At 47.9% G+C, this 72,089-nt stretch overlaps 1 protein-coding gene across 1 annotated transcript; it reads left to right on the top strand.

Moving 5' to 3' along the window:
- Positions 1-24,152: 24,152 nt before the first annotated feature.
- sad (Cytochrome P450 family protein sad) lies at positions 24,153-51,356 on the top strand. The gene is made up of 8 exons (XM_050169662.3): positions 24,153-27,454; positions 40,835-41,025; positions 41,499-41,705; positions 42,293-42,456; positions 43,117-43,283; positions 43,970-44,048; positions 45,378-45,584; positions 47,122-51,356. Exons 1-8 carry the CDS (start codon positions 26,961-26,963, stop codon positions 47,230-47,232), a joined length of 1,620 nt encoding a protein of 539 aa, XP_050025619.2. The 5' UTR covers positions 24,153-26,960; the 3' UTR covers positions 47,233-51,356.
- Positions 51,357-72,089: the final 20,733 nt, after the last annotated feature.

Below are 72,089 nucleotides of genomic sequence, written 5' to 3'. Positions count from 1 at the left end.
ATCCCACTGTGACGGATAATTTTTTAAGCGCCTTTAAACTTTTTATCTTGATGGATATTAATTTTTTTTGCCTTTGGTCAAGCTTATGTCCTTACATTACACGCAACCGGCCCAATTTTCTGTCTCCGCCTGGTGTGCTGTTGTCACAGCACATTGACACGGTGATTGCCATGGACATGATGACATAGGTCGCAATGGAATCTCACTTTCTGCTCACTTAACAAGCTGAGTAGTTTAACGGACTTCCAAACAGCATACCCAACATAAGAGTACCCATGGATACCCTTTTAAACCTCTCGCTGGTAACGTTCTTTTTCTCTCTTTAATGCAAAAAAAGAAACAAAATAATTTGGCATTCGATTTACTGTTCCAAGCACATACTTTGACATTAATCGAGTATCTTGCCGCGCGCTCCTGAAGCTACTCCTTTTCCTCATGAAGATTGTTCTTAAGCCTCGCAGAGATACGGAGCGACAATTGAAAAATTTTGCACAGCGGCCCATTCTTGCTCATCGCGGACTGCGCAGCCACTTCTAAATACGAGGTACATTCTTAAGAGCACAGAAGCAGCCATTCGATTTCTCTCGTGTTCTCTCTCTGCCTTTCCTATATACTACGGCGGGCCTTCCAAAAGGCATGCACGTGTCGACATTTTAGTCATCTTTTTTTTTTTTTTCGTTCTGTGTTCCCTTGCCGCTTTCACGCGCATCCCACGTGCCATATCTCATCTCCCCGGCCTGCCAGTCCAAGCAAGTGTTGCAACTGCGACGCGTGTGCGTTGCCGAGAATGTTGTCGCCGCTACTCGCCGCCGCCTACTGTGCCGTGGAACGGCAAATGTGGCGAAATTGCAGGCGATGAAAAGGAAAAAAAAAAAAAAAACCCGGAGTAGCAGAAGTCCCGCAGGCACATTCTTTGTTAACGGAACCTAGAACTTTTCATTTCCTTTTAGGAACGAAAAGTCATTGTCATTGCTACCGTGATCCCAATCTGCTATAACGCGAATGTTGCTCAGTCCCCTGCGCGAACCTGGAGTTAATTTCCAATGGAGGTGATCTTGAAACCAGTGTGGAAACTTGGGCGAGTTGCTGAGCCATATTGTAGGGGACAGAGAGAGAGCAAGGTGAGGAGAGGCAGGGAGGTCAACCAGAGGCGCGTTCGGTTTGCTAGCCTACAATGGGGCTAAAGGAGAGGAGGAATAGAAAGAGGAAAAGAGGAAGAGAGTGAACAATGTCTTTGCAGCCAAGCGCCGTGCCACCAAAGTCTCATAGCTGGTGATGTGCATTGAATACATCTGGAATTACCTAAAGGCCAATGGTCTTTGCGCAAATAAGAGGCTGCGAGCGAGCCGTGGGGCATTTTGAAAAGGGACAGTGCAAATACCACGAGACACAAATGAACGAGGGTGGAACACGGGCATGAAGCGCCTATTCCGTTCTTTTTCTCTGTGCTACTTGTGTGCGTGTGCCTGTTTCTGTGTGTGTCGGGATTCTTGCGCTGTTTTTGTCAAGTCCATGGTACTTTTTACACAGATATGCGAAGGCTTAGACTGCAGCTGTGTAGGACGCACTTCCGTCGCGTTTTTGACATGGTGTCATCGCGTTTATTTCAAAATGCATTGTGCGAATGCTTCTATTTGACTTAAACTTGAGAGATGGAACTATACGTATTTGCGCTGTTTACATTGTGGCTTCGCCTAGGGTGTCGGGTCATATCACGCTGCACTACGCCGGCATCGTATTCCTTAACGCTCCAAAGCGATGTTTGCGTCGACAAGTACTGGTTCTTGGTGGATCGTGTGCTTCCCGTGGTAACACAGAGACACTTGACAAATTAATCTTCGACTGCTCCTTGCTTCATACGCAGGTGGCAACACTTTAAGAACTCCTGCTTTTTTAGGCTTACAAGTGGTGCAGTGGAGCTCATTCTTCTCCCCACTGGCCTTTCGTCTCGACGTTATCAATCTTACAGTCATTCTATCGATTTTGATGGGGACACGTTCGGTCATAATTTTTTTTTTTCACAGTTAACGTATGTCTAGATGTTATCAATTTCAGAGTAATTTTTCTCGTTTTGGAATGGGCATGTTCGTTTATCATTTGAACGGGACTTCAGTCAACACTACTGCTGACCGAACTCTAAACACTCAATACCACAGATGTGGTGAAACTTTGTGTGTATTAGTGGACAACCTGCGGGACACTGAGTGATGCACTGAACGACCATGTCAGTCGTTCTATTCTTTTTCGTCATTGTGCGCACACCACATCTATATTTCTTTGTTATATTCTTTTTTTCTTTATTCTCTCTCCTCTTATTCTATCACCATCTATTTTTTTCTATGTACCTTTCTTCTCTTTAATTAAGCATTTCTTGTGCCCTTACTAGCGGCGGTATTGCATTTTTGACCACCAAAGAGGAGCGCCCTCCTTGGCACCAGAAAATATTTACAAACGTCCACCCTAACAAATCAAGATTTTCGGATTGTAGTCTCTACCAACATCAGTGCGAGCAGCTTTCACGGATTATGTAACAGACTGTACCTCGTTTAGCACTCTGCACTGTATGACGCTGTATGTACCTGCACGTGGCTTTTAATCGATACGTCATCAACCATGGCTAAACAAGAGAAGATTAATTTCTTGAACTAACCTTTCGAAAAGAGGGCTCGTCTTCGTTAGGACAACTACTTTGGCTTCAGGCTAAGGTTTCCTTTGTTGACCCGCTGTCGAGCGCTTTTTATCCATCTCCCTGTGATCGTCTATTTTGTTTGGACGCTTTGTCAGAGCATCACAATGCCGCAAGCGAGAAAAAAGGGCGATGACGATCAATGATGGAGAGCACACAGGATGATGAAAAGCAACCACCGTCAGAGCAACTTGCCCCGTAGAACTAGTCCCCGTGTAGAAACATTGGCTCCAGCCTAAGACGTCACTTGTTCGACTGTTGTTTGACAGGCTCCTTATACAGCGCTCACAAATATAGTCTTAATAGCTTCTGCTTTCTTCCTCCCTTTATTTCTTTCCTCTTGTCTATATTATAGCTCTTCCTTTTCTCCAATAAAATGCAGCCAACGGGAAATGACTGTCGATTAACCTCCCTATATTTCATTTTCTCCTATTCTTCTTTAAGTGGTGAAGGTTGCCAGCCCCCGCTTTCCCTTCATCCTTACGTGCTCATCTTAAGAGCCATGCGTCTTGCGTCTACAAATGGCTCTACCACCCCATTGATGTTTCTGCAACAGCGGCAGTCGGGATTCCTACAAGTGGTATAAGCCGAAGCTTCAACGTTGCTCACAAGAGATCTTCAACATCAGAGGAATCAACAGCTATCCATGGGGCATTACGACTCATCTATTTGTAGTGACATGCCACCGGCGGTGGATAATATTTTCAAATTCTAAGTCAGCTCTACAAGGATCCGGATATTGATTGAAGAGAGGAAGGCATGATCAACTCATCACAGACGTAGCTCTGCTACATGAGAAGGGCCAGGTCATAGTACTCCAGTGCATACCCAGTCACTGCGGAATCTTGGGCAATGAGTCAGCAGATACAGAAGCAAAGCTTGCGCATACCAACGCCAACTCAGTAACCACTACCTTCTCCGGACACGACATTACGGCACTGCTCTCTTCTGCGTTGCAGAGAGCCTACAGTTCGCACTGGGATAATGCCAACTCTAAGATCACCTTTTTGCACCAGACCCAGGCTTAACACTCATAATTCCACCCAAAGCAAAGCAAAGCCATGAGACTCTACTGGGGCTCGTAGTGCCGCTCATGCGACGTTATCTTCATATGATAGGCCGCGAAAATGACTGTCAGGAATAGGAAACTTACGAGACGACCTCACAAATCCTCTGCGACTGCCCTGCTTACCGCTTAACTCCACATTGTCTTGTTTGGACGATAGACCCCTTTCAGGACAGCAGGAACAGCAGTAAAAATGCACTGCGAGCAACAAGAGCGCTCTTGGCATTTTTACTTGAGCGGCCTCACTTCCAGGCTCTAGAGCTGCATGAGAGACGCCTGCAAAATGTGACGTCGGTGAGCGGCGTGAACATAGTTCATATCGTATGCGCACCTAGTTCCCTGTAAACTATCATCGTCATCTGCACTCCATCTCCCTCCTTTCTTTTTACCCGTCACAATTTCCCCTGCGAAGAGTAGTAGGCCAGAGACAAAACTCCTCTGGTCGACATCTCTGCTTTTCTCACATTAAAATGTCCTTTCTCTCAGCGTCTACAAACCAAATTTAATATCACGTAAAGAAGACACCCGATGACGCCAATTGAGACCTTATGATAACAGCGGGCTTACCAAACCCCTTCACCCGCCGTGGTGGCGTAGTGACATTGACGTCACTACCTTTGAGTCGTCGCCTTTGAGCGACCTTTTCAAAGTCATTGCTGGAAAATCATGGGGACCGTCGGTGTGCTCTATGTTTCAACTGTACAAAGCGCTCTTCATAGGTTTCCTGCGTTACAGCGCTCCGGCGCTATCAACCACCTGGAGGGCAAATCTCAATATGCTTGAGAGCGTGCAAGCTCAAGCGCTTAGAACGTGTATTGGTTTACCGCGATGCTCTTTAACAACCGCAACAATTGCCATCGCCAGTGAACATCCCACCAGTACGTATATCGCCACAGACACCCTTAGAAATCATCTTCGTCACTTTTCCCGACTCCGGTCTCAACCGCTTGCTTCTCTCTCTGAAAATAGACCAGAGACAACTTTTTCGGGCGTTGTAGCCTCATACCGATCCTCTCTTCCATTCGATCTCACGCCTGCGGCAGGATCACCTTGTCCTTTGTGGCGTCTCCGGCACCCACAAGTGTGACCTTCCATTCCAGGAGTTGGAAAGAAGTCCGACTTGTCAACTTGTGCTTTGAATCAAGCCACTCTACATCTACGGCATGATTCATACTCCAACCGAGTTCACATTTATACAGATGGCTCTTCGACTCCAACTAGCTCTACTGGTGCGCTAGTCATTCCGTCGATGTCAATCTGCAATAAGTTCAAGATCAGACACGCCACAACACCGACAGGCTCCGAACTTTCTGCCCTCCTTCGTGCAGTACTATATGTGCAGCAAAAGCCACCAAATCACTGGGCTATATTCTGTGGCCCAAAGGCAGCCCTGCAATAACTCTTATCAGCTCTGCGCCGTAGCCCACATGAACAATTGGTAGCAGAGGTACGATTACGCTACCATCAAGCCGTGGACAAAAGCCAGGACATTTTACTTCAGTCACTACCTGGGCACTGCAACATTACTGGCAATCAAATTGCCGCCAAAGCTGCCTGTAGAACACGTAGAATGCGCCCGTAGAATGTGAAAGCCCCTCAATACCATTGGCGACAACGGATGCAGCACGGCACCTGAACGCTCTTGCCCATAATATTACTCTAAGGAAATGGAACACATCGGAGTTATCCAACCGGCACCTATGTGCCATAAACTCGCATATAAAATTACAACTTTACCTGGTTGTAAGCGACGGGAATTAACGTTACTGGGCCGCCTGCGAGTAGGAGTTTCTTTGGAATAGCGGAATTGGAATGGCGGGCAGTACCAATTTCAGCCCGTGTGGTGTCGAAGAAACGACCAAACACCTCCTGTGTGAGTGCCCCACATACGAAGATGAGTGCCCTTCAGACATCCTTGGGGCACGTAGACAACCGGCTCTTCACAGAGGAGAAGGTATCGGGCCCGTAGCCTCGTGCGTCTGCTATGTGCAAGGCCACAAAGGCGCTGGTGCGTTTCTTGAAATACGCCAGCCTGTACGAGCACCTGGGACTGACTCAAGCGATAAACGCTTGTGTGAATAACAGTGCAAACTGTGAACTTCTTTCTACCTTCTCCTATTTCAATCCCCTTTCCCCTCCCCCATTGCAAGGTAGCCTACCGGGCTCAGCCTCGTTAACCTCCCTGCCTTTCCCTTATGACCACTCTCTCTCTCTCTCTTGACGCTGAGCTGCTAAACACGAGGGAGGCGGGATGAAATCTCGGCCGCGGGCGGCCGCTTTTCGATGGGCGTGAAATGCAAGGGGAACGAGGGAAGCAGAGACAGACAGAAAGACAGGGGAAGACAGTTCTCAGACCGGCTGGCTATCCTGTGCAGGGGAAAGGGGGTGAGGGGAATAAAAGATAATAAAGAAGAGATGTTACAAAGAAGGAAAGCAGGCCAAACAAAGAGGAAAAAAAGAAAGGAGAATACGGCACTGTTCAAAGTCTATTTCTAAGCAAGGTTTGACTACGGGCTAGTAGTCAAACGTCGTCCTTGTCTACGTCGTCCTTTTTGTCCTCCGTCTATGTTTGCGCTGTAAGTGACGATTTATACTATTTCTAAGACCAGTTATCTGCAAGAAGCCCAACGACGCTTTCAAAGCCTTCTGTGCTGAGGACGGTCCCTGCCAGCGTCCCAGGACCATTTCCTTCGACAAAGGGTGTTCGTCAAGACCCTCTAACTCTCTTGTAAGTTCTTTCTTGGGCGTACTGAAAGGGGGACACTCACAGAGAAGGTGGGCGATTGTTTCCTCGCAGCTACAGTTATCTCATGTAGGGCTGTTGGCCATACCGACCCGAAGTGAGTACGCATTCTTGAAGGCAGCGCCAAGCCACAAGCGGCACAGAAGCGTCTCCTCAGTTCTATATAGTCCTGGCGGAAGACGTAGCCGGAGATTAGGATCCAAGTTGTGGTGGCGAGAGTTGGCAAATTCCGTCTAGTTCCACTGTGCAAGTGTAAGTTCACGTGCGAGCGAACGAAGCCCTGTGGCTACGTTTGTTCTGGATAACGGTATAGCTACACAGTGGGGACCATCATGAGCAGGTCGGGCGGCCTCATCTGCACGGTCGTTTCCGTAGAAACCGAAATGGTCCGATATCCACTGATAAACAATGTTGTGTTTTTTCTCTAGTGCGTGGTGGTGAAGAAGTCTTATGTCAGCGACTAATTATTCATTCGGTCCATGACGAAATGGCGGCATAATGCAATGGAGAGCGCTCTTGGAGTCGGAGATGACGGTTCCTCAAATACAAATTTTAGAGCAGCACGGAGGGCGGCGAGTTCTATAGCCGTCGATGATGTAAAATGCGATGTCTTGTATTTTATGGTGATGGACTTAGCGGGAATAACCACTGCTCCTGCTGAACTTGCAGAAGAAGCTGAACCATCCGTGTAAATTTGAACACGTCCACTGTGTTTCTCATGCAGGAGCAATGGTGTGGCTCTTTTTAGGGTAAAAATGACGATTGCGTTTTCTTTTGAATTCCAGGAATGGTCAGGAGAGCTTCGACGGAATGTAGGCACCACAACGGTAATGGCGGTCTTGCTGCAGGCGTGAAGTTCGAGGGAAGCACTGAACACACCCGGGCGTACTGTGCGTTGGGTGCATGATAAAGAAGCTGAGGTGATCAGAATTAAACCGGAGTCCCCCACCCATAATCATGTCTTCGTTTTGGCATGTGAAACTACAGAATATATATAAATCACTTAATAGGGACACGCCGAAGCCGTTTGGCGCGATATACGAAAAATGCTTTCCATGGTTCATTCTTGGAGCGGCACGTGATGACAGGGCGTAAAGGCATAAAAGACAAGACACACGTGTTTATTCCATATTTCGCGCTGTTCCAAGAATGAAGCAACACCAGCTAGCCCAGCTTTCAAAGCTGACGCAGTTCCACGAGGCATTGCTTAATACAGCGACGACATCGGATACATTTTAGCCGTGATCAAAACCTCAGCATATCGCTCGGCTTCGAAGCGATGCCCTGGCGACTTGCCAGAAACACGTCAGAAGTTCGTTCCACCTGTTGCTTTACTCAGTAGTGTACATACTGCAGCTTTGTGTGGCTGCGAACATTTACTAGAACTCTGACGCTCCGTGGAGCGGTGCTACCTGTTCGTGACAGTTGAAATGACGTCATTGTAATAAAATATCCACTGGCACCTCGGAGGCACATGCAGCGTCGTAGTTGTCATTATTGTATCGCAACACAATAATAACAATGTACAATAGTGCCGATGAGTCAGGCGTATGGGTCTTGTCCATGCCAGTATAGCTACTCACTGCAGATTTCTGCTTCTGCAATTGTGATGTTGCAACCAGAACCATACACACACTTCAATAGGACTTCCGCAGTGATTTGAACTTGTCCACAATAGCGTCTAGGCAATGCGGTAGTAGTCTATGTAATACGTGTACTTCCGTGCGTTTATGTAGCCTTTAAGCATTTTTCTATTTTGAACAGATGCCGTTCTTTTCACATGTCTCCCCGTTGACCTTCTGCCAAATTATTAGGGTAATATATGTCCCTGAGGGTGCAAGTTTGGTAAGAGGTTCTCGTCTAACCTAGCGCATGGCTTCACGTCGATGCATATTGAAGGCTACCATCATCGATCGTAAACGACAACAAGATCAGCGTCATCAGCCCATTTTTATGTCCATTGCAGGAAGAAGGCTTCTCCCATCGACCTCTAGTTTCCCCTGTCTTGCCCTAGCTGTTTCCAACTTTCGCATGCAAATTTCCCAGTTTCATCACTCCACCTAATTTTCTGTCGTCCTCGACTGCGCTTCCCTTTCCTTGTCACCCATTTTGTGTCTCCAATAGTCCACCGGTTATCTCCTCTACGCACAACATGGCCTACGCAGCTCAATTTCTTTCTCTTAATGTCAACAAGAGCCTATGCAGGGGTACATTTATCTAGGTCAAATACTCACAGAGAACCCCGACCATGAGAATAAAATTTACAGAAGAATAAAAATGAGTTTCAGTGCATACTGCAGGCATTACCAAATCCTAAATGAGAGCTTACCGCTGTTGAAAAGAAAAGTGTACAATCACAGCATTCTACCCGTGTTAACATATAGGGCATAAATTTAGAGGTTGACAAATGAGCTCGAGAAAAAGCTCACGACCGCGAAAAGAATGATGGAACGAGAAATGTTAGGTGTAATGTTAAGAGACAGGAGCAGAGCGCGGTGGACCAGAGAGCAAATGGGGATAGCCGATATTCTTGTTAACATTAAAGACAATAATATCTGCAATGAAATTTCACTTTGGGTAAATTGGCTGTAACTGAGTATTATACACTGTTGAAGAAGATGTGGCAAAACTGCACTGCTAGTAATCGTCTCATTTTCTGATTGGTAGCTTTTCAATAGCACCTCAGCACACGATGCGGGCACCTGATGGTTAGCGGATGTGATGCTAATTCCTGCACTTCACCTCGAAGATCTCCAGCTATCGGTGACGCATCCACTCCTACTTCAGACCTAAAATTTTGCGCTGGGGCTGCTACATCTATCCGAAATAAGGCTTCTTACGCAGTACGAAATTTCGCTGCAGCTGGTGAATACCGTTGGCGCCGTGCCCTCGCTGCTCGCCATCGCCGTCGTCACAGTCGCAGACCCTCTGTCGTCGTCGTTCTGTTATCGTCATCATGGTCATCCTCGTCGCCATCAAGGCCGGCTCAACTATCACTGTTTCGGGCAGCACCTCAAATGGATGCAAAATCACCTTTTGGTAAAGCAATGAACGGGGCTAGACGGCGGTCGTTCATGATTGCATTTGCGCATACATTACACTGAAGGACGGCTATACAAGGAACATAAAGAAAGCCGCAGTTTCGCCCGCAAGGCTAGCCATCATTTGCAATAGCAAATTGGTAGACAGCTATACAAACTAAGGGTAGTAGCTATATCGGCTTTATAAACTTGTAAATATTCTCTTACTAACTAAATTAACGAGCACGATGTCACGCACGCAAAGGTAAACATGAACACCTCTGACTCGATGACCGCGGAAACTCGCTGTCAAAACGCTGGAGTGAAGAAGCATGGTAGCAGCAGCGAGCGAATTGACCTTCGTGCTGCGTCTCGCTTCAACGCGAACTAAGCGTTGAAAGCACAGCGCATACGACGCTGCCAGCACTCGACGCACTTTGTACACATCGCAGCTCGCGTTGAAGATGAGGCCCGCGCGACCACGCACTTTGTCCACATCGCAGATTGCTTTGATGGGCGCTAGCACACCACGAAGTACGCAGCAGCAGCTAGAGTAGAATGCCCCGCACCCCGTCTCTGCCCCTTCCCTGTGGTTCGCGCGCGACGGAAGACAGCGCGCTTCCTCCCCGCTTTCCTCTCTTGCGCGCGCGAGACTGAGCCACGATCGTCGGCTGACCCTCGCAAGCTTGCACTCCCACATACAGCATACGTCGCGCGGCGACTGTGTTATTGTCCTTGGGCTTTATACGGAACATCATGGCGAAAGCGACGCCGACGGCAGAAATGCGCTTGGTGTGTCCATATCATTGCTATCCCAATAAAAGAACCGAAGATTGACGTACGTGGCGCAGCGTACGTCCACCTTTTCGACAGGACGTACACCCACACAACATAAAAGGTGGACGTACTTGCGCCATGTGCGTCCACCTTTTCTTCTTTTACCTTCGTTCAATAGTCCTTCCGTCACTAAGGTCAATACAATCATGAAGTAAATCACCTTATATTGGTATACCACATACCGCATTCCATCATAAGGTCTATTCTCATTTATTTGCAGGAAAATTTTATTTATTAAAAAAATGAAAGCCAAGTCTCCATTTAATAATGTATATATTGAAAGAACAGCGCTTGCACGAGCGTAGACATTATTTTCCAATCAATAAGATAGCAAAAGGAAAAAAGAAGCCAACACATCCCACGCCCTGTGGGAATCGATGTTATGCGAAGCAGTGTGCAGGGAGCCTACCAAGTTAACGAAACGACCATGCGAGCACCAAGACGTAGGCGCCTGTTTCATGGCCTACATGACACACTTGTCATGATATCCATGTCATGACCTATCATTTATGTTCGTCATACACTCTTGTCATACTATGTCAATTTTGGTATTTACCAAGTTAACGAAACGACCATGAGAGCACTAAGTCGCAGACGGCTTTTTCATGACCTACATGACACGCATGTCATGATATCCATGTCATGACCTATCATTTATGTTCGTCATACACTCTTGTCATACTATGCCAATTTTAGTATTTACCAAGTTAATAAAACGACCATGAAAGTACGAAGATGTAGGCGGCTGTTTTATGACCTACGCGACACAAATGTCATGATATTCATGTCAAGATTAATAACTCATTTCTTCATACACTCTTATCTTACTATGCCAATTTTGGTACATACCAAATTAACGGAACGACCATGAGTGCACTAAGACGTACGCGGCAAGATAGATACTGTCAAAGTGGCAAATGTTCGCCAAGAAATGCTTCGCATTTAAAAGCATGTCCTTCTTTTCCTTTTGCTTCGTCAAAGCACTGGTCCTACACAATCTGAACTGTGATACACCAACCGAAGCTTACACCTTATTGAAGTCACTTTAGTGAGCTTCGCGCAGAAACTTCTGCTTCAATATATCAGTGCGATGCAAATAATATGCAAGTATGTTCACGCACTTGGGCAGTCTTGAAGCATGTCGTTTCAGTCCTATTCCTCTGCAATCGCGGCTAGACAAAGAAATACGAAAATTAAAGAAGAATAAAAGGAGGCGAAGCATATGTCTAACAGCTTGGAAAGGAATTTCCAGCAACGCGCCGCTGTTTTGCTGTGCGCTCACTCCAGCTTTCGACACCTATAATGTGCACCGCGTGACCGTTTAAAAAATTAGCTATTCAATGTCACATACCGAGGGATGATGGATTGGCGAGGCTCCTGCGTCAGTACAGCATACTTTAGAAGAAAGCACGAACTCGGCGCCCATTTCTTTTGTTCGCTTTAGCCAATGTTTAAAGATATTGTGGAGTGCTATAAAAGAATACGAATAAAATCATGCTCTTGGCCACTCTGTAGAATAAACCAAGGAATTTTCGCATTGTATTCAGTCGCATAATTAGTCAGGATTAATTGGTCATCTTCGCAGGAACTAAATTCAAGATAACTAAATTATATCTTGGAGCTTCACGTGCCGAAACTACGATCTCATTATGAGACGCGCCGTAATGGTTGACTACGAATTAATTTTGTCCAGCTGCGGTTCTTTAACGTGCGCCATTTTGCCTCCGTCAAAATGTGGCCGCCGTTGTGAGCGTCGAACACGCGACATCGAGCTCAGCAGCGCCAGGCCATAGCAACAGGGCTACCGCAGCGGGTCACCTATGGTTGTTATATTTTTGAGGCACAATTGCGTCACAATTGAAAGAAAAATACCGAAGAGACGGAAGGTCAAGCACTATATTTGCGAGTGCAACTTAGCAGCTATACCGTGACGGGTCTTAAATTTAGAGCAAGGCTTCCAATGCGGAATTGTAGAGCGTTCCAAGAAACCTCCGATTCAGCAGTATTTAACTTCTTGCTGACGGCGTAATTTTCCGCGTCGTAAAAAAAGCTCGTGAAGTATGCGAGAGAAAAAAAAAAAAAAACGCCATAAGGCGCTCGCAGTGCTCTCAAAGGTGCTACATGTGAACGTGTTGACCTTTTAACGTAGCGAGCTGCCGTCCTGCCGTTGTGGAAATGGCGGGGCAGTGACGCAGGCGCTGACTTCGACATCCACGCTAGGGTTGCGCCTCCGAAGGCAACAGGTGCGGCCGCTCAATGACGAAGCTGCAATAGTCGCCGCCCCGTCACTTCTCGCGGGCAGCGTACAAGCTTGCAAGTGCCGCTCGTTTCTGCGAGCGGTACTTTACTGTATTGAGAGCCCTGCAATCGCGGCGCTCGAATGTGCAGACACTGTTTTAATGCGTAAGCATTCTAGGGCTCCTTCCCTCGGAAATTTGTCCGTCTGTAGCGTGTGACACGATGCGCTCTATAGGTATGTTCGCGGTCCAATGGGGGTATATATAGGCCAGTGCCTTATGACTGCGTATGACTACGGAGATTTATGAGTATGGCTATGTGTAGCGAGTACTGAGGAGGTGGTGAGATAAATTAAGGTTAATAAAGGACGGATAATGTCAATTACGATGAAATTAAATAAGCCTACATAAGACTACCTAAAACGTAAGGGTAAACGAAGGGTAAGGTAGCCCAACGGAGCCTAATCGAACGCGATTAGGTTTAAATTAACTAAGCCCAATTTCGATTGATTAAAATTAAGTTACTTAACTCTAATGGGAATAATTAAGGGAAATTAAGATACCAAGTTTAATGAATTATAATTAAGATTAGTACAATTAAACCAGATCAATGCTAATAAGTGCAATGAAAATGAATTCACATTACACTACCTAACTCTAATTTAAATTAATTACAACTACAATAATTTCGCCCTATAACAGAATTGCGACTAATTAGGTTCGCAAATTAGGTAAATGCAACAGGTCATTGCATTACTTGAAGAAGATTGCGTTATACTTTACACAGTCTGGTGCGCGTAACTCGGCCACTCACTGAGTCATTCGTTGCTTGAATGCAAGATGAGCAACTGGATAATGCTGACGCATATTATCTAACAAGTCTCACTAGGGAGTTTCTGCAGTAATCCTTCTTTTTCATATTTAGCTAGTTTTCTTGATGACATGGAAAAAATAAATGTGCGGTCCGTTCAGGAATTTAAGCACTGCTGAATCAACTGTTTCCGAGGACGCTCTACAGCTTCTTCACTGGAAGTTCTTTCTAAATCAAAAGCCTCAAGTGGCTCGTTGGAATGGCTCATACCTAAAATACGAGGCGTAGTGGTACAGAAATATCACCATCAGCAATGCTCATACGCCCGTAAGCAATGGCTCATACCCCCGTAAGCAAGTAATAAATTCAATGGTTCATACCCCCATAAGGTAGAGGCTACAAGCGCTCAGCAAAGTGAAGCGAACATTGCGTACCATTCATTGAAATCCCCCTTGCAACACACAGAACCGCATGCTTTTCTATAAAGAACAAGCTCAAAACGAGCATTCGAAACATCAATGAAGCATTGCATACCCCCTAGTAAGTACGCTACGGCCGAGGATGCTGGCCAAGCGAGAAACTAGAAGCTTGGCGGCTTCCCTGCGTGCGCCGCCTCCGAGGTATCGCATGTAGACACCGCGGGGAAAGGGGGATGCGTCACCGTCGCAAGCGACCAAGAGCAACAGTTGCGAGACTTCGAGGCGCGCGCGCCAGCTGTGCGCCTGGCTTCCAAGGCGGGAATCGCCGGCTCATTAAACAAAGCAAAATGGACCGGCACGCGGTATTTTAGCAGTGCCGCGCTCAGTAAAACGCCGCTCTCGGTGGATATCTCCGATCAGGCGCGTAGGTCGAAAGCGGTGCCCGTGAGCCCCCCACTCTGAATTTTTTGCGACATTGCTACCAAGTTGCCGAAGAGGAGACGGGAAGAAAAGTCTACAAAGGTACATTTCTGCCTTTCTTTTTTTCTGTCGTCATTGATGTCGTTTCATATATACAACGAGGTTAAAGAGGAAACGACAGTTCAGTGCTCACCTGTTCCATGTCGTCAGTTTATAAGGCGTTATATATATATATATATATATATATATATATATATATATATATATATATATATATATATATATATATATATATATATATATATATATATATATATATATGTTAGTATGCAGAGCTTTTAAAAACAGTCTATTTCAGATGGTACAATTGGTGTTTGAGCTGGATTATTATAAAAGGCGGACAATACTTGCCCGAGGAACGGAAACGCATAATCAAATAATCACCAATATTTCACTAAATAATTTTGAACTATATAATTCACCGCATGCGACTCAGTTTATGAATTGTCGCCTGTGAGTTCGCAAGGCTTATCCACTTGGAACGATTTCTGAGGATGACATCAGTTTTGAGATATTTCTTCCCACAGTGTGCGACGCAATATATTTAAGGTCCTTCGTTTTCGGGGCTTTATATTTTTTGAAATTAAAGGGGTAATTTTTTTTTTTTTTTGTCTGGCAGCAAAGTTCGAGATGTTTCTGATAACTTTTACAAACAATGAACACAAGCAATGGCCTCCTTTTCCACACAAACGTTCCATTTAAACAACCGAGCTCAATCACAGGAACACGTAATGGCAAAAACATCTTCTCGCAACTCGACTCCACAAATCCTCGTTGTCAGACGCTATTGGTACATTTAAGAGAAACCTCATTGACAAAAAAAACAAATAGAGACGGCTATTCTGATCCCATCATTACTTTTCTTTCATTGTAGTTTCTTAACTATATAAGGAAAAAGTACAAAACGCTGCGCATACGGGCATGCTTGGGCACCTTACAAGCACTTGTTAAAATACATTATTATATGGTTTCGGAGCACTTCTGTGCTCATACCATGAGGGAGGAAGGGGTGGGCTATGACATGTCGCGCCTTTCGTACCTGTCTGTTGTCGCCCGGTTTTACCGGTCCCCAAAATGCGCTCTTGCAACAGAATTAATGAGCCACCCTTGTTTCAACGTATCGTAGTTGCGTAAACTTCCCCTCAACGTCACAGCTATCGTTCACAATGCATAGCAACGCCAGCGCTGTTTTAATTCGCTTGCTAGTGCATTACCGATGCTCACAGGCATACAACGTGCGGCGGATGCGATGCAATGTGCCGTTTTCGTATTCTTTTTTATTATTATTGTTGCCATATAAGGAGATGTTGACGCACAATGCAAGGCACCGAACGCTCTTTAGCTCTTGAATGTGTCTAGCCTACAACACATGCAGGGTTCAAGATTACATATCAAACAACCTTCTCGTACAAGCACCAGAACTTGCCAAGTAACGTTTTCATGGTAACGCTATGACGTAAAGACACATGGTACATACAATCTACAAGTTAAATAACTTCACAGCGCTGTAGAAGAAAGTCTCAAAAATACAGATGATACTGTCTCCTGATAATACAGTCTCTAGTCAGTGGGTGGGGCATACATCGTGTAGATGCATTGCCACATTGTCATATTCATATAAACCCTGCTACTACACAAAGAAGTGTAGTAATGCACAAAAAGAAGGTAATTTGCGCGGGCTGGCTAAAAGTTCTTCACCACGACGTCGTCTAGTAAGAAAAACAACGACAACCCGAGCCTAAATACCCTCGGGACAAAGTCGGCCTTGCCTTGCAAGCACTCAGCAAGGCTTCTGAGCTCCGGATCGGCTCGCTGCTGCTCGGCAAAGTCGTCTGCACTTAGCGTACCTAAACCGGCGTCCTCGGCTTCGTCATCTTGAGGCGGCGGGTCCACGGGAGCGCGAGACAGGCAGTCGGCATCAGAGCGTTTTTGTCCGGACTTGCAGATTACAGTGATGTCATATTCTCGCATTTTGAGACTCCACCGCGCAAGGCGTTCTGAAGGGTCCGTTGAATTCGCTAGCCAATACAACGCGTGATGGTCGCTGACGACTTTGAACGGCCTGTCATACAGGTAAGGGCGGAATTTCGCTGTAGGCCAAATGGTGGCTAGGCATGCCTTTTCGGCCGTAGAATAATTAACTTCCTCGTTTGACAGCGACCGGCTAGCGTAAGCCGTAACCCGTTCAAGTCCGTCTTTCCTCTAGATAAGGACGGCACCGAGGCATAGGCTACTGGTGTCAGTGTGGGTTTCTGTATCGGCGTCCTCGTCGAAGTGTGCAAGTACCGGTGTCGACTGCATGCGTCGTTTGAGTTCTTGAAATGCGCCAGCCCGCGGTGTTTCCCACTTTAACCCGACATCACATTTAGTTAGCTGTGTCAGTGGCTCAGCGATGAGTAAAAAGTCGTTGACAAAGCGCCTGTGGCAGCCACAAATGCCAAGGAATCAACGCACTGCCTTCTCGATGGGCTGCTGGAACGTTGCGATGGCAGCTGCCTTCTGCGGGTCAGGGCAGACTCCAGACTTGCTGATGACGGGGCCCAGGAACAGAAGCTCGTCGTAGGCGAAGTGGCACTTTTCCGGCTTCAGAGTGAGCCCTGATGACTTGATGGCCTCTAGTACTGTCGCAAGCCGCCTGAGGTGATCGTCGAAATTTCCGGCGAAGACGACGACGTCATCCAAGTAAAAAACAAGACAGGTCTGCCACTTCGATACTGCTAATACCATGTCTATCACTCGCTGGAACATTTCAGGCGCCAAGCATAGGCCGAGTGGTATGACCTTGAGCTCATAGAGGCCTTCTGGCGTGATGAAGGCTGCCTTTTCGCAATCCCTCTCGTCGACTCCTATTTGCTTGTAGCCAGCATTGAAATCCACCGACGTGAACTATTTAGCGTTGCAGGGACGATCCAATGCGTCGTCTATCCGTGGGAGGGGGTATGCGTCCTTCTTCGTGACCTTGTTCAGTCGACGATAATCGACGCAGAAACACAGGGTTCCGTCCTTTTTCTTCACCAAGACTACAGGAGACGCCCACGGGCTTTTCAGCGGCTGGATGATGTCGTCGCGCAGCATTTCGTCGACTTGTTGCCTTTTAGCTTCACGTTCTCGGGTCGAAACTCGGTAAGGGCTCTGGCGGAGTGGTCGAGCGCACTCTTGTGTTATGAGATGCTTTGCAACTGGTGTTAGCCGAATCCTTGATGACGTCGAAAAGCAGTCTTTGTATCGTTGGAGAAGACGTCTGAGCTGTTGCTGCTTACTCATTAGAAGACTTGAATTTATGTCAAAGTCTAATTCGGGAAATATTGTCGTCGGGGTACATGCGGCAGAGTTCGAAAGGACAAACGCATTGCTGGCTTTCACAATTTTCTCGATGTATGTGATCGTCGTGCCCTTGTTGATGTGCTTGAACTCCTGGCTGAGGTTCGTGAACATCACTTTCGCATTCCCTCCGTGCAGTCGAGTGATCTCTCTTGCGATGCAAATTTCACGGTCGAGCAGTGTAGTTTGGTCGCCCTCGATGACACCTTCTACGCCTGCAGGTGTTTCGCGGCCGACAGAAATCGCGATGCTCGAGCGAGGCGGGATGCTGACTTGGTCCTTAAGTACGCCTCCACCAGATGTCACGTGGTAGTGACGGTCAAGGACACAGTAACGAAACTGTGAATGGCGAAACCAACTTTACTGGGCGAACCTGTGCCCAGAAAAACAGGGTACACTCAAAGCTCAGCGAAAGCGGCGATCACAGTCGGCGATCGTCGAAAATCAGAATTATGTGCGGCAAGCGCATGGCCTTTCATGCATGAGTCAGCGAAGGTTCCAGAATAATCACTGGTGCCCGTGTGTCTTCCAGAAAGTTCTACACAATTCCCGTCGAGCATACAAGCAATCATATTATACAAGGTTCAGTGGCAGCAGACAGCGGATAGAACGTTCGATAACATTCGAGAAACTTTCGATACATGCAGGCGCGTCCTAGCCTGAGCGATAACATCTTTTAGATGGTGAAACGCGGTCACCCGATAAATATAAACAAGTACACGTGTCAAGTACAGGCTCAGGTCTCGTTAATGCATATGATTGCAACTTGAGACCGTGTCTGGGACACTATATAGTGCCACGAGCTACTTGAATGTAGCACGCCTGACATCTAATCTTTCTGGACACAACAAAACTTTAAATTCTCAGCGGCAGTAGTAATCTGCAACAGTTATCTGATGTCTATAACTTCTATCATCAGTAACAAAGGGATTAAGCTTTGTCGTGGCAATATAAGCGCGCTTCTATAGGGTTGAAAAAGCCGGAATAACGCTACTAAAGTATTTTGTCTTAACCACCATCTCTTGCTGGTTTCAATAAAGTTTATTCAGTCAGTCAGTAATACAGCTCCATTGTCGTTATTACACGACCATCTGAGCGCTCTGACAATGCTCTCAAAGGAAGATTCGAATGTGCCTTTAATGTTTGAAGCAATCGTTTGCAAACGCACCCAGCTGATCCCCAGTTCAAACTATTACACTGTTCCGAGGCTGAAGTCGAGGGTTCGACGGAAGTCTGTCTGATCGGGATGAAACATGAAGCAATAAAACGACAGACACCGACCAAAGGAAGTGCTAAACATGAATAAACCCCTAAGACGTTTCGACTTCGCTATGGAAGCCTTGTTCACAATGGGTTGAAGGAAAGTTCATGGTCGCTTATGTATTCTTCAGCGCGTGACGTAGGCAGCGCGTGTACGACGGAGAGAGGGTCCCCTCACTTCGATTGAGCGTGTGACATGTTTTCATGTTTTCTGTATCTCCAGCGATTCCAGATACAGCCGCGATTTCAGGTTTCTTTCTTCATCACGTGACGTCCTTCGACCCATTCTGAACAAGGCTTCCGTAGCGAAGCCGAAATGTCTTAAAGATTTATTCATTTTTAGCACTTCTTTTGGTCGGTGTCTGTCGTTTTACTGCTTCATCTTCTGAGGCTTCTTGACGTGGAGACGCTCGTCCGTGGCGACATCCGTTCACAGGCTGCTTCAAGCGAGTGTTTGTACTGTTTGAGAGTATCTCGAGTGCGCTATAAGATTTTATGCTTGTCATGTACTACCGACATTGTGTGCGAACTTTTTTTTATTTCTTTTTCTCTCGTTCGCTCATCTTTCAACTTAATTTCTTCCGACCCCTCTGTGCACGGAAACGAATATAGTAACCTGATCTGGTCGTGATCGCTGCCCTCGCCTCACTTTATTCTTAAATGTACATGTTAACATTCTAAATGCCCAAAGCAAATTCAATTTGTGACAGTGATGATTCGCCACCAGGAAGTGGTTGAAAATATTGAACACGGCATAGTATTCAAGAAAATGCCCAACAATAGCTCTGAACGACATAAAAGCACAATCGTTACAGCCTCCAGATAAAAATACAAACGCAAAGGCTGGGCGATAACGTTAGCAAAAGTAATGCACAGACTCGGCAATTTTACACACAATAAGTATATAGGGCGCTCCCGCAGACTGTAATATTTAAATTAAATTATGGGGTTTTACGTGCCAAAACCTATTCTGATTATGGGGCACGCCGTAGTGGAGGACACCGGAAATTTCGACCACACCTGGGGTTCTTTAACATGCACCTAAATCTAAGTACACGGGTGTTTTCGCATTTCACTCCCATCGACATGCGGCCGACGTGGCCGGGATTCGATCCCGCGACCTCGTGCGCAACAGCCCAACACCATAGCCATTGAGCAACCACGGTGGGCCTTGGACTATAATATTAGGGCATGCACAAGTCGTGAGCATATATAAGAAAAGATAAAAATCATTTTTCGTATAAAAAAACAGCAACGAAAATAAATTATCACAGCTTAATAATGTCCACAGGATATTTACAAGAACTGCTCCTGTATCTTTGAATCCCGCCCGGACTTCGATGCCTGCAGGCGGCTGATTTGGAGATGCAATACGTGTAGCGCAGGCTGAAAACATCACTGTTTCTGATAACGTCTGTGCAGAAAACTGACGTTTCCGCTTTTAACTACTACTGGCCTCGCGAAATAAGGGCGCGGAGGAACTCTCTCAACGGAAAAGCCACATGTGCAGTCACCAAACGCATATGATGCATGGATATCGCATACATCTTTGACACAGGACAAAGTGCACGAAAAGACGTATTGCCGTTGTGCCGGTCACAAATGGGTTATATCGAACGGCAAGGCGCCACAAGCACAGACAGTCAGCATATTAGAATTTATGCTTGGAAAGGATGGCGCTGTACACTGGGGCTGCAGTGTGTGGCGCGCGATGCTTTCCTCACGATGTGTTCTCAAGCGCGACAAGTGACCCTAATAAATTCAAAATAATGCCGCGGTGTAGCTCCAGCTACGCGAATCGGATGCACAGTCACGAGGACTTTCTTTCGCAACTGCCCGAATGCTAGATGTCATTTGACGAATGCCTGAAACGTTTCGTTCCAGTTTCTAAGCACTCATTTTAGTGTCTCAGAAGCTGCATTGTCCTGCAGCGGAGATTTTAGAGCGCTGTTCTTAGGCACCCGTTCCTGTGGCGAGCGTCGGCGTCGTCCCTCGGCGTCCTCGTAGCCGAGCAAACGAGCACAGGGAAGGATGAAAGAGCGAACGCGGAGGAAAAACGGAAATAGCGAAGAGAGCACGAGGAGGAAAGCGGATGAGAAGGGTGCAGCTGAACCATGAGGCGGAAAGCGGAGGAAGAAGGTATGGTGAAAGGGTGAGGGAAGCATAGTGCAGCATCAAGACGGGCTTCGCGGCGACGATGGCTACGAGATGGCGCCAGAGTATTGCGCGTCGTTTGTTCTCCGATGACGCCACCGATGCCATATATGGAAACAAGGCCCTGCATGAGCGGAGGTCTGTCTGTGGCGGCTGCTGTGAATCGCGTCCACGCGCTGCCTCTCGCGATCTTGCGATTAGCGAAGCAGTGGCGCCACACTTTGCTCCGTTTGCAACGTGCTGCGTGAGATAGATTGTTCACGCCAGCCAATATATCGTGAAATCAAAACACGCATATAGCACGTTTCGCATTAGGGAGTATCGTAATTGTCGGTGAACTTTCTTCCTATTGCGGCATTTAGAACTATAAAATAAGGTTGATTTTAGCTCAAGGGGGACGAAGGCGAAGTGTCTGCGAGCCAGGACGCTATTTCTCTAGCTCAGTTGTTTTCTCCTAATTTCTGCGTCCATCTTTGGAGAGCCGCCATGGTTCGTGGCGCGGATGCAAGCTGACGTCCCCGCGCCTCTGCCGGGGATGGCGGCTTCAGCAGCGGCTGCGTCTAGGAAGCGGACCGGCCTCCAGAGCGACCCCGACGGCAATGACACCAGTGTCTACTCGCTCAGAAGCGAGGTCTTCTCCGATGACGCCTTCGAGCTTGTGCGGAGCCGCAAGACGAGACGAAGACACACCACCAGTGCATCCATGTCCTCGAGCACGCCAACGGCAGGACCAACTCTGAGTACCGCAGTCAGTACTATTCTATTTGTACCAGAACTCGCTACCGACAACCTGAGGCGACTCAACGGACAGTCTGTCTCTGTGCAACTTGAAGTGGTGGCGCCAGATCAAATCACAGACGTTAGAGTTAACCCATGAAAAAATGTGTTTGCTATTGATGTCACACATGAGACTGCGCTGAGAAATTTGAGTAAAGTTACATAACTTGGTGGCACAAAGCTCCGCTCGTACATCCCCCTGGGCAGTGGTTCCACTACTGTTGTCATCTACGACGTGGACGTCCCCATCTCCAGCGCTGACTTGCGGATTCTAATGAACCCTGCCGTTGATGGCGTCGCGATATCCCATGTGTATCGCCTCGGCACATCCCGCTGTGTGAAAATAATTTTCAAGGGCGTGACTCTCCCTTTACACGTCAAGGTAAGCCACTTTAGGCACACTGTGCGACCGTTTATCCCTAGGCCACTCCAATGTCCCAATTGTATGAGGCTGGGACACGTGAGCGCCGTGGGCGAGAACAGGAGAGTTTTGTCACGCTGCAGCGAGCCCCACTCTGCAGACTCTTATGTAGCCACGGTTCTCAAATTATGTAAAATGGTCCCATGATGCTTCCTCAAAGGACTGCCCCAAAATGAAGAAGGAAAAGGCGGTCTTGAAGCAGATGGCGACAGACCGTTCATCTCGTCGGCACGCGGTTGCGGCCAGTGGCGTAGCAATAGGAGGGGCTGGGGGGCCGTGGGCCCCGGGTGCACCGGGCCTGTGGAGTGGGGGGGGGGGGGGGGGTGGTGTCATATACGTCTGAAGACACCCCTCTTTCCGCCGGCTACACCCGGGGTGGGGGGGGGGGGGGTGACAGAAGACCTATGGGCCCCGGGTGCCAGACGACCTAGCTACGCCACTGGTTGCGGCCGTTAGAAAGCGACGCTCCCGGCGCCGTCGAACTCCAAAGAACGCTGATGCCTCTGTGAAGAGTGCGCCCAATCCGACAACACCTTCTCCTTTGCCCACTAGGCCTGGTGGAATCGAATCTAAATCTGAGAACAATACGGCGGAGAACAACATGGCAGAGAACAATACAAATTGTTTCGCGCTGCTAAAGCCACAGTGGAAACCCCAACCGTAGCCACAGCCGATGCTACAGCCAGAGCCACGTCAAGTGATACAGCTGCGCAATACTGTAGAGCGCACAGCGCGGGTTCTTGACAAGTTTCCCGAAGACCGGCAAGTGGTTATGATGTTCCGGCCTCTGATGAATACTTTTCGAATGCGCTTGAATAACCTGCACACTCTGTCAGCACGAAGCGCAATGCAAGTGCTGGATGCTCTCAATTCAGTACTTGCAAGTCTTGAATAAGCGTCATGGCTCGCCCGCAACATTCTATTTGCACTGAAGTAAAAAAAAAAAAGTTGGGTTTTACTTCAACGATATATTGCCACGTACTGCAACGTGCTGCTGACGACCAGTGGCTCCTTGGTCTTCATAGGTGACTTCAACGAGCATCACCAGCTATTGGGAAGCACCAAGATTAGCTTCAAACAGCAGAATGACAGCAGCCTAATGTATCGGCGGGGTACATGCTTGGACTTGACTGATTTCAAGGTGCTTTGTTGCATGCACATGCAGTGTTCCCTCTACCCCGATTTTTTCTTTCTGTTCCCCCTATTCCTTCCCCCAGTGCAGGGTAGCAAACCGGACGCTCGTCTGGTCGACCTCCCTGCCTTTCCTCTCTTTATTATCTCTCTCTTTAGCTCAAGGTTAATTAAATGCACTGAATGACGTAGGAGTGACATATTTAGGCATGTACGGTAATGTATACGGCGAGCTCTCCAGTTCTCAAACTCGAGAGAAGCATATGCACGTTGAAGATCTTAACGATCATATATCGTTTAATCCTTTTGCTCAGTGCCTAATATTGACTGCAGACTGCGCTTGACCGGGTCCTCTAAATCACTTTTTGCGCCTTGTTTCGAAACAGGGAGCGTGCGCATAAAGAAAGGCTTTTGTTTCGCAGTGAACCTAAATCGGTTGGTGGTGTTACTGGTTATAGCCGTTAAGCTTTGTAGCAAGTATTCTATCAATCAATAGATCGCGAGATGTCTGCAGGAATCGCTGATACAAGCAGCGCAGCTGTTTCAATGTCAGTGTTGGAAATCAGTAGTGACGCGAGCACTCGATTACGCTCTCTGGTAATGTGAAAACTTTGTGCAGGTTTAACGCCCTGAGAACTGCAGGGGTTCCCGTCAGCACAGCCTACCGGCCCACCGTAAAAGACTTCTGACCGACAAAATAAAGCCATGCTAAAGTCAGCCGGAGGGTTCATGCGACGGTCACAATCCCTAAGACGGCTGGCTGCCAAATATCTGAGTGTATAGTTCTTTTTACATATTCTTTAAAAATTAAGTGGGAGCTTAGATAACGCAACCAGGAAGCTTTCCGCCTGCATGTGTCGGCGTGTTTGAGAGCGTGGCATAAAGCTTGTCGACAGACAGCGGTGGACTCTTGTCATTCGCACTTTTATTCGAAGCGGCGGCCATTATCCTACTTTGTGTGAGGTCATCAGCGTTCGCATAACCTTTGTCATAAGGGTTGTTCCTACTCCCTTCCTACTTCGCTATCATTGGTCATATGTACACTCGGTCACAAAAGTTTACGGACCATGGCATCTCATAAAACGTTTAATTTCCGAGCAGCCTGTAGCAGTAGTAAATAAAACCGAACATCACAATGTAATTCCCATATACTGGTAGAGGCTGTAAATGCGAATACAAGGCTGCGTTGTGAGGCTTTCGATAGCTTAGATCTCTGCAAGAGCGGCAATGTGCGGGTAGATTATCGAACGAGGCCGCAACGACTCCCAGTTAACTTTCGTGCTCCCTGGTGCGTTCGTTGGCACAGCGTCCAATTAGGCCAACATAAACTTTGCCACAAGAATGGGGGATCTCGTAGACCACGCCCGTAAGGCTACGTGCCGTACGTAAGGCTTTGCGTGCTTCATTCCACAGCCGGAAGTCGCAGGGTCGCCACTGCTGACTGTGAGCCACGACTTCAGGGAATAAAATAGAAGTAAGGACAGATCAGCTCGCGAACTATCAGAAGCCCCCTTTTTTTTTATCATGCAAAGAGGCGACACGTGCGTCGACACCGAATCAGTCTCGCTGCGAGCCAGTGAATTCAGATTACTAAACAAAGGGAGATAATGTGCAGTCTGTTCACCTTAATCTAACGTTTTTGAGTGTGTGCATAGCTGTTTTTCTTGCAGTCATGAATGCGCATATGTTCAGCGCCTTCATTATTCATAAATGTAACGTGTGTCTCTTTCATTAAACATAGAGTCAGCGCCCGTCCTGTCAGGTCTTTCTTTGTCCTCGTCTTAGAAAAGTAGTGCTGGAATACTTTCGTAAAAAAGAAAAAAAGTCGCGTGAAACACCCTGTATAGCAGCCGGTGCAGCCAAATGTACATTCGCTTTTGTTACTGCTCGAAAGAGGAGCCTGCAGGCCTGTGAGAAAAAAAAAAGAAAGGAAGATTGCAATAGAGTGGGAAAGCGGTTGTATATCTGCAGTCCGGGGGCTCCGACTATTAAAGTGTGCGTCTCTATAAGTGGAAGTCTTGGTCTTGTTTGGTCTAGAGCGACTGCTCACGTGAGCGTAGCCTCAGTAACTATATTGTAGGCTTATAGCGTTGATAAAAAAAAGTCAAGAAAATGGTATAAAAGTAGATTTAGAGGTAGATATGAGCAGTATGGATTGTCTGCATTGCCCCGCAGTGCTCATAGCGTATTTACCGCAATGATTTGAGCACAAGCCAGGTTCAGGTATTAACGCTGCATGGTGAAAGTTGGAGGGACTTTTGTTACTGTTTAAACGGAAGGCCTTTCGTCGTTCATACGTGTTTAGTGGTTCCTTAGCATAACAATCCTAATTTCTCGATATTGTGTTGGGTTCGCACTTAATATGTGGTCAATTACGCATGATGCAAGGGCCATCACAAGGCCAGACTGATATGTCGAGCGGAAAGAATGGTGAATAATACACGATCACCGAGTTTCCCGAATTCTTCTTTTTCTAAGTAATATATGTTATTTTGATGGCCACTTGTGGGGCACAGCCTTTTTTTTTTTTTTTCTTGTGTGAGACAAATGGACAGCTTCGCTTTTTCGAAATCAATTAAAAGCGCCAGTTCGGCGAGCTCGTACTTGAACGAACCTCGCAGAGGTACAGTAATATGGCCGGGTCTATTGAGAGCCAACACTCTAGTTCTGTCGCCCTCGCCACGCAATGCTGTTAGCGAACCGAGTTGCGGAATTTTTTTTTCTTAATACCTCTATCGCGTCGACAGTTCGGATACTCGTTGAATTGAACATGCATCGAACTGTACGAACGCTATCAGAACAAGAAGCATGTGCGAGCGATAAGAGAATCAAACTCAAGCGTGCTTGAAACCGATTTCTAGATACGCTCCATCTCAACACGGACTTCGCTGTGCACCCAAATGAGCCCGTTCGAGAGCCCGCGAGTGAAAATTGCACGGACATTTCCGAATTTCGCTGAAGTCGATCTGTGCTTAACATTCCGAGAGCGATCGGACCAAGAAGAATGCGTAACTAAGAAGGATCGAAGTTACAACGTTCTTGAAAGTTACCCAGGCACGGTCGAGAGTACCAGTGTTACAGGAGTTGTAAATTACAGACACACACGCATGCCCGCTCACAAGGAAACGCACGTACACGCACACATGTCACAAAAGCGCGCACGCACATACACATCTGGGATTTCTCTCTTTCTGCAGACGGTAGGCCTCGTCGCACACTCCCAAGACTCGCAGCTGGTGCCGACGACGAACAGGCGCGCGAGGAACGCGCGGCGCTACAGCACGTCCGTCCGCGGCCTCTGTGCAGGCCGTTGTGGCGGCAGTGGCGGCCGCGAACAGAAGCTGCTGCGCGATCTGCGCGAGGAGGGGAACAGCCGTCGTCGGCGCTCACCGCGAAAGAGGAGGAGGAGGCGAAGAAGAAGCCCGCCCCGAGAGACGCGCTCGCTCCTCGCCTTTTCTCGCCCTCTCCGCGCATAAAAGCTGCCGGCTTCGACTTGCCGGGCTGTATTCGGAGCGGGACCCGCGTGTGTCGTGAAAACGCGCACCGCACGCGCAAAAAACAAAAAACAAAAAGAGCGCCGCGGCGTGCCGCACACCGATGTCGTCCGCTGCACTAGCCCGTCGCCTCGCGCGTCAAACCGCGGCCGGACTGGGCCGGCGCGCGCGCTCCAGTGACACCGCCGGCTGCCCATTCCATCGCGGCGGCGCGGCGCTGGAACCGGCGACGAACCGCTCCGCGGGAGCGGAGCAGGCGTCGTGGAGCGGAGCGGAACCGTACGTGTCGAAGGGGTCGGCGCGGAGGCCCTTCACGTCGCTGCCCAGTCCCAAGGGGCTGCCCGTGCTGGGCACAGCGATCGACGTGCTGCGGGCCGGGGGCGCGCCCAAGATCCACGAGTACTGTGACCGGCGGCACCGCGAGCTGGGACCCATCTACCGCGAGACGTTAGGCAGCGTGGACGCCGTCTTCGTGGCCGACAGTGCGCTCATTCAGAAGGTGTACACCAACGAAGGCAAGTTCCCCATGCACATGGTGCCCGAGGCCTGGCTCATCTACAACGAAGTCAAAGGAATTCAGCGCGGACTCTTCTTCATGTGAGTAGACCCTTTCGCGGTTCGGGCCGTCGATGGACTGTGAACGCCTCTCGTGCGTGCGCTTGCTTAACGCGTCTCGCGGCTAACAAGTGTCCCTCGGGTCGTTCGTAGTGCGGCAACTATTTTCTTGCTTTTAATCGTCGACGTTTACAGTGGCTTCGATGAAACTGTAACTCGCGCTAGCTTGCCTGGCAACAGCCTGCTGTAGAGACGAAACTTAAGCGATGCACGTATTTTCCCGAACGTCATTCCTGTGTGAAACCGTCTGATATATACGATAACTTATGTAGCTTCCACCAATGTCGTTGCGAGTTTATACGACGATTTCTTTTGTTTCTCCGCTACGGCTGCAATACGTATTTTTCCGATGTTTGTACTTTCCTACGTAATACGCCGTGCCGAGGTGCCAGCATGCTTCCAAGTGTTATGCATGGAGATAGACGTTCGAGAAGTCTGACGCGTGAGGCTCTTGGGATTCACCTCTGCGACGTTTCAAATGTTCGATCACCCACTTTATTTTTTAATACGTTCCTAAATACGGTACCAGTGTGATCAGCGGTTTCTCCCTCGGTAAGATTTGCGTTAGCTCTGACAGTCACATCGCCGCAACTTAAGTGCTTTTGCGGAGGCGAGTGGCTGTTGACTTTATCCATTCGTCCGCACCCTATCTCTAACACCGCTTGACATGAGCACGCCGGTGAGCGTTCCTTGCAAGCTTCCTACCAGTGCGATTGTGTAATTACTCGAGTCATATCGTCTGTAACCACAGAGAACAATGGGAATGCGCTCCAAACTTCAGCGCGCAGGTAATCGATTGCGGCGCTTGACACTATTCGCTGATATCAGCAGTGAAGGACAAGTGTACGTGACAGATCCATTCAGGCAGGCGCCACTGCAACTCGATCAGCTCATGCATCGCTGCAGTACCTCTATTCTACGCGCAGCACTTGAACTTAGCACGCGCGCTGCCTTAAATGCTTCGGAATGTACGGCATGCCTTTCACATCGTGTGCAGCCCGCTGAATGAAAAATTAGGAAAGTAGTAGTCATTTCAAGCCGCTCTATATCAGAGCGCTGATAACGCTTGGCCGGCAGTGAAAAGCAAATGACATTTAATCCGCTGTTACATTAAACGAATAGTCCACGCTAATGTTTTCCGTGCGCGCATCGCAAAAAGAAAAGATTACATAATTCTACAGAAAAGCTGCTGTCACGATCGGTATGGTTAAAATTCATATGCACATTAAAGCTCTAACTGCATGTTAGGCTTTGCTCGACTAGAAATAATAAACGGTGGCAGTCGTTCGCGCGAGCTGTATCGCTGATTCCTTTCTTGGAAAGTCGTCGCTGGATAACTTGTCGTCTTCGTGCCAAAGCAATGTCCTCACTTGGCCGTCCAGTTTTGAGTTCATGTTATTCCAGCACGTGATCCTCGTGCGTGTGCATGCGTATCCGTCAACCGAGGAGCGTGGCGAAGTCCAGACGTTCAGAGAATCGCTTAGCATGTTTACCGTATTTCGTGAATCGGTTATTATTGGCTTCACGGCATAACTTGCGGGCATGTCGGGCGGCACCCCTTGTCAAGTAACCGCACGAAGTGCTTGGCGGGTGAGGCGAACTTCTACAGTCGTGGACAGCTTCGAACAAAGAAAACACCGACGCAAATTCCGATATTGTTTGACTATCGACTGTTTTGTGAGACGTAGATGCTGCTTTTAACACCTGCTACAGCGGTGCCATTCGCTGCTTCCTCCGCAATGTTTTTCTCTGCTTTTACTGAAATTACCTACTCGTAAATTTCACTTCTAGAGAATTCTTTGAGATTCATCTCCGTTTTACAAGCCTCTGGGGTTTACAGAACCTAGAGCAGCTCGGCCGCTAACTTGAAAACTTTTCTTTTGCTTTTTTAAGGCGATAGCGTTACGGGTCCCGTGTCGCCGAAAATGCGGCGTCGGCAGAGTTGTCCATGAGCGAAAATTTCCGTATATCTTTAGGTACACGTATATGCAACGCCTTGCTATATGACATCCGGGTTATATTGCCACACCATTGTATCACTAAAGTCTCTCATATCTTATCTTAACTTCTTGAGAAAGTTATTCCTCAGAATTTTGAGGGTGACAACCCACAAACAAATGTCATGACACAAACACCTGGTGTTCTATTTCATAGTTAAAGGACTTGTCTTCACGATTTGTGTTTATAATGTGCATTTTGCACGCTGCTAAAAAATATGGCGATTTTTAATGGTTGTCCGCAGTAAAACGCGCTAAACTGAACTTGTTCTGTCGTCGGCGTTTTCTATTAAACGAACGAAATTTGCGAATTACAATAGCACGCACCTCGCTGCACATCTTGATGAAGGACATTTGCATTTCGTACGAGTTAATAATTCACATGTCTTGCAGGGGAAGACAAATCGCTAGCTCAGAGCCTACTCAACTTATCTCGTCCAGACGGGGACTTTCATCTCAGATCGGTACTTGAAAATGCGAGTAAATCGCATCACAATAACACGAATAATTCCGAAGACGACCACCATGAAAGCGGATGTGTGACCGACTCGGGACAGTGATTTGGAAGAACAGCTCAGAACACACATGCGTTGACACAACAGTAAGAAAGACGCTTGACGCGCTGCCGCATTGTGGTAGGTGCCTTTCTAGAACTGGTACAGCGCAACATACGAAGGGAGAAACAAACCGAGCCGGCCAGATAAAGGAACAGCGGTTTTTAGAATGCAATACCAGCTCGCCCAATCCTCAACCCTGGTAGGTACCTTTCTTTCTGATGCCACCTTCCACTTATCTGTGGAATCCTCACAACTTAACGAACCAATTACCCCTGAGGCGAGTCACGATAACAAATGGGATTTGGACGTTACAAATACACACCAACAGGCAGGTGACTGGCTCACTGACAAGCCAATATCGTAGCGGCAAGTTAGGAAGGCAAGCCTGTAGCTGTAAACACGGTGTTTTGATCGTAAAGGCTGCGGCATATCGGGTAAAGGGCAGACGCTCTCGAGACGAACTGCTATAATTACGAAACACTGCGCTGGTGCCAGGCATGCTTCTTCACGCGATTGTCGTGGTGCTGTCATCGAGTCTGGTAATCACGCAGATATCATGGACAAGAGCCGGCGTTGAGTTACAGCCCAGAGTTGAGGAGATAAAGGCTGGACAAGTCGGTATAGTTGCAAACAGGGGGACCGGAGAGACAGCGCAGTTCTGTAGCCGAGCACCCGTCCACGCTTTTTTTTTTTTCTGTTTCGCTTATCTCCCACACGGCATTCTTCTAGTCAGTTTTGCAATACCACCGCGAAGCATTGTCGACGGCCTCGACGCCAAAAGAATGCGGAGCGCCGGTTCCGTTACAAAAAGAAAAAAAAAGAGGAACCAAAAAAGTAACACAATTTGATAGCGGTTCGCGCTTGCAGGCTCGAAAGCATTACAGTGATACATTGGTCGCTTATACCAACGCATGCTGCAAATATGAACACGAAAGAAAGGCGAGATATGATTCATATTTTTCAACAGCTGCGAAACAAAATACTTGCGGCGGTACATGTATTTGGGCAGTTTACCCGCGGACAGTTTTGTGACTTTTAATGGACAGTAGAAAGGTATTAAGGAACTGCGCTTACTGTTGTTTCCCATGAACTCGCACCAATCCCGCAGAAGGAAACGCGCGGCGTATTTAACGTGGAAAATGTGCAGGGAGCGAAAAACGCGCACTTCCCAGAGATCAATTTGCCTCGCGAAGTGCCTATGTCGCTTAGCGGTGGCACTTATCGCCGGAATGTTTTAGCAGTGTGTTCATTAAATGTGTCGTATCGGCTAAGCATAAGCGACGGCTCAAATTGTATGGCGTCGTGTTAATCCTACATGCTCCATATGTTCGCGTGGTAGCCAACCATTGGTGGCGTTTACGGATACGGAGCTCTTAATGGTTTTAGGCGATATATATATATATATATATGCGCGTTCGTTGTTTGACTACATCCTTGTCTTTTTCCGGAACTCAGCGTCAGCGCAGAAATGTCACGTATATTGTGTTCGGCTTTTGTAGTTGCATGCTTTTGCATTGAAGTATTAAGCACTTGAAAGTGAGCACTCATCCTACCGCTTACTAGCCGATCTAGTCCTGTCGCATCGTGTACCCACCACGAAAATACTACATTACTTGGTTGTTTACCCCTCCTAACGTTCCAATATCACTTCTTCTAGGAGAGGGGGGGGGGGGGTATTCCGTGGACACCACTTATCCGTGGCACTCAATTTCATGTCCCTTTATCTACCTTCCTTTCAATCCTGGGGGCCGTATGCTGCTGTCTGCGGATTGTCTTTGTATCGGAAGAGACATTCAGTTCACATCGTTCCCGCTGACATCCCTCACCGTCCATTCTTTCCCTTATCGCGTCCATTTAAACTGGGACGACTGTCTACACTGTTGTGATACGTCAGGCACGCGCTTCGTGGGCCTTCTTTCTTGCAACGACGCCTTGTCATACCCCTGATCTTCTTGCAAACCCGGCCACTGGAAAAGGTTTCTTTCCGACACAAACTAATTGTCTCATTGTTCAGATAACAGCGGCTTGGTGAGTGTGTCAGTGCAGTTGCGGCTTCTGCAGCGCGCATGGTTCGACCCACGCCAGCGGCGGCCCGCATTCCGATGGGGGCAGAATGCAAGCCGGAGTCCTCGACTACGGCGTGTCTCACAATGAGAGCGGGATCCCGGCACATAAAATCCCCGAATCAAAGTATAAATATAATTGGTCAACCCAACGACGGGTTCTAATGCCCTTGAAATTGCCCCCCCCCCCCCTTTCGATTTTTACGCTTCTTCACCCAGCTTAACGCAATAAAAGAAACAGCTCAGTGAGGCGGTCGTTGACTTCGATCGCATCTGCGAGACCGAGTGATACACGAAACAACTTGTTTCTTGCCAGCGCGAGCGGGTTCTTTGTGCCATCTTATCGCTCAGTTCAGTTGGCCAACCTCTTTAGAGTACACTGCCTTGCGTCGCAATGCGCCCTTGATAAAAGCTTTTCTTCGCCTTATCAAGCAAAAAAGAAATGAGAAAGAGAGAAACGCTGTGCGTTACGGTGCCTGTGTGAATCGTGCATCAATATGCAAGTCTCGGGACCTTATGTTCTGACAGATCTACGTATATATTGCACTGCGCCATTATCGACGTCAAGGAACAAAGTGGCAAAGTCAAATGTCTCTTGGCCGATAAATGTGTAGGACCTAGTACAACACGAACTATAATCATACGGACGCACGAAAGAAAAAAAAAAAAGGAAGGAGGAGGGAAGCGACAGAAACGCTTTACGAGAGCATTTATTCAGCCTTGCGCGTTTGTTCGCCACTTATTTTTTTCGCTGTGATTGCAGTCCGTGAACGAGATCCCGAAACCGATAGAGCGGCGTCAGTCGGGCGTCGGGAGAAGCGATACGCGAGCACGCGCGACAGCACACACCCACACGCAAAAAACCCGTCCGCACGCTATTGTGTATGGACATTTAGTTAAAACCATTTCCAAAACCTTATGCACCCTACTACAACACTCTCCTCTTTTTATGTCCCTGACAATCCGACTCGACTAAGACTGCCACAGGTTCAATTTTGACTATCTTTGTATTGTTTTCACGTGCCCATGCTAAATCTTGGAGGGTCATTCGTTCATTCATTCATTTCCGTCTGATGCGCCGAAATTGATCGGTACGCCCGTGTTCTAGCCCAATATTGACGCAACCGAATGACTGAAGACCAGATACTGACAGCTGGTTCACTTTATATGCAATCACCGTCGCCGGTTTTCCGACACCATCTTGTTTCCTTCTCCGTCGACGAATCATTTCGAGTTTCGCATACGGGCGCCACCTTTGCGGTGGGGGGAAAATGCGTGTGAAGCGAGTCGGAGTATAAGCGCGAATTTCTTCAATAGCCACGAGAAATCGCAAGCTGCACCGAAAACTATTTTTCTTGGCATCCACTGGCGAAACTTGTCACCCTTTTTAGGTTGTTTCTGACTATACGCTCAGCCGCATTTTTATGGATACCAACAAGGCCACAGCGCGCCGGCCGCATTGCCTCCGGCGGTGGCAATAACTGCCCAGTCGAAAGTTGCGATTTCTGATGATGGTTATGGTAGCCGTACTATGAGCTGAAGAACGCCCGTAACGGAACGTTTCGGCGCCTAAAAGAGCTGCTAACACATGTGAAAAAAATCTCCAAGGAGGTCTACGTGGTCTCGTGGTGTCCGGATGCGTATAACATTGGTAGACAAAAACCAAACAACGCCTGCATGGTCTGTACGATTTCACTCACTCGTGCGACGGCATGACGAGATCTCCGTATTTTAGTACAATACACATTCACCTAATTACGCAATTTGACGATAGGGTTTAGTTACGGAAATGTTGCATTCCAAAGCAAAAAAATAAAATAAATTATGGTGTTTTACGTGCCAAAACCACTTTCTGATTATGAGGCACGCCGTAGTAGGGGACTCCGTAAATTTCGACCACCTGGGGTTATTAACGTACACGGGTGTTTTCGCATTTCGGAAGTTCACATTTCATAGGCCATGGCGGCATGTAGGCGTTATTTTAGCTACAGCTCCCCAATGAGGCAACTCGGCTGCGACAAGGGTGCCCGATTCCTGCATGGGCTATTGTGCAGACTACTTTGTTGCTCATATTTATTTTGCAGCTTTCATATTAAGGTGTTTTTTTTTTAGGAAACGTGGGAACGCCTAGATTATCTGGTGCATTAAAAAGAGAAACGTTTCTGCTACTCCGTATTCCGTTATCCTGCTTTACCAATGCGATGGGTACAGAATTTAGGACTTGCTACGTGCTGGCAAGCTTTTCGTGACAATTGCGCTGAATAAACTGCGCTGACTTGCGTGGCAGGCTCATGCGAACAGGCGCTTACTCCTCGTACATAAAAAAAGAAAAGTGCCCCAGCTGAGACAACAGCCTCAACTTCTACATAAAGGCCGCGGGGTGCACCACCAAACTGGGCTACGACGGTATCAGTATATGGCAGTAGGTGTCCCGCTCATTTTCTTTCTTTTTTTTAACGTGCCGTATTTGACGTCAAACAAAAATGCGCAGAATTTTAACGTCGTCCTACTGTTATCAGAAAGCGCTCAATTTGCCCGTGCGTTTCATGGTCTCAATGACCGCGCTGAGCGCCGTGGCGGTTTCATTCAGCGATAGAAAAGCACCAGATTTGGAAAGTGTGCACCCAGCCCAGCACATATGAGGGCACACCCTGTTAGATCTGGCAAAAAAAAAGAACAGAACAAAAATACCTCTTTTCCGGCAAAGAAACGAAAAAAAAAAACGAAAAAGAAACGATGAAGCCGAAACCTGTCCTTCGCAAGACGGCAACACTTTATCTGCAAGAAGCGCCGACCGCAAGCTGACTTATCATTTCATTTTTTTTTTCATCTTTCTCTCTTGCCTGCAAACTACTTTTGAAGTCGTCTTTCCGACCTCATGCGTATTGCCTCCCCAGTCGCAGGAAACACGTCTGGTGGTCTCACCTGTATCCACACCCTTCTTTTTTTCTTTCTTTTATGAATTGTTTTCTACCCACGTCGCAGCAGCGCCCTCCCGGAGCTGACCCTGAATGGCGAGATAAACGAAGCCCGTCGGTTTCATTGATGTCACGTGGCTACCACCGGTGGCGCGAATCCATTCACGCCACGCAAAACCCGAACGCGGCGTGTCCATCTTAAGGCTGGCTGTATGACGCCTGTTCTCTTTTTTTTTTTTTTTAAGTAGTCTAAGCATTTCGCTCTTCCTTTAGTATCTTTCTGACTTTTATTGCTTGCTCTAAATGCCATTTCATCAATTCTACAAATACAAACGACAGCCTTCGGGCTACAATGACCCACACTGTTCGTCTGATATTGTATCTACAGACCATGCCTAAAAGCAATCATTTGGAAGTCTTTGTATCATGTGAAGCTAATGAGTGCTGCCAACACACAGCATAACAACTTAATGTACAGACTTAAGGAGAAGTCTGTAGGATGACAAAGGCAGTCTATCGGATCTTTACAGAAAGTATACAGACATTGAAAATTTATTTTTAAAGAGGCTCACAGATTGGTCGTCAGGAAATGGCTCGGAGGTTTCGCGTAACGATATAGCCTCAGCTGTGGGAAGATTTCGGCGCATCTTTAATGCCCACTACATTGTCTCCGGCACTTATTAAATGCGCATGTGCGACTATTGTGAACACTCGCTCAGCTGGCATCCCTCCCGGAGCAGAACAGCAGTGCGTTAAGTGTGCTATAACAGCGCAGCGAGCGCCTCCTAGCTTAGTACTTACACTTATTGGCGAAATTCGTTTACGAAATGGAAAATTATAGTGCGGAAAATTTCAGTGTGGTCATTGCCAGCCAGCAAGGCTAACAGCTGCGGTGCAAAAGTATGGATCGGTGCAAAATCTATGCCCACGTGACAACTGCATGGTGGTTCGCGGGGTATACGAAGTGTCTGGCGTTAATCGCTTTCGTTTGACGCTATAGAATTTCATCAGCTTTAATAATGCGCGCTTAATGTGCGACATCGACGGCGTTTCGTGCGTAGAAATGTCAAGTGGATCAGTGCATTAATTGAGAGAAAAGAATGAAAGAAAACAGCAGGTCCGAATCACAGCGGGGATGCCGGAAACCCGGGCTGTGTCATTTTTTTTTATTAAGTTTTTTTTTTTTTCAGCGTCGTCAAGAATGTGTGCGCCGGCCTCTGTCGCGAGCGAGAAACATATTCGGTACTTTTTGTAAAAAATAACGAGCTACTCCTTCCCAAATGGAATATGAGAAGATTACGAAAACTGTCAGTCTCGCATTCGGCGTTGCTATCGAAGTGATGCCCTTTTGGTCGTGCTTAGGTGGAACGAAAGAACGACACAACGTGTGCTGTGGATTTCTGGCTCTATGACGTGGTTTCTTTTCATTTTCTTACTACATACGTATTTTTGATATTCTTCTTTCTGCTCTGCGAAAAGGAGATAGCCTTCGCCATTGTAAGATGACTACACCTGTTTATTTATTTTTTCATTCCTGTAATCAAAAATAAAAAAAAAATTATATAGAACGCCTTAAATGAGGAGCAGACTCATCGCTGTCGCACAGCAGCTGTGCGCGGAGAGAAAGGTCGCGCGCTGACGCGGGTGTATGATCGTGCCGTGTGCATAACCACGTCGCAAACGATCGAGGCGTATACAGTGTGGCTTCCCGGGAATTCCCGAGCTTTCCGTGGACATCGCACGCTTTTGTTCGGTGATCGCGAAAGAAGCGCGATGCGAATGAAAAAAAAAAAAATAAGGCGGAAGGAATGAAAGACCGAGAGCATCACGGTAGCGGCAGCTCGAAGACACGTCGCCCATTGACACACGTGCGCGTTGTCTACCCGGTGTCAACTCTGACGTACACCGAGACTTTGCTGGCGTTCGTTTCACCAGGTGACGTTTGTGATCGGCGAGGTTTAAGGTAACAAAATGATACTAATATCTCGAGTTTGAGCGCCTGGACTTAAAGGGCGCCTTTGCGTTCGACGTGTGAACAATGCGACAGCCTTGGCAGCGAGTCGTACGCGAGATTTTATGTGCTAAGCAGCTAAAACGCAGTGACCTTTGAGATGCCGTAGCGGGTCATTTCGACGTCGAAGTTGCAAACAGTGTGAGCGCAGTAGTTTTCAGACAACGCGAAGATATCCGCGACGGGAAATTCGCAGAGCTGTACGGAGGTGCGTATGGTGTTCAGATTGTGCATTGACCGCTTTCTGTAGAGCGCGTTTATGTATTTCCACTGGTTCCCGATTTTAACATGAGATAGTTGCAAACGGGCTAATCGGAATTTATGTTGGCCTTGCTTGACGTGTTCACCCTAATGATCGAGTCTGCGGATTAATTCTACATAGTATTGGATAATTGTTAACCTTGATCTTGAGCGATGATTTTGGTGAAGGGGGTTATCAATATTGTTTAGCATATGAGAAAATTTAACAAGCCGGTGATCGAAGTGAACATTAATCGTAGCTACTTGTGATATAAAACAACTAAATTAGTTAACATTTGTCATCCTTTAAAAAATAGCCCAACCGAACCGAGAATGTCGCTGGAATAGGAGAACCGTATATTTGAAAAGGGCCTTTGAGCTTCGTTAGCACCGGCCCCGTTCTGTTCTAAACTCTACTCTGGTTCTACGTGCGAAAGCAGCAACATATCGTAATTGGAAAGCGTGTGGATGTTCGTTCGCCATGTTGATTCTTTTGTGAACCTGCTTAGCTGATGACATACCTAAATTCTACACGTGGGAGACACTGCGTTGCAGCTTGTTGATCTCTGATTAACTTTTTTTCCCATGCCCATCATCGTAATTGCATTCGCGCGTTGTTCAGTTTCCAGTGACCTGTTCACGCTCCTGCTGGCGTGATCTTTACGCGTTTCTTTCCGTGTAGGCATGCCGACAGTTTTATTCCTTACGAATCGTCTCGGTTTACCTCCTCACAAATAGCACCACTTGCAACGGATGGTACTTGGGAGAGAATAAACTGGTGGTTTCGCTCACGAGAGCTAGCTGCTTGCTCTGTGGGAAAACAGCGATGAAAGTTCTCGGGGGTTAACCTACCCTCAGCTGAACCAGAGCTGTGCGTCGAATCGGTGGGCTGATGGACCCAAAACAAACACGATAAAGAAAATGCGATAAGCTGGCGTGCATCCGTACAAGTTCTTTTATAAATGCACGAGGCGTGGGTGTGTTCACATAGGCTTCCAGAACTCTTCTTGTTCACGGTATGACACGTCGATGGTCATATCTTGGTTTCCTGAAATGAAGCGTGTGCTGAAACTGCGCTAACTACTCAAGACTACGGAATTACTCGACTGCAAGGCACGGCACTGATTAGAAGGTAAACATAAAAACATAGTTGTCAGAGAAGAAAAGGAAACATAAAGATGCAAGGCATATGAGGAATGTTAACAATTGCAAACGTACACGTCCAAAACGTAGCAGGAGCGCTCGCATCGTTCGCAGACAGTCTCCAGTTGACTTCGACGTCTCTCCCTCACCGACACAGAAAACAATGAGCAACACCTCGAGGCTCACACGGTGAGCAGATTTGGCTCGGCCGTCTCTCATGCCCACCGGGCCCGCAGACACGACAGAGCCAAGCGGGCGTGATGGGGGAACGCCTAGAAAGCATTCTGCCAAACCGTTACCAGAGCCGCAGGCACGCTTGAGCAGCAGCAGCAACCGCGGCAACAGTGCTACAAGAAACCGAGAGTTATATAGCCATGCCCATGAATCACAGCCGGCCGGGGAACGAAGGAACGAGCCGTCCGGTCCTCCAGGGGCGCCGAAAGTGGTTTCAAGGCCAAGGTTAGGCCTCCGCAACAGGTGTATGCGCAGAGGCCGACCGACCGACAACCCTGATGGGAACCCCACATGTGGTGGCCCCCTCTCCTCACTCTTCGCCTCCTGACGGGAGACGCGCGTCTCGTTCATTCCAAATGCAGGGGGTGGCTGCTGCCGTCCGCGTCCGCAAATCAACATTCATCTCCCTTTCCCGTGGCAGAGGGGGCCCGTGCACTGCCTCTCCTCCGACAAGGGCAGCGCAGTGCTCGCGTGTGACAGATGGCGGCGTGACAGGAGGCGCGTTCGCTCGCACCCAGCACAGGCAGGCATCTCGTAATTCATCGTCCACCGTTTCTTCTTCTACTACTGCTTATGGTTTGCTCGTTTGTCTCGCTACTCCTCGGTCTCTCTCGGTGAGCGCTATTGCGCATGCGACTCGGCAGCTGCCGCGAGATTCGTGTGCCCCTTTAACATTTGCGCGCAAGCGCAACTGGCCAGCCCGTAAAATTGGCGCTGTCTACCTGAAGTCGCGAAGCAAGCGAGCAAGAAAAGCGCCTGGAGGTGAAGAGAACCACGCGCCGGGTAAAGTACAAAGGAGCGCGCGGCAATGTAACGCCACCTAGAATAATGTGTAGGTAACGTTGTGCGATGTGGAGATGGAAAAACGAGGTGAGGCGTCGCGTAGGAGAAAGGTAGGCGGAGGTGCACTGGGGGTTGACCTCCTCTGGGAGTTGCTAAAGGTTTTCTTTGCGATGCATACGTACCGGGTTCGTCTCGTGATAACATCGTCCTCGCGTGCCGTGCGCTATGTGCGCGAGTGAAAGCGTGCGGCGGCGAGCCGACGATGGCGGCTCAATCTCACGTGCGCAAGGGGAGGAAGCGCACCGTATTCCGGCGCGCATGACACCGTAGATGGCGAGAAAGGGGGGCGTTGTTCTGTGGCCGCAAGCGGTCGCACGGGCTTTACCTAGAAAGCGATTTACTTTGCAGGCACAGTCTGGGTGGGCCGACGGCTCGCAGCTTTGCGTGCGCTGTGCTCTCACCGCTCAGTTTGCGTTGAAGCAATAGACAGCCTGAAGGTAACTTCGCTCGCTGCTTCTGCCGCGATTCCTCACGCCAGCGTTTTGACAGCGAGCGTCCGCGGTCGTCGAGTGTGAAGTGTTCATGTTTGTCTGTGCGCGCTAACACCATGCTAAGTAATTTAGACAGTAAGCGAATGTTTACAATTGGGCATTCTATACTCCGGCGGCCGCAACATACGGCGCGGCCGCGCGAGCCCCGTTTTTAATACAATCTGCGATGCGGACAGTGTAGGTGTCTTGGTGCACCGAGGGCCAGTGCGTCGTATGCGCTATAGCACCGATATGCTTGCGCCTGACACGCGTTAATGAAGTGAAACGTCACCGGAATTCTTTTTTTTTTTCAACCTTGTTTTTACTTGGCGCACGTTGCCGATTCTTTTTCTCTCGACTGCCGTATCGTTGCTTTCTTACTGACGTTCCGGTCCATCGTACGTCTCTAACGCAGCTTTAGATTCCTGCCGTTTGTCGCCAGCCGCGCAACGAAACCGCTTTGCTTCTGCTGCGCCGCTAACTGCCAGGTTAAAAAGGCAGGAGGCGTGGATACGAACGCCAAGACTTTCTCCGAGAACTAACAGTTGGAACAAGGGGAACAGTATCTACGCTTTCTGAATTGACTCTTTCTAGTTGGGCAACTCGTTTGTTATGTTTATTTTCCTGTCGTGCCTTGCGCATGCTTGCTAGAAAAACGAGTCAGTGGTCCATGATGCTTGTCCAATAACTCTCACAGCGACTTGCACCGACGCGCGGCGTCTGTCCCGCAGGAGACTATAGTGACTGGCGACATCGGGTGGATGTATAGCAACCCAGGGGACTCGATTTAGATGGCTCCCATTACACAGTAAAATTTAGGGAGGGGTTCATGTGACTTATCGGCACTCATTTTCCTTGTCCTACTTTTTTGTTTACTTGACCGCAGGGATGGCCCGGAGTGGATCGACCGACGCCGAAGCCTCAACAATGTGTTCCTCAAAACGAAGACTGTCACTGACAACGTGCCCGTCTTCAACGACGTCATCACAGACCTTCTGAATCGGTGGCACGAAGCCCGCAACGACAGAGGCATCTTGGAAAACGTCGAGCGTGAACTTTACAACTGGTCCATAGAATGTACGTTTTATGCTGTTATGATTTTATTAAAAATGCGAAAATGATAATGAGTGCTAAAAACCCCGGGGGCCTAAGTGTGCCCTCTAGACAGGAGCGCGTGTCATGCACAGAACTTAATATAGAACAACGTAATGGCAACTTGACAGGAGCAATGAATTGCTAAAAATGTCAAATTGTTTGAAAAACTTGAAATCATATCAAGATGCAGTAACTAGTTTTCGTTTCGGATTTCATTTTTCAAATCGAAGTGATGAAGGGCGCATTTGTTCTGCAAATCGTACCCGTTCTTTATACAAAACGCTAATACTGTCCTGTTGAAGTATGCAGTGCGAGTCCTTGCGTTTTGTGCGGTCAGTTAGACTGTCGTGTCTTGCGCAAACTTTTGCAGCCGAGGGCACTTGTGATTGCGAACACGAAGCTTGTTTTGTCGCAACCCGTGGCACGTTTAACGTTGTCCTGCACTCTTTCTGCAGCGCTGGGGGCCATGATCTTTGGCCGGCGGCTGGGCTGCATCGCGCAAACCTCGAGCATGGACAACGTGCACGAGTTCGTCCACTGCGTGCAGCAGATCTTCAACGAGTCGGCCAAGATGTCCATGTTCTCGCCGCGCCTCGCCTACCGTCTTCGGCTGCCCGTCTGGCGGCGCTTCGTCCGGGCAGCCGGACGTGCCCTAGAGCTCGGTAGGTGTGCGCGGTACTGCGGCGGCTACTGTTTTATCGCTAAGTATACAAATGCAGTGGCTTGCCAAACAGTTGTTCAACAACCGTGCTCGTGAACTTAAAAACAATGCAAAACAAGGGAGGAAACCCATGGGCACGAGCACATTCTTCTGGATCCCACGTTCCTCAATAACTCGTCTAGCAAGCGAGGTATTCGGGAAGCTTTAAGGGTTAGAAATGTGAGCAGCAGCATAATCTGCAAATTCGTCGCCCAGGTGGTTGCCAGCACTTTTCACGGTCTGTACTGCAACGTTCGTCGTGTGCGATAAACAGCACCCTGTATCTAATAATCATGGGTACAATAATACGTAGTGCTGTATTCAAGCTTGTGTGCAAGCCGATTTGGAAATATAAGCTAAAATGGGTACTGCTGCCTCAACGTCAGTAACGGGTCAAGAGTCTGAAAAGAGCAGCAGAACGCCATGTTGATTGCGGAGTAATGCCAATAGGCTCTACATTGTTTTCCGCTGACATCGACTTTTTCGACTCTTTCGCATGATGCCTAAACCAGAGATCCTACGCATTTTTTTTTCTTTTTTTACTCGCAGCGAGAGACTACGTCGAGGAGAACGTGAAAGCAATCGCCAAAGATCCATCGTCCACTGCCCAGCACAACCAAGGCATTCTAAGTCAACTCTTGCTCAACGAGAAAATCTCAGAAGAAGAACTCGTCCGCATCGTCACTGACCTCTTCCTCGCCGCTGCCGACACGGTCAGTATCTCCACTCACAAAACGTCAATCTCTATCCGCGTAAACAGAAAAGAGGTATAGTTGTTAAAGGGAACGTCACCTTTGCGAAAGCTTTTTGCTTCTACACTGGTCAAATTGACGTTCCATCATGCACAACTGTAGCGCGATTTTCAACCGCCTTCTGTACTGATACAAACCTCACATATTTTCTGCTGGCTTGCACTTTTTGATCGTCAACCTCACTTTTGTCGAGCATTTGAAATGACTCTGTTTTCACCACTTCAAACTCCGTCAGCGACAGTCAGCAGCGGCGCAATCAGTAGGTTTCGCGGAAGCATTCGCATCCTAACGGCCCCTCATTGCATCGCGCATGGCTATCCTACCACTTAACCAATGTACGTTTTAGTTTCGGTTGCTGTAGCGTAAGTATATGCTAGAGAGTGTGACAGTGCGCCGTTAAAGTAATAGCACAGAAACAATGAAGTGTGAGAACAACGTTATCTCGCACGACAACGAAGGCAACACTGCAGCAGTTGCCCTGAACGTGCGCTGTGCCTTTTTCGATACGTTTGTTTTACTTAGGCTGATAGTTTTGGTATGGCGTACGGACAAACGCGTCCGCACTCGAAAGTGCTCACGATGGCCACGCTCACTAACCAGTTGTCAATTCTTTTCTTGCAGACGTCACATGCCACCCAGTGGGCGCTGTACCTTCTCGCCAAACACCCCGAACAGCAGGAGCGGCTACTCCACTCGGTGCGTAACGTCGTACCTGCAGGGCACCCAATCACCGAGGAGAGCCTCGCGCGGCTACCCTACGTCAAGGCGGTCATCCGGGAGGCCCTACGGTCAGTCCCAATTCCTGAGAATTTTCGCTCATTCTCGCTTTCCTACCTAAGACAGAGTATAAGCGTTTACAGAACACTTCTCTTAGCAAGTGAACAAAACTCGGGACCCGGAGAAACTGATTATCGGGTGTAAAATGCCAGCCTACCGTCAATCGGCAACTCGCTACAGCCATTCGGTCCGATCAGTCCAATATGCCCCATTACCACCAAAGATGCTGCTACAAGCTAATCTCTAGAACTGCAATATCAGGGTTTGGTGAGTGTAATAGTGACCGTAAACAGTTTTGAGGAATGTCCTGTGAGGAATGTACGGGTGAATGTAGCACAGTATCAAGGCTGGTGTACTGTCATTCAATGGTAGAACAATTTAGATCTGGATCTATTGAACACTCTCACCGTAAGAGAATCTTATTGGTTATCCCCTGGTGTACTTCACGTTTGACCGTTTAACTGTACCAGAAGTCAACTCGCCAACTTGATACTTGCCATAGATGGAAGAGCCTAATTTTTGTTGGAAACACTTCCCACAGTGGCGTGCTCACCACAGAGACTGAAAGAAAAGATAGAGAAATTACTGAGTCACTAGTTCGTTCAGTACATTCTTGTTTATTGTGTCATTTCTGCACACGCAGTTTGCAGTTGGGTTGCAGTCCTATTGAGCTTCGGCATTGGGATCCTTTTTTCAGGTTGTACCCGGTGGCACCTTTCCTGACGAGGATCCTGTCCGAGGATATTGTCCTGGATGGATACCACATCCCCGCTGGGGTAGGTGCCTGCAAAGATTACTCCTAGTCTTGCGTGCTTCATCTAGTGCATTCTTCTCGCATATATATTTTTTTGTCTCTGCAATATTTCTTACATTTTTCAGTCAGTGATTTTTTTTTTGTGAGCTTTAAAGAGTCGGTAATGTTTCACGACCTCCCTCCGCCTCCTTCTTCCTGAGATTCCGCCAAGTTCCTTCTTTCTGCTGTCGTGCGACAAAGCATATATGCTGGCCACCTCAAGAGTTGCGCACTTGTATCTATCTCAGCTTCATATCGCGGCGCCAAGTTTTTGTACAATCTAAGCGGACCGTGCCAGACACCGCTCGGTCTTTTCTTCGCAGTATCGTGTTCGCAGAGGAGCGAAAAAAAAGAAAAACACTGCACTTCCCCGCTGAGCGCTCCCACGTGTTACTTGGATGCGCGATATTGCTGGCTCGCGTGACACCCTTGAAGGTTGCCTCTGTTGCAGGGAGGTGGGCGGAGCGAGAGTTGACGATGGTTCAAATTGCATTGCAGTACTGCACTTCCAGCGAGCAAGACGTTCCAGAACCTTCGTTGCCATTCATTCGCACCGCTTCTCATATAGAGGCCGCCTTCAATGACCCAACGTGAATCACTAGACATGCCTCACAATCACCCGATTCGGATGTATCTTGAAAGAGAGGCACCTGAAAGGGAATTCCCGAGAATTTAACGGGAATGGGAAATAACTTGGGACAACTTGGGTGCCACTAGCAAAACCTTAAAGCAACTTGACTAGGGTTTACCGTTAAAATAAACTGTTGTTTCGCTATTGTCTACCTTTCTATAGCTCGACCAAGGTACACGAATATAAAAGCACAGAAAGGAGGGTGAAATCTACTGACGTCACCTTCAAGCACCATGGCGGATAAAAGGAGCTAACGTCTTCAACACACTATACTCAATAACCGGCTATCAAAGCGAGCACTGATTTGATTAATCGACTAAACTCTCCGTCAGCAACTGTACTGCGTGCGCCTAGACCATATGGTGTGCTGAGTAGGGATCAGGTTCATTCTGAGGCAAAAAATAAAGATCAGACACGCCTATCTTGTTTACACCACTGCCCGATTCTTGGCGTATCATCCAGTGATGTGCTCCAGCTTCTAAGGTCATCATCATCATAATGTAAAATGTACTCGCAGGAAATCGTTTTCTCATTCTGTTAGTATCACCACTCCGTTATTCGCACTTTTACACGTAATGAACTTGTGGCTGGCCTTAATTCAACGCAGCCGCTAACACAGTGGTCACGTTGTGGTTACTTCTCTCACCGTAGACGTGTTCGCCTTTTTTTCTCTCTTTGCAGAAACTCATCTTGATGTCCCTGTACACGACGGGACGGGACGAACAGCACTTTTCGGAGCCGCACGCGTTCAGGCCCGAGAGATGGCTGCGAGATCGCGACCGCACGGGACAGGTGAACTCGTGGGCCTGCCTTCCGTTCGGCCTCGGCGCCCGTTCTTGCATCGGACGCCGGGTGGCCGAGGTCCAGATGCAGTTCCTCATCGCACGGGTGAGTACCGCGCGAGTGTACTTTCTCGTTAATCATGGCCTCCGGGTTGTGGGCTGCCCGCTGTCGGAGGCCATGCAGCAATCACCAATTGATTGAGTTCTGCGGAAACTGCAAAATGTGTCATTAATTACTAAAGTCTGTTATTATTTGCCGCTTATTTTCTGTACCAGCTTTTCTTTCCGTACAGTGCATCCGCTATCTACGTTTTGTATCACTTATAGAATGTTCACGCTACTGCTGAACAGTACATGGTGGTAGGGCTTTTATGAGGCAGTCTTTTCTGCTATACCTTCTCTTCACCTGCAATCTGTCGGAAACAATAAAATGAAAAATGAAATGAACAAAAAGAAAAGACAGACGCGGCACGAAAGAAAAGGATAGATACGGGACACGCGCTACTGCTAACTGTACCGTGTCTACGCTTTTCTTTCGTGCCGTGAACGTTTCTCATGCGCTTTTTAATCTTGTCACATATGCACCAACTACTCTCTGAATTTGCTTAAAAGCTTTCACGCAGATGCCTACATTTTTTAGCTCGAAAGTGAGCCTCTTGCTCCCGCTTTTGTGTTACAGCACTAATCTTTCGGAAATGAAACTTAAATCTGCCATACACTGGATTGCAGCAGCCACCAAGCGGATGGCAAACATAAATCACTTAATGAACTACCTTTATCATGCTGCTTTCTGCGGGTACTCTTTTGGGCAGTGTGTTATTTCAGTTACTAACGCTTCCATTTGTATAGATTAGCTTGCCTTTGCGCAGCCTTCTGCAAATCTCATGGTAGTTCAGTTAGTAGAACCACGGATTCTGATTGATCAGCATGAACTTTCTTGCCATAACAAAATTTTACTATTTAGCTTTTGTGGTATGTCACTGCAAATTAATGGGTGGCAACTATGGCTTAATATTACGGTCTCCCTGTGACGCCAAGGAGAGCTCCCCATTGTTGAAGGGGCGAGTTGCGAGGGCACAGTAGCATTGGTTTAGAAATGGGCTCGTACATATCTGTAATGAAATATAATGATGTTTACAGGAAACATGTTTTCCGCATTCGACATGTGCTTCATTACATGTATTCTTAGCGATGTCCAATGTATGAATAACCTAACGTACACTCAAATGTGCACTACAGAATTGAAAATTGGTGATATGTTGTACATCGTTTCCTTAATTATTATCTGCAATTTGAGTTGATGTCAGAAACCAAATGCTTTGCTGTTAGTATAAGTAGAAAATGTAATGAGAGCGAACGGACAACATTCGGCGAAATGGTCTCTCATCTGCTTCCAAAGTCATACACAAGTCGTATTGTGGATCCACTGGGCCAATGCCATTTAGTTATGCTATCTTTTCTGCAGTTGCCGCTGCAGCTTAAACAACATCACGTATGCTTCTTGATGTCAGCTTCTACAAAGCTACGAAAACATTGCACAGTGCTGCGAATAGAGTTGTCACGTGCCTGTACTGCATCAGCGCGGGTGTCGAACCTGTTGGACTTTCTCTACAATACGATCTCTTCGCTCTCCTCTCCGGCAGACGGTGCAAAAGTTCGAGCTGACGCCGAGCACGGACAAGGACGTCCAAATCAAGATGCGGCTCATTACTACGCCGGAGGAGCCCATCTCGCTACGGATGACCCCTCGGTAGCGTCCCTGTCGTGGCTCGCCGACAGAAACGAGCGCGTCACAAACGATCCGAGTCGTCCGTGGCTCGGCGACGTCTACCCCGGGGCCACCGTCGGTCCGAATGCCGGCCGTCGTGAAGCGACCGTCGACACGACATCCTGGAAGGCACCCGGCGTGCCGGTCGCGTCGGCGTCGCACGACCTCGTTCCCTCGCCACCGTGGGGCGAGCGAACCACCACTACCGCCAAAGACGAGGGCAGCCCAGAGCACAGCAGCCCAGCTGGGACCATGCCCGAAACGCCACACGCACACGCAAACACACACACACACACAGCACCCGCGCGACCGCGGCATTGACGCTACTTCCGCTGGCCGGAAGTCAGGCCTTACAAAACAAATCGTGACCGCGCATCACGAGTTGCACGAGCCGTGCGTCACAACTAGACCTTTTGGCTATTGCCGATCGACGCTCCTTGAACGCGTCGGCCCGGCAGCAGGCGATTGCATTTGTTACCTGTGCTCGAACGAGGAGCAATTACGGAGCCCTGGTCTCAGGCACACTACTTAAGGACGCATTCTTCTTCTCCAAGCAGTGCTATTGTTTGTGTTCACGTCCAGAAAGCGCGGTGATGACCTGTTGTTTCTCTTGTATCCAGCAACGTCGAATGCTTGTCGGAAAGCTCAGTGGCACGCGGGGAAAGGGCTGTATTTTCACGACACTCGTATGCATGGTCTCCCCTATACGCCACACGATAGAATTGTAGCTATAAAAACAAAAAAGCTGCCGACACTAAGTGCCTTTGTTGTGCACGGAATGGCTGTCCTCTAGACGTCCGCGTAACTGAGTCTTGATCGAACGACTGTGTCGTGGCAGGTTTCACGTTTGGTGATACAGATTCCTTCTTCTAGCCCGTCTTCATTGAAAACACTGATCAGGCACTGAGCTTAGCCGACGCATGTTGACGTTGCTTTCACTAAGCAGTGTGTGCCTCATTCAATAGAGCTTGCAGTTCTTGCGTCCGTTTTTGCGATACAACCGGAGTATGTGCGCCTAGAGTGCACCAGGAGGCGCTGTATGACAAGTTAATGGCCAATTTACCAATAGAGGGTTTTACACATGTCTACATGTTTACTGACCTTTTATCTGTTTGATGCTGGGATCGCAAGTGCCCGCTCTTAACCAGTGTTATTTAGCGATGACCTTCAGAATCACTATTTCTGCATATACTCTTTTTAATGGGCACTTCCTTCCAAGTTTCTTGCGACGAATGAAACACATGCATAATTGTTCAACACGGCGAAATTTTCACGAAATGCCACACGAGCGTCTCTCATTCCGAGTGTGTTGTCGCGAGAGAGCGCGCATAATTATCATGTATCGTCGCTGTGCGCGTTAATGTATTGTTCCAGTGAATATGGATAGGTTAACAGGTGGAAGCACTAGTCCGTTGGAGTCTGTTTGTGATGTATTGTGAACCAAGATGGCGAAGAGTGACTGGTGCTATACGCATGCCACCCAACCCCAAATAACGATTTGTAACCACAAAAGTATGTTACTTTGTTCTTGCTCCTTTCTCTCTTCTTTTAAAATGTTTTTTTACCTGTACCTTTCACAATAACCACTAAGGACTCACTTGTTACGATCTCATGCGTGTTCTTTTGAGGACTATTCGCAGCCTTCAACTGACGCCTCTTGACGAGATTCTACCACCTCGCTCACTGAGGGTCAGGACGGGTCGCGCCGGTTCGGAACCGTCTGGTTATGCCGCTAAGTTCAAAACGCAAAGTGCTTTAAAATGAGCGTTCTGTTCTGCGTTTAACTGCGCTTCATATATGCTGCCGCTTCCTGGTAGCTGATAATGATCTCTCTTTAAAACTCGTTAGTTAGTAAAGTTGTTCACTGTTTGATCAGCCTTGATTTGAGTAGACGCAACGATCTGAACATAAAAGAAAAGCCTTGCGCTCGACAGACTGCATGAGAATCCACTAAACATTAGCTCTACTTTAACACCTCCGGACGTCAGTGCGGGTATCAGAAGCCAGCGAGTGCCGTTGGGCGTCTCTTTATCTTCAGCAGCAGAAGCGCAGATAAGCGTTGCCGAGTCTGAAGGTCGCAGGACGTTAGCTGCAGCAAAGAAAGTGTAAGAGTAGAAAAACGAATCTCTCAGAAATGAACGGCATCTGGGCCAGCTTCCTCAGAGGACACCGTTGTCCTTCACTACGAGTCGGTTGGAAGATTACCGCATTTCCCCTTAAGAACCTTATAAAAACTCGAACCGTATTCAGACTAGCAACGTATTTGAGGTTCTTGTGCGTGGCAGACGCTTTCCTAAGAAAAGTTTAATAGGTGATCACAAGAAAGCTTTCTCGATAAGGTCGTCACGTATGTTTCTACGGTATTGACGGGGGAAAGGTATACGAACGTCATACGGTGGTTTCACTGTAATCGTAAAAGCGGGAGGCTTCCCACACATGCTCAGTTTTCCGCAAGCTGAGCATCTTATGTCGACTAAAGGTGTTTTCATTTAAGTAAAAAAGAAAAAAAGCAAAGAAAGCAGCGCACAGCTTCGGATCATTCCTCACCAGCTTGCCAAGTCGCGTACTTGCCCGACGTGTTCGACAATTTTGCGGGAGGCCCGTTTCATTTCCTTGTCGATGTTTGTCCATTTCTTGGTGTTTGTCGAGTATTTATTTCCTGACCTTGGTGTGTACACTTGAGGAGCCTTGATCTCTACGGAGCGTTTTTGCGCTGACGTCTGTGTTCCTTGTTCAATGTGCCCGTGTTTACACAAACACCTCTTGCGTCGATCAAGCGTTCCTGTTATCTCATTCCTTTATTACCTCCTTCGGTTCCTCGCTTATCGGAAACATTAAGTTTCTCTCTAAAGGCTGTCGATGTGTGAAGCTTTGCGGCATCGCTAATTCAGCAGGCAGCACAGATGAAGCAATGCCGATGCGTTGCCCCGAACTTTGATTTTCTTTTTACTTTCATTTGTACGGCGTCGCTTGCCACAAGTAACCATACGACAATCACAAATGTATTAGACTTTTTTCTCCTTATCTCGGCAACTAACCACCTAAGAGTCAACATGCATTCTGTCATAACGTCCTTTCATCGTCACAGATTTTATTGCCCTGTATCCCTCGAAACCTACGCGCAGACACCTTTTTAAAACCATCTCACTTCATCTCACATTCTATTTATCTGCTCATCTTCATATCTATCAACCATAAATTAAAACTCGCAACCGCATGTGCAAAACTTGTTTCAAGGTTCTTCTTGGAAATTCTCGAGATGGTCGTTGCCAACACATACAGACACGCAGGCACGCATGTGCACAAACACATACACTGACACAGAAACACGGTTAATGAGGCATATGTCTCGAACAACCCACCGACTTAAGTATCACGTGCTCAGTGTTCATTCTCTCTTTGTATAGGAAGTTGTGACTGGTATTGCTGGTCTTGTTAACTCGAGATTCCTTTGTGCGTTTACACATATTTTTGTACAGTTTCGATGCCTTGACCCTGTTTACTCTTGTCCATAGCTCTATCAGCAGATCAGTGCCACATTGTACAAGCTCTTGGGTTCGGGGTTGACTGTTATCTGTCTCCTGCATCGCGCTCTGTGACCACTAACTTGTCGCGCCAGTGTTTTTTTTTTTCCAATACAGATGCCTGACATGTGCAATCACATTATTTCCTTTGTGCATCTGCTCACGTTTTACCCTCGTGTGAAAGAGCATTGTGATTTTGTATAAATAGGAGCAGTGCTTTCGCAGATGCTACATGCCCGTACGATGCTGTCTGTACCTTATTCACAATGCTACACGTCATATTAGGATACAATGAACAATCAATGCACGAAACTGCATATGCACTCACACGGCTCTGTGGTCGGCCAATAGCCCAAGCAATGCACCTCTCCGCGCGATTTGTGTGCGCACGTATCTTTTGTATAATATGCGGTGTACAATCCCGGCAGTGTGCCTGTACAGTACGCAGTGCACTGTGACGCTGTACTACTGTTGAGACAAAGGGCGCTTTTTTTTTTATTGCCCTAGCATGGCCAGTCGCTGACCTCTTCTTTTTCTTCGGCGCGAAACAAACGAATGAAAATAAACGACCTTGCATTTCTACGAACATTTCGTCTCCTGTACTTTCTTTTTTTTTTTTTTTTCGAGTGGCAGAAACGCCAATTTAATTTCCTTCTCAGCGTCCCTTTAGCGCATCAGTTTAGTCATTTTTCTCATGTACCAACAAGCACGTACTGCTTTCCACTCTCTTGAAGTCGCCTGATCGTACCGCATTGCTATAAAGGAAGTGCAAACTGGTTTTCTTATGGCATTCCCGCAATCCTCAGGTTGGTGGCGACTTTTATTTTCCTGATTGCAGCTTCGCTTTGCGGATTGCCATGAATGTCATTTGGGCATTTCTACGAAATGAAAAAAAAAAAAAAGATATTTTCAGCGCTTCGAATTGCCAACTATACTTTGTAGATCTTGTGGAATCGTATGTGTGAGGTTGAGAATGCAAAAGTATTGACACAACCTTATTTGAAGGAGCATTGACACATATCAAAAACATCAAAATTTCTTTTTGCGAGCCAAAAGCACAATCTCATTGTGAGTCGCGTCGTAGTGGGGAGACTCGGAAATAATTCTTTCCCCAGGGGGTCTTGTGCACTTAAGTCTAAGTAGATGCGCTTAGTCGCTGTCAAATACGGCCGCCTCGGCGCGGATCAAGCCCGCGACCATAGCAGTGCCACGCCATTGCGGATCCCGTACACTTTTGAAGCTGTAGAAATTTCTCTACACAATCCACGAGAGTGAACTAATGATACTCACCCAGTATATGAAGGTTGCGAAACAAGCTGTGTGTATTAAACAGTGAATCCAGACTCGAAAGGACACAACTGGCGTCCTCAGCATTACCATGACGTCACGACACCAGAAAATATTTTTGCTGAAGTCGTGTCGCAGTAAGGGCTGGATATGATGACAGTGCTCGTACTGGAAGACTAAAGAGTGCGGCGCGCCTTTCTCTCGGCTGCGCATTCATGAAACAGCCGCCATGGTCACGGCATGAAGAAAGGAAGTAATTATGCTGGAGCATTGCGCAACACCGATTGAAGCCAATCCTGTCGGCCTAACACGTGATCATCATATCAGAGTTCGTGGTAGGCTTTAGTGCTCCCGCTCTGCAAAAGGCAAAGCTTCCGCAGAGCAGCCGAAAAATTTTTCGTCGATTAAGAACTACCGGAAAACAAACTTTCTCGTCCAATACGCAGTTTCGGAGGTCACGTGCTGGACCAATACTGCGAGGATGAAGAGCGAAGAGAATTGCTTCACGGCGAGCTTACTTGCCAAGGCTGGCTACGTATCGCAATTCTTTTTGCTAGTTTATTTCCCCTTCCTCCATTCGGTCAGTATGCTAACGAAGCCTGTGCGTGGCCTCCGAAATGCGTGGCGCGCCGTGAGTGGCGAACGCTGAGAAACGCGCCACGCCGGCAACCGAGCTCCGCTCTCGCGCTTCTCTCTGGACAAGCTGCTCCATCTGTTGGCTCTGCCGAGAAGTGCACGCGTGTGCACCGATCTCAGCAAACGTTGAGAATTCTTCCCTCACTTGTACCCTAAAAATGCCAGCGCGTTGAAATATTGCTACTAAATTATGCGAATCATCCTCGGCGGTCTTTCAAAGCGAAGCTTTCCATGCCTCTTCCCCTGAGTTTGCGGTTCGTCTTCATTTCCTTGCTGGATGTATTTGGGGATATATGAAGACAACTTGGGCCACCGTGTATCTACCCGAATAGACAACTTGCTACTAGTTGCTGTTTGGCCTAGCAGACAACTTAGGTCGCTAGGTATGTGTCCGAACAAAAAACTTCGGCACTGGGTATGAATTCCATGATTTAATGTGCCAAAGTCACGATTTGATTATGAGACACGCCGTAGTGTGGCACTGCGGATTAATTTTGACCACCAGAGTATCTTTAATGTGCTCCCAATGCACGGGCCACGGGTATTTTTGCATTTCGCCTCCATCGAAATGCGGCCGCCGTGGTCGGGATTCGATCCCGCCACCTCGTGTTTAGCAGCGCAACACCATAGCCGCTAAGCCACAGCGGCGGGTCGGAATTGGGCATGTGCAACGGGATAAGGGTCATTGGGGGATGTGCCATTTTCAGCCCCTCCCCAAGAATGAATGTGCCACAGTAACACAGCGGGCAGGAAGCCTTGAATATATTTTGATATGTGGTGTGCTTCTCTCTACCATACGCTTCTCGTCAACATTCTTTCCTTGACAAGCATCAAGCGCCACCATTCTCCTCGTGACGACGATAGCTAACAGCTGCAGGCGATGAGGCTGTGCTCGTGTCATGCGCTACTGCTGCTACCTCGCTAACTCAAACAAGCTGCACGTCATTTACATTCCAACACTGCGATGAGTAATGGACGAGTCCCCCCTGCAGAGCCGTGGGGATTCATGGTTCGAACCCACTCAACTTCGCGAAATATTTTCCTTATGTTGTTTTTAATGTGCTCTTGTGAAATGTAGGCTAGATTTTCCTGCAAGGTTTCTGACCCTTTCGTGGGCTAATCATGAAGGCAATGCAGTCTAATGCAGTGTTTCAAAACTTTAACCTAGCACTGCATTAGGAGGGCAGAGCTCTTATGAAACGCTGTGACCTTCAGACCCGGCAGAGCACCGATGAAACAATCTGCAACGACTTATCGCTTTACACATCCGCCCTTAAGTTCTAGGCATACCACACCTATGTCCTTACGCATGTGCGCGTCAGCAATGACTCGCATTGGGCTTGCTCTAGCCAAACCTGTGAATCCACCAATGAAGCCTCGAATTATGTCACCGTTCAAGACCAAGTCGAAAGCGCAATCAGTGAATAGATGGTAATTGAGTAATCATGCCAAGCGACGGTACATAATTATAATTGTATGTACTCTAACGGTGCAGAACTCTACATAACCATCATCTTTAACAATGCTATATCATACAATCATTTAAACTTTACGAGGTACTGTGTACGTACGTTTAGGCTCAAAATATTACCATGGCTTGTAAGTACCCTTTTACTGCCAAACAACAATGCATCGCATTACATAGCGCTCGACTGGATTTGTGGCAGCCAAATTTTTTTATGAGGCTTTACCATGATATTGCTACGGAACAGTATTTCCAATGACGAAGAGGCGAGCACTAAGAAGACGACGACGTTCGTTGAAGGCTAGCGCGGGCTGTTGTCTCTTAGCCAAGTGCGGCGTATTACCTTGTAAATATATTTGTATATAGCTTTTCATCTGCGTCTTCTTACGTAACATATTTGGTGGAGGTGGACGTTCCTTGTATCTCGTCACGGAGCTTCGCAGTGGACGGTACGTCGAGCCTTCCTTCATGGCTCCCGGCGATGACAACTCGACTCCGCCGCCTCCGACACCTGGTGCCACTTCGACGACCTACATCACTCTCCCTGATCCTCGTGATCCTGGCGTATTCTGGGGCAAAGATGGGGAAGACGTCGAGGACTGGATCAGCCTGTACGAACACGTCAGCCGCAATACCCGTGGGACCCTACTATCATGCTCGCCAACGTAGTCTTTTACCTCGGTGGCACACCTCGAGTTTGGTTTCGGACGCACGAAGATAAGCTCACCAGTTGGGATTCGCTCAAGCAAAAGCTCCGAGTCTTGTTCGGCAACCCCTACGGTCACCAACTTGCCGCGCAGAAGGCGCTTTCCGGCCGTGTGCAGACGTCAACAGAACCCTATGTCACGTACATTCAGGGCGTTTTGGCTCTGTGCCGCAAAGTTGACGCACACATGACTGAGTCAGACAAGGTATCCCGCATCCTCAAAGGCATTGCCGATGACGCCTTCAACTTGCTCGTATTCAACAACGTCGCGACGGTGGATGCAGTTATAAAAGAGTGCCGCCGCCTCGAACTCGCTAAAAGCCGGCGTATCGACCAGCAGTTTGCCCGTTTGTCCAACACGCCAGCGACATCTTCCTGTGCCGACGCTCCTCGTCCCAACAACACTGGCGATATTACCAGGATCGTCCGGCGTGAGATTGAGGCCGCCTATCCGGCTGCCTTCGGCTCCAGCCCCACCAACGCACCTGCAGTCACGGTTTCCCTGATCCAGGCCATTGTCCGCCAGGAGTTCGAAAACATGGGTCTTCACACCATCTGCTCGGCCCATCGCCCTGATACCCACCCGGCTTCTTCGATTCCGCCCCGCCCCGCATCTTCTTACCCACCACGTGTCCGCAGCCCATCTGAATGGCGCACTGCTGACGACAAGCCCATTTGTTCTCACTGCCATCGAATCGGGCACATTTCTCGGTACTGTCGCAGTCGCTGGACTTCCCCGACCCGGTCTGCTTATACTGCCTACTCTCCCCCCTCAGGTGGCCCTTCTCGTTCCTATGCCGCACGCTCCGATAATGCCGCCACTGTTTATCCTGCGCCGAACCGCCCCTATTCTCGTTTACCTTCGCCCCAACGACGACAATCTCGCTCTCCCCACCCCCGTCGCTCCTTTTCACTGACTCCCTTCGGACGCCGCTCCCAGCCGGAAAAATAGATGATGCAGCGCCTCGAGGTGACGCTGCATTGCTCCCTACGCCGCCAAATCCTCTACTGACATTGCCCACTCATCTGAACCTTCTTGACGTGCAAGTCGACGGTGTTTCTGTATCTGCTCTTATAGACACTGGGGCGCATTTGTCGGTAATGAGCGCTGACCTTCGTAACCGCCTGAAGAAAATAATGACGCCAGCCACGACGCCCGTTGTCCGTGTCGCCGATGGCGGAACAGCCCCCGTAATCGGTATGTGTGCCGCCCGTGTCTCCTTCGCCGATCGCTCCACAATCGTGCTATTCACAGTCATCGCCCACTGTCCCCACGACATCATCCTCGGCTTAGACTACCTCTCCGCACATTCTGCTCTCATCGATTGTTCCGCCAGTACTCTCCGCCTTGACCTGCCTGTTCTGGATCCCGCTGAACCACACCCCAGTCGCCTCAGTTCCGTCGACTTCGTTCGCTTGCCACCTTCGGCACTGACTTACGTTGACTTAGTCTCATCCCCACCAGTGCCCGACGGTCACTACATCACGGCTCCTATGCAAGACGTCCTACTTGCACACGGGATCACAGTACCTCATACCATTTTATCTATTACGGCGAACTGCCTCTGCCTGCCAGTGGTCAATTTTGGCTTGACGACACAAGTGCTTCCACGCGGGATGTCTCTGGCCCAGCTTTGCTCATTCGAGGATCACTCAATAGCATCTATTGCAGTAAACGACAATTCAGCCGATCCTCCTCTACCATCGCAGTCGGCAACTTGTACCATTGCCGACTTACAGAAAATGATTGCACCCGACATACCGTCCGAGCACGCTCGTGAGCTCTACCGCGTTTTGTTTTCCTACCACGATATTTTTTACTTTAACGATCGTCCTTTGGCCCAAACTACAGCTGTTAAATATCGCATTAATACCGGCGCTGCCCCTCCTATTCATCGCCGCCCGTATCGAGTGTCACCGGCTGAGCGTCAAGTTATTCACGCAGAAGTTCGCAAAATGCTTCCCAAGAACATCATGGAACCGTCATGTAGTCCATGGGCGTCACCTGTTGTACTGGCAAAAAAGAAGGATGGCTCATGGCGCTTTTGCGTGGATTATTGGCACCTGAACAGGGTTACCAAAAAGGACGTGTATCCCCTACCTCGGATTGATGACGCCCTTGACTGCCTCCACGGTGCTCGCTACTTCTACTCTAATGACATTCGCTCCGGCTACTGGCAGATTGCCGTGGACGATCTCGACCGCGAGAAGACAGCTTTTGTAACACCCGACGGTCTTTATCAATTCAAAGTGATGCCGTTCGGTCTATGTAGCGCTCCTGCCACTTTTGAACGCATGATGGACTCCTTTCTTCACGGTTTCAAATGGTCTACGTGCCTGTGCTACTTGTACGACGTTATAGTATTCTCCCCAACGTTCGCTACGCACCTCTAGCGCCTCTCGGCAGTCCTGGACGTTTTTCGTCAAGCCGGTCTGACCATCAAGCCGGTCTGACCGTCAAGCCGGTCTGACCGTCAAGCCGGTCTGAGTGTACCGGTCGCCAATTCGGCCGTCGCCAGATTACCGTCCTTGGGCATCTCGTTGACGCGAACGGAGTGCAACCGGACCCAGGCAAGATCCATGCTGTTACGCACTTCCCTGTTCCGAAGTGTGTCAAGGATGTGCGCAGCTTCATCGGCCTTTGTTCGTACTTCCGCCATTTCGTGAAAAATTTCGCGGCCATAGTACGACCACTAACCGAGCGTTTGAAAAAAGACCCCCCTTTCCAGTAGGGCGAAGACGAGGCCTCTGCATTCTCGCATCTAATCCTGTCACCACGCCTCCCGTTCTGGCCCATTTCGACCCTTCTGTGCCTACCGAAGTCCGTACTGATGCCAGCGGTCACGGAATTGGCGCAATACAGGCACAACGCCAGCGCGGCAAATACCGTGTTATCGCTTACGCCAGCAGGCTCCTCTCACCCTCCGAGCGCAACTATTCCATCACTGAGCGTGAGTGTCTGGCCCTAGTTTGGGCGGTTGCGAAGTTCCGCCCATACTTATATGGCCGACCCTTTGCCGTTGTCGCAGACCATCACGCGCTTTGCTGGTTATGCTCACTGAAAGATCCTACAGGAAGACTTGGTCGCTGGGCCTTACGCCTCCAAGAATATTCGTATACAGTCACCTACAAATCTGGCCAACTACACAAGGACGCTGACTGCCTGTCTCGTTACCCGGTAGACGAGCCTGACGACGCCGACAGTAATACCGCCAACGGCATTTTCTCTGTGTCTGCCTTCGCTAACATCGCCGATGAGCAGTACCGAGACCTATCGCTGCGAGCATTCATCGAGCATCTGCGCTCTACACCTACCGACGCATCCGTTCGCCGATATGTCCAACAGGGCGGCATTCTGTACCGAAGGAACTTCCTACCTGACGGATCTGATCTTCTTCTTGTGCCAAAACATCTACGACAGACTGTGCTCTTTGAGATGCATGATGCACCCACTGCAGGATATGTTGGGGTAATCCGCACGTACGACCGCGTCCGCCGCCGCTTCTATTGGCCTGGTCTCGCTCGCTGCGTCCGACGCTATGTTGCTGCCTGTGATACTTGCCAGCGTCGGAAAACACCTCAGGTGCTACCTGCCGGTCATCTCCAGCCGATCACCGTCCCTGTGGAACCGTTCTTTCGTGTTGGATTAGACCTCCTCGGTCCCTTTCCCACGTCATCCTCTGGGAACAAATGGATAGCCGTCGCAACTGATTACGCCACCCGATACGCTATCACGCGGGCTCTGCCTACCAGTTGCGCCACTGACGTCGCGGACTTTTTCTTGCGTGACATTATCTTACTTCACGGCGCCCCGCGACAGATGCCTACTGACCGTGGTCGTAACTTCCTCTCGAAAGTTATGGCCGACATTGTGCGTTCCTGCTCCACTCAACACAAGCTGACTACCTCATACCATCCTCAAACCAACGGCCTGACAGAGCAGTTAAACCGTACTCTTACCGATATGCTGTCCAAGTACGTTTCCAAGGACCACCACGACTGGGACATTGCCCTTCCTTACGTCACATTTGCTTATAATTCTTCCCGGCACGACACTGCCGGATTTTCTCCATTTTATCTACTCTACGGTCGCGAACCGACCTTGCCCCTTGACACGGCACTTCCTCCTGCGATCTCAACAAGTGAGTATGAGCGCGACGCCATCGCCCTTGCCGACCATGCACGCCAGTTTGCCCGTGCTCGACTGACGGACTCGCAAACCACTCAGCAGCGTCAGCACAACGCCCGCCACCGTGACGTACAGTTTTCGCCTGGTGCGCTCGTGCTCCTGTGGTCGCCCTCTCGTCACGTCAGACTTTCAGAAAAGCTCATTTCGCGATACACAGGGCCCTACCGCGTGCTGCGCCAGGTGACGCCTCTGACGTAAGAAATTGCTCCTGTGAGCTCAACCTCGTCATCTACTCTGGCATCAAGTGATGTCGTGCACTTCAGTAGGCTCAAGGCCTACTACACTGCTTCCGAGTCCGGCCTTTAGTCGTTCCGGGAGGGCGCTTTTGCCGCCGGGGGTAGTGCTACGGAATAGTATTTCCAATGACGAAGAGGCGAGCAGTGAGAAGACGACGACGACGATTGGAAACTTGCGCGCGCTGTTGCCTCTTGGCCAAGTGCGGCGTATTACGTTGCAAATATACTTGTATATAGCTTTTCATCTGCGTCTTCTTACGTAACAATGTTGTCAGCAGCCATGATGTTACAAGCGACGGTGATATTGCAGGCATACTCGTGCACGAAGTTCGTAGCGGCTTAGTGCAGGAAAAAATGAATTCTAAAGAGAATAAAACATGATTACCTCACACACACGCACACACGCACACGCGCGCACGCACGCACGCACGCACGCACGCACGCACACACACACACACACACACACACACACAAATCAGACATCCACCCGTTCGTAGCAAATGCTACGAAGGAAACCCATACGGGTTCCTTTGTAGAGAAATTCGTCCTGGTCCGGTTTAATAAAACCGGAAGCGAACGGTAACTTCTGTCTTGCTATTTAGGTTCTGCAAAATGGCACTTTCCTATGCTCATTTGAGCACAGAGTGTATACGCGAGCTTTTTCTTCATTCTTTTTGAATGTCAGTCTCGCCTGACTGAGAAACGTAAATTCCGGGGTGTTGAGGAGTTGTTTCTGTTGCCGAGCCAATATACATCAATACAGCCATTGTACAGAAACCAAGTTGAAGCGATGAAACAATGGCCCAATATGCGCTTTACAGTTTACTCCAGCTACGTGTCGAATGGCTTTTTACAGCGGAGCTGTGTACCTCTACCATCCAAGGAAATTTTCGTGTAGTTGGCTTGGTAAGCGAAAAATTCCCCATACGTGGGCCGATACCGAAGAGAGTGCAATACCGGCCCGACCCACGGCGGAACTGAAGCAGGCGTTAAGAACTCCCCATACGTGGGCCGATCCCGAAGACAGTACAATACCGGCCGGACCCGCGGCGGAGGTGAAGCAGTGGTTAAGCACTCCCCAAACGTGGGCCGATCCCGAAGATAGTGCAATGCCGGGCCGTCCCGCGGTGGAGGTGTACTTCGCCATTAAGGGGCCTACATACACAGCTTCGCTGGTCACCCTTCTTGACAGAGTGGAAGCGTACTGAGTGTTTTTTTCTTTTTTCTGTAAAATGTGCAACCTAGTTAGACTGGTTAGCATAGTTCTTCCCCAGACAAGAAAACACTAGTTTGAATGGGATAAAGAGAACGCGGTGTATAACTGAAGTTTAATTATTGTTAGAATGCGTAAGCATTATGCCACTTGCTCATCTCCACACCGCCCGACGTCATTATCAATGTTATAGTACTTGATCCGACCAGTATAAGCCCTTATCAACCCTCATCGATCGTTGGCTAATCGTGTTCGATAGCGAACATGGATTCATGGATGAAGAAAAATTAAGGTTAATTAAGCGAAGCTGTTGCGAAACCACTACACTACGTTTGCTGAGGGGAGTATGTAATGCATTTCTGATGGTTCGGATGCTTGTTTTGAGCATGTTCTTTATTGAAACGTATGTTATTCGGTGTGCTGTATGGGTAATTCAAATGAATGTATGAGCTGTTCGCTTCACTTTGCTGGGCACTTTTAGCGTCTACTTTACGTGGGTATGTTCTTGTTGTTTTCCCATAATGAAATGGCGCCATCCATTTTGGAGGATCGTCCATGAATCGAGCAGTGAAAAAAAAAAAGCGTTATTGTTTCTTTTTTGAATAAATTAGGGCGAAATAAAATGAGTATCTTGCAAATGGGATTTAAAGTGTCTACTCTTACAAATGCGAACAATAAATTAGCTAACTATTACATAAAAAAGGAATTATGTAAGCATAATAAGTATTGAGAAGAATTCTAGCATGTAATTCTTTTTGTCTCCCGCAGAAAGACGCAGAGGGCTCCACAGTCGTTTCTGTGGCTTTAACCTGGTACGGTAGCCCAAAAGGAAAGAAATCACTCCATCGTTTTGCTAGCTTGCGGGGATATAAGTCATTCATTGTCTTACGTGACGGACAAGTTTCTCGTTGGGTAGGCGTAGAAATTCTTGCGCCTTTAAAAAACAAAGACGAGCCAGTATACCTAAAGCTTTATACAAGCGAGCAGTTACTTGAACTATATGTGTGTCCGAGGGCATAATATTGTGAAATTGAGCGCCCAGTATCCTGACTGAGTCAATTTATTCAATCGCTGTTTCGCAAAGATACGTTATCAAGTAACGTTGGTACGGGCGATTGTCTTGGAGAATAGGGTACCGCTTTTTGTTTGGTGACGTTAATCCGCCGCGAGTTTATGTCAGTCCACCTGCTTGAAGTTTTCAGAACTTCATTTATGTCTGCGCAAGAAATGGGCAATTTTATGCTTCGAAATAACAGTGTCGTGTAATCCGCGTAAACTACGTAGCTGGGTTTCTCGCAAATGTGTGTGATGCCATTAATATAGAAGCTGAACAGCAATGGTCCAAAGATGTTGCCTTGGGGGGCAGCATTTGTTGGCACGTTGCCATAAGCTGTAATTAGGAGATGTTGTCAATTATGATGCTCTACACACGGCGGTTCTGGTATGAAAATATTATTGCAAGTGTGATACCTTGTACACCGTATAGTTCCATCTTCCTAAGTAGTGTGGTGAGATTCAGGCAATCAAATGCCTTTTAAAAAATCTGCATATATCCCAGCTGGAACTTCGTTCTTCTGAAACGCCTCTAAACAAATTCTTTTTGAGCTAAAAAGAGTGAGTTCTGTAGAGTGGTCTTTCTGAAACCAAATTGCGAGAGAGTTAATAACTTTAATTTTCGGGTGATCTTTGTTATTCTAGAATATGCAGCTTTCCCAAGACACTCTGAAAATATTGACAGTATAGAGATTGGCCGGTAATTAGATAAATTATTTTTATCCGCTCCTTTAAAAACCACAGTAACTTTTGGAATTTTGCATCATATCCGGAAAATGACCTGCTGAAATCGCAAAGTTGTACACATAAAATAAGCAGTTGCATAATTAAATCTAATACGCATCTGACTGGCCTTATTTTTATACTATCGACATCACATGCTGAACTATTGTTAAGTGAACTAAATATTTCCAGAACATGATTTTTAGTTAAAGGATAAAGAAATAGAACGTTTGATGTTATACTATCCAATACCTCATCATAATGCTGTCTTGTTACTGAATACACAAAAAAGTTGTTAAACCTTCCAGCTGATTCTGAGCCTCGCATTGTTACACCATTTACAATAAGTACGGTAACAGTTTCAGCTACCACAGATCGACTACATATTTCGTTTATCTTTCTCCATAACACGCCATGCTTTTTGTTAATATGCGGCCGAAAAAAAATTTAAAAGATAGTCGCGTTTTCTATTACGCAGAAAGACATTACGCAAGAAGGCAATTTTATTTCTGTGTTGTCTGAAAGCTTCCAGGTCATCACTGTCATGTGCGCTAAGAAAACCTTGGAAAAATGCAGATTTTATTTGTATCATTTTGAGATATTCATGCCTTATCCAGGGCTTGCACGCATGTCTTATCCTTTTTATAGCCATTAGAGTGAAATATTTCAAGTAAGCTTGCTTAAATAACGATATGAAATTATTTCATAAGGAGCCAACAAACAAAGATACCAAGGACAACAAAGGGAAATTACTTGTACTTACTAACTAAAATAAAGAAATTAAGAATTAATAGAATGGATAGTGAATGAAAAAAAAAAATTTACAGTGGCTTAGCTCGGCTATGCCACGATATACGTAGCCAAAGCTAAGGCATAGGATGGTTATCTTTGGTTAATCTTGATTGCAAGTCCAGGTTAGTCTGGCTGTCTAGCTATGTTTCGGCGTTTAGCCAGTCGTTCGGCGCGCTGCTCGTCTGTTTCCTGGGCGATTCGTTTCCTCTTCATCTCGTTCCGATGTCGATTCCAGGCCTCCTCCTGCTTATCAGAATTGTCGCCGTTCATACTGCCGCCTCAACTGTGGTTGCGGCGCACGCGAGCTCTCCTTTTCAATCCTCCGAAATGTTATCAGGCATGCGACGTAGCTGGCATAGCGATTGGAGGCGGGCGCAACGTCGAAGAACGCGGTGTGACGTCATACCAAACGGCGGCGGCGGAAGGCGTGGCGCTGCGCAGCGGCGGAACACCTGTGGCTCCGTGAACACCTGCGGCTCGAATACCTGTGGCTCGGTAGTGACTACGAAGCGAGAGAAAGACAAATATCCGCTGCGAGGTGCACGTTGGGACGTCGTGTGCCTCCTCGAAGCAGCGCCACGGCGAAATCGGAAGTTCGCGACCAGTAACGCTTTCGCTTTAAAAACAGCTTGCCGCAGGTGGGGAGTGATCCCACGTCTTCGCATTAAGCGTGCGATTCTCTACAAATTGAGCTACCGCGGCACCGTCTTCCAGTTTCAAGTTCTAGTATTAACACATGAATACCCCAGAAAGTGGATGGGGACACGGCGCCGCGGTAGCTCAATTGGTAGAGCATCGCACGCGATCCCAGACGTGGGATCGTTCCCTACCTGCGGCAAGTTTTTTCATTCACTTTCAATTCCAGTAATTTATAACTTCTTTATCTCAATTAGCAGGTACAAGTAATTTCCTCTGTGTTGTCCTTGGTGCCTTTGTTTGTTGGCTTCCTATGATATGATTAATAAAAATCGGGCCCCTAGGTGAACTCCCTTTCTTCTCGATATGAAATTACTGTATGCCTGGTCATGCGTATGCGAACTGTGTACTGCATCCTTATCGAGTTATGAAAGTTTTGCATGGATATCTTCGAGGGTTCTTGGACAGATGTTTTGAACTTTTCTACTGGTATTAGATCTTTTCCCTGTAGACGAACCTGACCGACACGTAAAAATATAGGTAAATGGTCGCTGACATGATACGCTATGACGCCTGAAGCTAATTGTTCTGCCTTAAGGTCTGTGACGAATAGGTCAATTAGAGTGCTAGTGCTCGTAGTTATATGCGTTGGCGTTTGAATCACATTACAATATCCATGTGATCATAATAAGATCTTAGGTTCCTGGACGGAGGCGCAATTGTCCAACATGTCGAGGCTGAAATCACCGCTGAGAAATAGCGTGTATCTATTTTCGGTCACATATTCGAAAATGCATTCCAGATAATGAAAAAAAACAATATTCGCTCATCCGAGTGGGTGGTAGATTGCCGCAAACATATTTTCGTTGCACCAAACCAAGGCATTCAACATCACTAGTTATCAAGATAATTTCACAAGTATTTCACAGTGAATGCAACGAGGCACACTAATTAACCTTCCGGCGCCCCAATTTCGCTACCTGCTGATAAAGAAAGTTTCATATTCCTTGGTTTTTATAAAGCCATAATTGAAAGAATACCATGTCTCCGTGAGCACTATTATGAGCATTACTGCAAGCTTTTCGAACTGTTAAAGCAGACAGTTTAGCTGGCCCTCGCTGGCTCGGACTGATCGAACTTTGAAATGAAGAAAAGATAGGGTCTGGTTTTTTTAGTCAGTATTTTGTTTGCTTCCAATAGCAACATTGCCACTTTGGTTTTAGGGAATCGTGCAGCCATTTACGCAATTTTGTCAAGGTCGTGCTCGTTACGCACGTAGATTACATTTGATTATTTGTTTTTCTTCAAGCGAAAATTTTCTCCCCTTTGGTCCAGAAGAACTTCCCATTTGTAGGCCTCTTTTTTTTTCTCGATTGCAAACCCTAGCATTCTTTTCAGGGTCGGTCAGAAGTGTTGGTTATCCTAGACAGGTGTGCTGGGCGAGAACCAAAATCGGACGTCCAAAAACTAATTCGATTTGCTTTCTGGAGAGGTGTGTCACCTTTTGCGCGGCTTCTGAACTGCACAAATATGTTGGGACATGACTGGCTGTTTCGAACCTTAAGTCTCTGACAACTTTCAATGTCTTGCGAAGTTACTGATTCGCCCAGTGCTGTCCCCATGTCGCAAACAGTTTTGACATTTTCTTTTTCGATATTACACTTCCTGGAGTAGTGCTCGCACGCAGTTATTCTAATTCATGGTCCTCGAGCAGCTTCCTCCTGCCTTGGCATTCGTTTATCAAAGTTTCATCTGCTTTCTTTAATCCTCCATTGTTTTTTTTTCCCAACACTTAAGTTCATTTTTCGTTGCTTCAAACTTTTCATTGAAAATATCAAGATTATATTTCAGTTCTCTTAGTTCTTTCCTGAGATGTCTTTTGAGCTTACTCCTAACCTTTTTCAGTTCCTCCTTAAGTTCTTCTCTGAGCGCCTCAAAAAGAGCTGCTATTGTATTTCGCAGAACAATATTTCAACATGCACAAAAAATTAGCACTGGCAGCAGTAAGGGCAGCAAAACTGAGAATAAGGGCTAAAATATCTAAGTAGAACGTCCGACCTGTGCAACAAGGTGAGAGCACGGTCAGGTTTCTTAGAATGCAGATGTCCCGCAGCCGCCAAAATGGTTTGACGACCATTGGGTTCCAGTCTTATATGCGCTGGTCTGTGGACGCGCAGGTGCGTTGGATACTTGGCGCAGAATACTTCCGCCGAGGATAGCACGATGACTGGAACAGCCGAAACCGGTTGAAGCTTAGCCCGATGACGGTAGACCACCGTGCAGCTGGATTGTCGTAGCGGGATTGTATCTTTGCAACGCGGTGAGAGCACAGTCAAGTTGCGTCGAATTCAGCTGTCCCGCCGTCACCAAAGCAATTGGTTATTATTCTGTTATGAGCACAAAAACAAGACAGGGAGAGAGAGAGAGAGAAAGAGAAACAATTATTTGTGAACTAAGGAGAAAGAGAGAGATCTTCTTTATATAGCTTTCCGGTGGGAGGCTTTCTCACTTCAAGAATTCGTGGGCTCTCGCTGCCACCCTAAACGCTCCACCAGCTTTCGCTGGTCGTCCAGGACTGGGCAAGACAGCATGGCCTCCCACAGTTCTCGCTGGTCCTCTTCTGTCGCCTCTTATTTGGCTGTTTCTTGAATCTTCCGTCTTCGCTTTTTGCGGAGTCTCGTGAGTCCCGAGACTCCATTATTATGTGGCGCAAGGTGGTTCTGATGAGGTTCTTTCTATGAATTAATCACTGCTGAGGCACAGCCTGAGCGCATGAAGTGACGAAGCCCTTCGTTACCAGACAACAAGCCATTTATTTGAGAAAATACAACCCAGTAAGAAAACGAAGCTCTGCAATCTAATCAAACACACAAAAAGTCTACAAAGAACAGATCGAGTTCAGAAGGGGCCTACAGTTTCAAGGTCTGCACTGGAGTTGCGATATGGACTAGAGGTGGCAACGGAGGCATTGTTAGGAATGTAGAAGTGGTGCCGAAGACAGGCACTGTCGAAGAAAAATCCCGGTCACCACCAGGCGAACAACCGGAATCCAATGATGCAGGAGTAAGTTAGGTTTTGTCGTTGGGAACGTGAGCAAGTTGGCCAATTTGAGATAATTGGCCTAGGCACGGTAGAAGCCTCAACGTCGGACACCAAGTCCGATGGCTCTACCTGTATTCCTGGTGCATGGGCTTCATTTCTCCGACTTCAGTCGGCCCCCTCCTGCATGCGATCAGAACAACGCGTGAACGACGCCTTTGGAACGACATCCTGGTCCAGTAGGAGGCATGAAGCACGGACCTGCCGCCAGGGTACTTCACTCCGGCGCCTGAAGCACTGGCGAACTCCTAGATGGCTGGCCAGATGGCTGCTACACGCCACTGCCGTGTAGGTCACTCATTCGCCGGCCACTTCATGTTTGGTTTCACGCCTCGTGCCACCGCTGTTGTCGTCGTCTTCGAATTATTTTTTCGGCGCTCTCGTGCAACCACATCTCGTCGTCGTCTTCGCAAGGCTGATGGATTCTACTCCCGGTAGTCGCACACTTGACACATTGCAGTGTCGGCAACTCCACAAAACTTGCAAAGGTAGCAGAATTGCGTTGGAGATATCCTGTGCAATAGAATACCGTTAGCATAGGAGTTCATTTGTAGTCTTCTTAAATTAACGTTGTCTTCTCTGTTGAGTTTCAAGTGAGGCAGTGGTTACACTACCTTACTAGTATACGGTATATCACATTAGTATATAGTGCTGTAGAATGTATCTCCAGCATGTCATTAAAGCTGATATTTCTCTCTTTCTCTCTTCTTCTGGATGTTTTCCAGCCTCGTCGCCTTTCTGGTTCAAAAGATAATTGGTTTTGACCTTGACACATTTAACTGCTCTGAAGAAATACTGCAAGGCTAACAATTATCATAATTGAACATCGCATATAAATAACAGAATTACAGTTTGCTTCTGTAAAGAAAGCGTGCCGGTTCTTAGAAGGATTTTACACTGCCTACGATTTCCATGCTGGTCGAATGACCTGCCGCGCCAGATTTCTTTCTGGTAATTTTAGCATTAAACTTAATGCTTGACTTCATTTTTAATCGCAGTTATCATGGAGTTTGAACGTAGTTACTGCAGTGCAGTTTATTCTGATTCTTTGGTAAGAGGAAAGAAAGGTGGAAAAGGGAAGGAGAGGCACGGAGGCCAACCAGACGCACGGCCGGTTTGCTACTCTACGCAAGAGAAAAGGAGTTAAGTATACACTATGACTTAAAATAAAATCACTGTAAAACATATGCTCCCGTGTAATATTGTTCACGATGATTTCGTACACAAAGATCGTAACCAAAAAGCCATGCGGCTCAGCTACGTGGACGTACATTTCCACCCGTGACGTCAGAATGCGTGAAACCCACCCCGGAGCTGTGCCCTTCTTCTCCACCCAGGCCGCCATCTCCACTCACTTGGCTTCTCTGTACAGGGGCTACCTCTGTCCAGGCTAGGTAAACAAAGAAAACAGGGGGAAGTAATCGCTTTAATAAGACGCGTGCAGTAACCAAACCAGTGATCTACCCTGGTCTTTTAAAGTGGTGCGTACCTGTAAGAGGGAAGCTCTTCTTCCCGAGTGGCCCACCACTGCATGTAAACACTCAGATGTCACGAAGCTCTCGCGCGACGACCAGAAAACTATTAAAAAACAATGTAATATAAATTTCTAAAAAAAAGTTCTGCGGATCCAACGGACTGTGGGAATCGATGTAAGCAAAGTTTTGTAAGCTGTTTGGTTTGATTGACGATAATTAGCGGTGATGGCGGTGAATGTGTAATTTCTTCAGCGTTTAGTCCAATACGAGCGTAGTGAATGATGTTAAACGTTACCTTGCCTGCACCACTGCTGTTTGCCTGCGTAGTCCACTGAACACACAGGGAGACATGTTTGCTGGAGGCGTCGTTGTGCGCCATTGTGCATAATCTCTGAGAGGGTTGATCATTATCATTGCCTAACATGGCACATCGTATCTTGGCAGCAGCGGTCTGCACCACGTTTCGCTAAGTAGCGAAGACACTCCTATTCCGCGCGACCCTTCTTTTGGGTCTAGGTGTCCTTGACGCTGAGTGCGTGCTTTGGAGCCATTTTGCTGGCGCGTGTTTACGTGCTCGTTCTGCATACTTGGCCAGCACGCTGTCGCGACGCCAGTTCCAAGCGCTCTCTTGAAGCTATGGATGATTGTAACGTTCACACTGTCACAGCCCAACACGCGACCTCCACAGCCAAACACCTTCATTTTTGTCGCATAGCAAAAGCAAGCACAGCACGTGCCATACGCACCAACTGTGACCCGCTTCCGCGCCGGCGCCGGCCGGATGTTGTTGTTGTTGTTGTTACTAACCCTTCGCATTGGTTGGACATGGAAACCACGCCCACGCCAGGACGACGCTCTATTGCCTACCTATTAGAGCAAATCAAGCACAGGTAGCAAAAAGTAAAGAGGAGAACACCAAAAGAAAAAGAAAGAAAGAAAAGAAAAAAAAGGAAAAGGGGGAAACATGCTTCACTGATCGGCAGACATTGGTGCCTATCCGCAAGTGCCACTCGCCAGCATTTGAGGCGTATGTTCATCTCCGCGACTGCGGCTCTGTCGGCACCGCATGCACCGTCTTCCCCACTAGTCTGTTAAGCCAAGAGCAGCCTCCAGGGATACACCCTGCGCGACAGATGTCCCAATGCCCTCACACCGTAGCACCACCTGTTCAGTGGTTTCATCCTCCTCTCCGCATGCCTGACACCGCACATCACGCGCATCATTGTTTAACAGAAAAGGGTAGAAGACTCCAAGATAAATTGAAAGGGACAAAGATTTTACAGTGTTTTCGCTATGTAGAGGACTTTCTTGTTCTTATCGACACAAGTGTGGAAAAATTTGACGCAGTCTTTACGCAGATCAAAGACACCTTTGTTCAGTGCATTCATCCACTCATATTAACTACTGAAGTGCCAGAAAACGACGTCATCAGATTTTTGGATATCAAACTCAGATTAATGCAACATCACACGTGTTGGTCTTACGAACCACGAAGCAATAAACCATTGCTACCTTTCAGGTCATCTCATTCTAAGCTGGTTAAACGAGCAGTGGCTAAATCATGCTATCATAACGCGCTTATCAAATCATGCACGCACTCCATGCAAGATAGCTTCAATCATCAAACAGATCGTCTGGTAAAGGCTGGTTATCCCAAGCAGTTGTCAGTGTCAGTGTCTGAAACTATCATCAATAGTTTGAGCAAAATCAGAAAAGAACAAAGGGTAGATTCGACGACAGGAAAGGAAAAAGTAAAAACCACTGTAGTGCCTTATATTCATCATGTCGCCCATAGAATAAAAAAGATAGCTAACAGAGCATGTGTCAAAGTAGTTTTCTCGGCGTCGGATAAGCTTGGGATGATGTGCAAAATAGTTAATAATGAATTCATTCCAAGAGAGTGCAACATTAAACATGAAAATCAATTCGTATCTTGTAAAGAGGGAGTTGTCTACGCTATTCCGTTGTCATGTGGTAGGCTTTATGTCGGTCAAACAGGGAGATGCCTTAATGAACGCCTGAAGGAGCACAACAACAATGTGCATAATACAGTAAAAGGGCATTTGGGCATCCAGTGTAGAGACTGCGACACCAGGGCCTGCCACCCTGACTTCGTTAGAACACAAATTTTAAGTAAACATAGTAACCAACTAACCCGTGAAATCATCGAAGCAGCGCACATCGCCTGGTCAAAAGACGCATGCGTCAGTAGCCCCTCCTTATCCATTACGTCCAAAGAACTAGAATGTTTAGCGGGGGGGGGGGGGATATGATGATTACAGTTATCTCTCCAGTTAAGGCAGCGTGTATGTTTGATTGTGAATATATGTATGGTTTTTTGGTGTCTTCTGTTGGTTGGAGCTGTTATATATTCTTCGTTCCAAGCAATAAACTTCAGTTGTAAGTCAGCGCTCGTCCGTGTCGTTCCTCCCTTCTTGTCCCCGTGAATACCGCGCTGTTCTGTTTCAAATAGACGCCGCGCTCACTGCTCTCGAGGCATGTAGAGTAGGCTGACGCGGTATGTGATTTTGCTGACCGCCTCCCGAGCCTCAAAGCTCGACCATCCTAGGTCGCCCTGTATAGCCTCGTTGGCCACCGCACCACGATAGCCGAGAGCGATTCGACCAAGCTCTTGCTGGCGCCGATCCAGCCACTCTCGCGTAGGCGCCGAGAGGCAGAGCAAAACATTTGCGAAAGTCAACGCCGGAACATGAACAATTTTCCATAGGTCGCGAACCATCACAAATCGGTTGGATCCCCACAGACATCAGCGACGAATGATGCACTGCGCCCTAAGTGGCTTCTAGCGTAGGATGTCCTCTTGGTGGCCACAGAGCTCCAGTGCACTTGATATTTGTACTCCCAGGTATCTGTATGCCGAGCTCACCATCAGGACCTCGTCTCCTAGCCTTATATTGTCTTCATCTATGCCTGGACCCGCACGGGGACTATTGCAGATTTTTTGCAGTGAAAAAAGAGCCCAAGGTGACTTATCTCCGCATGGCAGATGTTAATGAGCGCCTGTAGGTCCTGAGGGCACTCTGCCATCAACACAAGGCCATCAGAAAAGGTGGGACCAGGTAATCTGGATCTCTCATCCCCACCCACCGTATTAAACTTTAGCTGGAAACGGAGACTACTACTGAGAAGTTCGCGCTCTAGGTTGGCCACATACAGAATATACATATAGCTGTAGGGAGAGAGGGTATCTCTGTCATAGTCCCCTCATAACCTTGACAGGTGCGTAGAGTACATCCCCAAAGTGAGCTATGACAGTGTTGTTTCTGTACAGGCGCTGCACTACAGATAGTAATGTAGCCGGGATTTCCATTTCAGACAAGCAGTTAAAAAGTGCAGCGTGTGGTACATTGTCATAAGCCTTTTCTACCTCAAGAAAGCATCATAGGAGGGAGCTCTGCTATGTCCTGGCAATCGCCAGACACTAACTGACGGGATGGATGGATGGATGGATGGATGGATGGATTGATGGACGGACGGACGGACGGACGGACGGACGGACGGACGGACGGACGGACGGACGGACGGACGGACGGACGGATGGATGGATGGATGGATGGATGGATGGATGGATGGATGGATGGATGGATGGATGGATGGATGTTATGAGCGTCTCCTTTGGAACGGGGCGGTGGGTTGCGCCGCCAAACTCAGCGAGATGCGCGGAGGCGAGCGCCATCTAGTGGTGTTGCAAGAAATCCAGCGGCGCGTACGAGCCAGACCACAGCAGCAGCAGCGCTCTGAAAGTCGGCAGAAGACGCAAAAAAAGAAAGCTTCTCTTTAAAACTATA

Source organism: Dermacentor andersoni, chromosome 3 (assembly GCF_023375885.2).
Source record: "Dermacentor andersoni chromosome 3, qqDerAnde1_hic_scaffold, whole genome shotgun sequence".
Classification (NCBI taxonomy): Eukaryota; Metazoa; Arthropoda; class Arachnida; order Ixodida; family Ixodidae; genus Dermacentor; species Dermacentor andersoni.
The sequence above is the reverse complement of the archived record's forward strand: the minus strand, read 5'-3'. Positions and strand labels throughout refer to the sequence as shown.

Excerpts from the sequence above, each read along its gene's own strand:
- sad (XM_050169662.3), top strand. The coding sequence starts at position 26,961 with ATGTCGTCCGCTGCACTAGCCCGTCGCCTCGCGCGTCAAACCGCGGCC. Across the intron at positions 41,026-41,498 it reads TTACAACTGGTCCATAGAAT|CGCTGGGGGCCATGATCTTT; the intron begins GTACGTTTTATG and ends CTCTTTCTGCAG. Across the intron at positions 42,457-43,116 it reads TCCTCGCCGCTGCCGACACG|ACGTCACATGCCACCCAGTG; the intron begins GTCAGTATCTCC and ends CTTTTCTTGCAG.